At 40.3% G+C, this 72,089-nt stretch overlaps 2 protein-coding genes across 7 annotated transcripts; one reads left to right on the top strand and one right to left on the bottom strand.

Annotated features, from left to right (window-relative positions):
* The first annotated feature begins 6,555 nt into the window (after window positions 1–6,555).
* On the top strand, window positions 6,556–13,742 carry ZDHHC22 (zinc finger DHHC-type palmitoyltransferase 22). Its single transcript, XM_053980420.1, has 2 exons — window positions 6,556–7,450; window positions 11,570–13,742. The coding sequence occupies exons 1-2, from the start codon at window positions 6,892–6,894 to the stop codon at window positions 11,833–11,835; spliced, it is 825 nt and encodes a 274-aa protein (XP_053836395.1). The 5' UTR covers window positions 6,556–6,891; the 3' UTR covers window positions 11,836–13,742.
* A 10,406-nt stretch (window positions 13,743–24,148) lies between these two features.
* CIPC (CLOCK interacting pacemaker) lies at window positions 24,149–33,415 on the bottom strand. Of its 6 annotated transcripts, none has more exons than XM_053981192.1 (5): window positions 33,326–33,415; window positions 31,327–31,501; window positions 30,251–30,420; window positions 27,957–28,022; window positions 24,149–26,675 (listed from the first exon to the last, which is right to left on the bottom strand). In XM_053981192.1, the coding sequence occupies exons 2-5, from the start codon at window positions 31,391–31,393 to the stop codon at window positions 25,797–25,799; spliced, it is 1,182 nt and encodes a 393-aa protein (XP_053837167.1). In that variant the 5' UTR covers window positions 31,394–31,501; window positions 33,326–33,415; the 3' UTR covers window positions 24,149–25,796. The 6 variants fall into 6 exon arrangements, with proteins under 6 accessions (XP_053837167.1, XP_053837166.1, XP_053837169.1 ...); XM_053981191.1 differs by lacking the exon at window positions 33,326–33,415 and adding an exon at window positions 32,959–33,046; XM_053981194.1 differs by lacking the exon at window positions 33,326–33,415 and adding an exon at window positions 32,855–32,887.
* Window positions 33,416–72,089: the final 38,674 nt, after the last annotated feature.

Genomic DNA, 72,089 nt, shown 5'->3' on the forward strand with positions numbered 1-72,089 from the left:
GGAAAGTGAAGTGTCTGGGCTCAAGGTCCTCCTAAATCTGCCACAGTTTGAGCTCAGTGTCTTTCTTACCAAAGGATGGGATGGGATGGGATGGGATGGGATGGGATGGGATGGGATGGGATGGGATGGGACCATCTCCTTCAATGGAGCTGGGCAAGCTTATGTGTTGCACATGGGGACAAAGAAAGGCAAGAAGCAAGATGGTTTGACTTGGCATTGAGTGGCTGAGGGCCTGGTCCTGCTCCCAGTGCTGTTAGTGCATCTTATGTAAAAGATCATAAATGAAAACTACAGCCACTGGGATGGGTGGAAATGAAGCAGGCAGAGTCTGGCCCTCCGTGTAGTAACAGTTAAAATCATTGCCACCTGCAGCGTGGCTGGATGGTGGTCATGTGCAGTACATGTGGTGCACTGGCTGCTAGCTACCATTTCTGAAGAGCAGAAATAATTTAGGAACTGCTTTTACAGACCCAGTGGAGGGACATCTTGATAGCAGAGGCAGCAGCCATGTGACAGTGGGGTGCTTCTCCCAAGAGCACTGCTGCAGCAGGCAGGAGGATTAATCCAAGTCTATTTTCTGGAATTGATTTAACACTGTGTTCATTTATCTGCAGCTTCTGCTGAAACATTTCATATTTCAGATCTGATTTCAATGTTTCCAAGGCTGAAAGGCTTTTTTCTCTAGAGAGTAGCAGTTCTACAAGAGAACAACAAGTAGGAGCCCTAGGGAAGCAGCAGAGGGAAGGAATATTTTATCTTTAGTAACTGGTCATTTCCATTTTGGAGGCAGTGAAAGAAGAACCATCTGGTGTGTGCTGAATATTCACTACTTAAACAATGACTTGGTTATGAATATGCACATGTGTTATTGTTATTTATTATTTATAGGATTCCCTAGGTGTGCTTGACACTTCACAAGCAGAAAGGAAGACCAGGGCTCCTGCATCTTGATGTGCCCAGTATAAATTTGACACAATGCTCAAAGCATCCAACGATGGCAGGCGAGGGTTGGGCGGCCAGCTGGGGATGAGAAGGAAGATGCCAGACCTGTGAAAAAGGGCAGTGCACAATCTCTGGAGCAGTATCTGCTTCTACTGACAGAAGACCATCCTCACATATCCATGCCTGTTAGTTTGGGGTTTAATCCTCCCTTGCAATGAACACCATTTACATTTATTAGTTTAATTTTCTACTCCTTAAGAGCTCTGTTCCTGCAGTGTTCTGCAGGAAATGATGCAGAGTGTCAGGAACCTTGCTCCAATAACTTTCCATGATAGTTACCTGGGAGTGATGAATCTGCTCAGTTGGCTTGAGCATTTTGGCTCAGGAGTTCCAAATCAGTCAACTGAGACAAATGTTTATAGAGATGTTTTATTGTGTACTTTAGCTGATAGTCAAAGCATCTTGAAAGCAAGGAGAAGAGTCTCCTCAAGTGGCAGCATGACACCTTGTTGTCAGGATAGATCATCTGGTACTGAGGCCTGCTGAGGACGATGGGAATTCGAGACCAGCCAGACATTGGCAGAGGATGCTCAGAGCTTTGCAGGAACAAAATGCCTGTAGTACTTCCCTCTCTCTTGTCCTTTTTCTTTCCACTACTGGAGCTTTTCCATAGGGGGTTTTGTCGCAGCATTCAGCCATTCCTCTGGTGCTGAGACAGTATTATGGGCAGGGTTTGATGAAGGGAGCAGCTGTAGGCACTGGAAGGGAAGAATCTTGAGTCTCTTAGGGGAAGAATTCCCACACCATTATGAGGATAGAGCTCAGGGGCATTTGCAAGGGGAATGAAGGAGAGAGTGGACAACAGCCAGGGACAGCAACCCTGGCCTGAGCTTGGGCTCAAGAGTGCCTTCCCTCCCACAACACTCCCTTCCCACCTATCATCAATATTTTCTCTTCCTGCTGTTGTGCTCTGGCATACTGAAATTTACTTGACTGCAAAAATTTGTTTCCTGACACCACCAAAAAGCAGCAAATAAATAAAATATTGATTTTTGCAACAGCTTTCCTGACACAGCAGGGCACACCATAAATTGTGGCCTTTTTTCACACAGGCCTGTTGCTCCTTTGCATGGGCCAGCTAGAATGGACCAGAGCATCATGAACAACGTGATATCCCATCTCCTTGGAAATGTGTTACCATCTCTTCCTTTGTTAATAAATGTCCTCCTCATCAAACTCCTCAGCACAACTGAAGCAGCACAATGGGCAATCTACATAATTTAAAACCCAGCTGCCTAAAACCATACTGTTGGTCTACCTGACCTCAGTGCAGAATCTCCATCACCTGAGATCTTCAGGACTTTATCAGACTTTTGTCTGCAAAGGACAGGTAAACTTGAAGCAAGGGTATGGAAAATTGGGACAGATGGTTGAGTTGGCTTCTGAAGGCCATTCCTTACTATGAGTAGAAGCTTAGCATTAGATTTGTGTTTATGGAAGATCAGATCCTGACCTATGTAGTATAACCCAGAACTGAATGAGGAAAGGGCTGAGCACCCTTTTGCTCTCACTCTCCTCCACCTAGGCAAATTTGAAGCTGGTCAGCATAAAGGCATGCAGCTCAGCCGTACTATATTTATTTTGTTGCTAAACTGAAGACATTAAGCCGCATGTTACTTTTCTTGGCCATTCAGCTTTACCTAATCAAACAAGAGACCTCTCCAAGCATTGTGGGTGTTCAAATTTTGAAGGCTAACTACCCAGAAACAGAAAAATCAAACCAAATCAGAAACCACTTCATAAAACTTGTAGTTAAGTGATAATTTAAATCAAGCAGCACCTGGTTTACCACAGAGAGAATTCATTTCTTTAAAAATGTCACAACAAATAGCAGAGGTTAAATTACTCATTCCAGAGAAAATCACCATCAGACTGTATCTTGAACAATAAACTAATGGTGCAGGCTAAGGCAATGCACAATTTGAGATGGAAGAAATTATAAGTAACTTGGGATGCAATTTAAAGTGAAACCTTCAAAGATTTTGGGCAGGCTGTATCAGAGTATGGCATCAACTGGAACAGTATTTTATTCTGTTTGAAATCTCTGAGCACAAAGAATTAGAAGATCTGGGGACAAAGTTACAAAAATTGTCATCTGCCAGTCATCACCAGATGTAGCCCAGATGATTGAATCAGAGGACAGAATCACCAGCTGGCTGACAACTGGATAGATTATGTCAAGGGTTTCCTACCCTGCTTGCTAAAGGGACATATTGGGAAAGAGTCCATACTAAGGAAAGTCCCTGCACACAATTGGCCAGCAGGGAAGAGTGGAGTGGTGACACTCAGAATCACCAAGGCTGGGGTGAGAGAGGGACTGGCTGTGGTATGCTGTGCTAATTTCTGGAGAACATCTGCACAGTAGCTAATGAGAACAATAAACTGCTCTCACATGTGTTTCTTATGCCCAGCTGCCATGTTCTTCCAGACAAAGGCAGATAGCATAATCCTTGCCATACTCAAAAGACAAGGAAATCCTGACACATGAATGAAGTGATTTTACTTATGGTTGAAAAGCAGAATGGGGAAATATTCCATCTCCTGGGTCACAACCAGACTCAGAGAAGAAAAAGGGAGAAAATATTTCTGAGTATCACACACTCAAGTTGTCTCATGATGTTGATTTTATAGCAGGAGAAAACCCAGTTCATGCAGTACATGTTGTTACTTTTTAATGCTTGCTCCAAATTAGCTACTGTTCCCATTTTTTGCTTACTTCCTGTGCTAATCTCCTTATTTACCTATCTCTCTCTTATATACACATGCATATACATAGGCAAATTCATTCCCAGTCAACTTCTCCCCATCCTGCAAACAGCTCATAATGTCACAACAGCACTGAAAGAGGATATTTTGCTATATTGGTAAATATGAATCCACTATTTTGACAGTGACAAATCATAAGCATCAATGTGCAAGAGCATTTTAATGAGAATGTGGGGAATAATCTGCCTCACCAATCTTCCATTCCAGTGGAAACCAGATTTCACCTTCCTTTCCCTTCCCTTCCCTTCCCTTCCCTTCCCTTCCCTTCCCTTCCCTTCCCTTCCCTTCCCTTCCCTTCCCTTCCCTTCCCTTCCCTTCCCTTCCCTTCCCTTCCCTTCCCTTCCCTTCCCTTCCCTTCCCTTCCCTTCCCTTCCCTTCCCTTCCCTTCCCTTCCCTTCCCTTCCCTTCCCCTTCTTCCCCCCGCTTTGGCTACAGCTTTTGATGTTCCCTATTCAGGCAGGCTTAATGTCTTTCATGAGATGCAGTCCCCTCAGTTGAGAGTCTTTCATGACATGAAAAGATTTCTCTGTAATTTTCTTTTTTTATTATTATTTTGATGTAAGCTGTTAAAATATGGAGAAAACACTGTCTGATTATTTAAAGATAAAACGTAGACTGGGTCATGTATCTCTATTGCAAGGCTCAGTCTACTTTAAATTGATGAGTTGAGGGAATATTGGAGGATTTTTATTCTCAGTAGTCGTGACAGGAGAATGAGGGAGGTGGGAGTGAAAACTAGATCCGCTCTGAGCAGCTTCCCCTTCAGATCTGCCAGAGGTGTCTCTTAGCTGTTCATCACTACAGATCCAGTGCCTACAGGCTTGGTTTGCACTTGCTTGTGTTATTGCCACTGCTTTTCTCAGAAATGTTGAACCATTAAAGTTACCTGGGAGAAGTTATTTCTAATAAAGAACCCTTGAACACTTGGTTGCTGTCAACACCTTCCATGCTAGTGCATGTGCAGGAGACAAGCACAGCCGTTCTCTCCTCCAGTCCTCTCTCCCTAGAAACTGAGACATGAAACACACTTTCATTTTGCTCTGAATCTTCAGGCAAAAGGAGAGTCTCTTGTGGAGTTGCAGAGTCTGTGCTGAGGGGCTGGCCAGTAAACCTAGGACCTAAGATTATGTAAAATGCATTTTTCTTTGACTTTTCACCAGTGCAGAGTTTGACTGTCACCAGGGACACAGCTGCAGCCCAATAGCCCTCTTCTCTCCCCTTCTTCACCCTTCTCCTGTCATGGGTGGCTCATCTGTGGAGGGAGACGGGGATGTTATTCATGAGAGCTGGGAGGGTGCAGCACGTAGGTGTGTAGGAGAAGGAGAGGCCGTGCACAGAGCCTGTGTAGACAGTACAAGAAGAGCGTGGGAGGGCAGAGGGGGGTGAGGGTGTATAGCTGTCAGAGAGCAAAATACGTGTCTGCAAAACTTCTACCAGCACCAGGCTACTGCTTCTGCCCAGGCACCACCTGTCCAGATCAAAGCCTTTCCTGCTTGTGTTAAGGGAGGCTTTGAACCTGCAACAACTCCCTGCAACATTTCCCCTTGCCTCCAATGCTGGTTGAATAGGGGCAGCTTTGGGGAGGCACGGGGACACACAGAAAACTCACCTTGCCTCCCTCACCCACAGTGTGGGAAGGAATGGTGTTCTGCGGGCTGGAGCAGCAGAATGCCTCTTCCCACCCTTCTGCTCTCCCCGTGGGAGCTGGCAGGACCTCAGAGGCCCAACACCTTTCTCTTCTGAGCCGGGTTTTGCTCGGTGGGAGGTGGATGGAGCTGCAGCAGGTGAGGGTGGTGCTGAAGGGACAGCTACGGTGGACACGGGCCGGGACGGGGGAGGGGACACGGAGAGGGTCGGGAAGGGAGACGACCCGACAAGAACAGGAGGCAGGAAGGAGATACGGAGAGGGAGGGAGAAGGAGAAGTCCGGAGTTGAAAAGCACAGGGACAAGGACATGGACAGGGAGAGACAGGAGGCATTGGACGGAGAGAGACAGACACAGGGCAGAGGCAGAGAAAAGAGGGACAGGAAAAGAGCAGGAAGGGAGAGGAAGAACAGGGCAGACTCCGGACTGCACTCCGGCTCGGCTACCGTGGGGATCTCGGCACGGCCGGCTGAAATAGCGGCTCCGCCGGCGCCAGACACGCCGGTACCGGGCGGCACCCGCCGCGCCTGGGGACAAGGGGACTGCAAGGTGGCAGCGTGCAGCCCGCAGCGCCGCGGGGCCGAGGCGCGTCGGGGCCGCCGGGGCTCTGCAGACACCGGCGCTGGGGACTCCTGGAGGCTGCCGGCACGGGTGTGCTCGGGGTGCCGGGGCACCCACACCGCCACCTAGCTCGCTGCCCGCCGCGGGTGGCCCCCCTGGCTATCCTGAGCCCTGACGATGCTGGCTGAGCCCCGGGGCCGGGGGTGACAGCCTGTCCGGCGGGAATGCGTCGTGCCCGGCCACAGCTGCGGCTGCAGCTGCGGGGCTGCCCCGGCTCGGTAGCCGGGCGCCGCAGGTTGCATCCGGACAGCACTTGACCAGCTGTTTTGTGTATTTTCTAATTTCGTGCAGAACAGGGCAGCGGTCGTAGAGATAATCTGTAGATCCGTGGCTTTAAGGGATAAATTAGAGCATTGGATTTGATCCGTATTGCAGTGGATTAGAGCAACCTCTCCCCCCTCCCCTTCTCCTCCTCCCACCCCTCCTTTCCAATTCACTCCCCCCTCCTCCAGCACCACCTTTTTTCCTCTCATGCAATACCAAAACTGACCCTGCCTGGCAGAGAGACTGCTAGGGAACAGAGCAGTGCTCGCATCGCCAGCACACCGCGGGAGACGCCTCTCCCCTTCCAGCCGCTGCAGCCCCTCCGGGGCACCGCTGCTGCAAGTTCCCGGGAGGTTGGAGCCGGGGCTGGGGTGTCTCCTCCGGGAACCGGGGAGAGGTCGCTGCCCACGGGCTGTCCCTTTGCTTCGGCTCGGCAGGGGCCGTGGGGCGGCGGCGAGGGAGAGCGGCCCCCGGAGGGCATTTCCCGAAGGCAGCGGGGCCGGGACCCGGCAGGAAATGGAAGGATGAAGTGTGCAGCCGGAGCGGTGATGTTCCTTCTCTCCTTGCTTTCCCCCGCAGGAACGTAATCCGCAATGCTAGTTCTCAGGTTGCTCAATGTTGTCGCTCCAGCCTACTTCTTGTGCATCTCCCTAGTGACCTTCGTCCTCCAGATCTTTGTCTTCATCCCCAGCATGTTCAGAGACCCTTCCACCACCCCACTTTTCTCGCCTGCTCTGCTGCATGGGGCCCTCTTCCTCTTCCTCTCAGCTAATGCCCTGGGCAACTACGTCCTTGTGATCCAGAACTCCCCCGAGGACTTGGGCAAGGACTTAAACTTGGGCAAAGGAGCCGAAGTGGCAGACTGGCTGGATGGAAGCAGGTCCCCTGGCTCAGCCTTGCCCGGCACTCACTTCTGTAGACTGTGTGCCAGAGTCACCCAGAGGCATGACCACCACTGTTTCTTCACAGGGAACTGCATCGGGAGCAGGAACATGCGAAACTTCATCATGTTCTGCCTCTACACCTCCCTGGCTTGCCTTGACTCCCTGGTGGCAGGCATGGCTTACATTTCTGCTACCCTTTCCATGTCCTTTGCGGACCCACTGGCCTTCCTCACTCTTCTGCCTCACTCCATCAGCCAGTTCTTCTCAGGTAAGGACTCTTTGCTCAGAGGTGAGGAGCATGTTCCTTCTCCAGGGCTCCTGGGATGGGGGGACCTGATCTTCCTTGGATAGCCGTCTCTGTGGAGGTGTGGTATGGAAATGAGCAAGAAGGGCAATTGGCCTTCTTTGGAGGCTACAGCTAGCCCTTCCAAAATACTTTGCTTCACCTGAAATAGAAGCTGGGACCCACTCCAGATTACATCCATAGCTGTTAGGCTCTGGAAAATGCCCCATAACCAACTTGATGATGTTAGAATAGAGCTATCTGTTGTGCAGGACATGTGTTGTAATTAGACAGAGGAGAGGGATTTCACTGCAGGTATGAGGGATCTTTTGCCTGTCCTACAGGTAGAGGTGGGGGGGTCCTGTAGGCTTTTGTACCCTACAAATCTGCAGTTCCCCATATCCCAGCAGGTATATCTTTTCCAGGTCCACTCACTCCCTTCACTGTCACCCACCTCCTGCCTCCTGGCAGTGAAACTTACTGAGATCTTTTCATCCTTCAAGCACAGGAGAATTGGGGTTCAGGCAACAGAAACTGAGAGAGGAGTTCATGTGACATGATTAGCGACCTGTCTTGTGACCCTAGTCTGGGACACAAGTCCACAGAGAACCATGGGAAATTCTCTGTGCTGCTCTTTGCAAAAGGTCCTTCTCCTTGCTTCCATTCCTTACCCTTCTTTCTGCTTCCCCTTTCCCCTCTCTCTGCCTTTCTGCAAATCTGCACAACCCTTCTCCTTCCCTCTCCTGATTTTGCTCCCATAACTCATCCTCTGTTCTTGCAGAGCAAGAAACCTTGCCTCTTCACCTTTCAACAGACCCTCAAACTCTCCAACCGGAACCCTTTCCTCTGTCCAAACCCAAGAGTTAGATGGAACCTGACCTCAAAGAAGGGATTATGCAGACAGCCTAGACTGCTACTCTGCCCTGAGAGCGACTGCAGAGAATTGCCATCTCCCCCCTATGCAGCTCCTGCCTCATACACTTACATCAGCTTTTACTAGACTAAAATAGGTATCCCATATATTTTAGCTTTGCAGGTTCAGCTGAGCTCAGTAAGAAGGGAGTCTGTTTTGGCTTGTGCACTGTCACCAGAAGTGTTGATTAAGATCTGAGTGTGGAGACTCCACTGCTGGGAAAACAGGAGCCAGAGAGGCCCTAGCTTGCTTTTCAGATTCCAGGCTGGGTTGCCATCTGAAAACAAACAAATATCTCTCTACTTGGCAAATTTTCAGATTTGTCATGGTAATCACTGAAAGACAATAAACATGAAATCCTGCCATGACATTTTTATGGAATCATTTTTCCAACTAGAAGAATTTTTGTAAATAATATTGCGTGAGCTTTACTAGCATTAAAAACACTGGGAATGATTTTCCCCTGTGCCTAAGTTCTGTTTAGCACAGCAGGGATATGGGAGGAGATTATCAAGGAATTAGTTCTCTCTGACTCTGAGGGCTCATCTGCACAGAGGTGGATCCTGACATATATTTGCGGAGCCACTGAAGTGCCCCAGCTCTGGTGGCAGCAACTGTGGTGCCAATACAGCATGTGGACAGTGTTTGAGTGGGACACAGTGGGGCTGGGTGCAGAACTAAGAGCCAGAACACCCTTGAGGGGCAGCAGCTTCCAGCAGCTCCCACCAAACCTCTAGTTCTGCTGAGAACTGCTGCCTCACACAGCAAGATACAGGCATGTGGTATCTTGATTGCTTGGGAGGAAGGGCCTACTGGGTTTGTACCAGGACATTTAACCTCCATTTCAGGAAAGAAAACCACAGTCTTGAACGGTTACCTGGAAGGGTTGCTCACACAGTATTTTTCAGCTAATGTAACTATTACCTAAGGGTTGTTGTATCATCCAAACAGAGGACTGCGATAGCAGGGAAAAAACTTTATCTATCTTCTTCTCCATCGTGCCCACTGTACTGCAGAAGTAGTAATGGAGGATGAAGGGTTAATCTGCTGGTCTTCTATCAACTAAGTGTTCCCTGCTTTCATGCTGGGAAAGTTTTCAGCTGGCTCATTCTGCCCAGACTGTACTCAAGCATGGATTTCAGAACTGGACCCAAAGTCAATAACTACAGCCTACAACACAGCTTTTCTGGCATGGATAATATATGGCAATATAACCTTGAGATCACACTGGGTCACTTAGAGAAAAAAAGAATCCAAGACTAAAAGAGGTCATGGGGATGAGGGGCAAATGGAGAGCACTATTGTAAACACATCATATTGGACCATACAGAATAAATTATAGAAAATGCTTTATGTAGGTAGCTTGAAGAAAAGGTTAAAAAAATAATATGTCTGGAAAGGATGGCTCAGAGATGCTTAATATTTTCAAGGGGAAACAAGGGTTATTACTTCCTGAATGTTGAATTTCAGCAAGTCAGATAAATAAGGCCTAGAGGTGCTTTGCAAAGGGTCTAAAGAAAAAGTGTCTCCCCATATCCCATCTCAGTATCAGCTGTAGGGAAAAACAAATGTCTGTCACACTCTAGTCCAGTAAAAGACCAACAGAGAATCCAGTATTTGGCTCTGGGCTTCTTACCTGCTAGATTAAGTTATTCTGTCAGAATTGGTATGAAGATTTGTCATTTTCCTAAGGGTCTTGTTCTCTTGCTGTGTTGCATACGGAGCCCACTGAGCTGAATGGGATCTAATAAGAAGGGAAAGATGACATTGCATTTAGGAAGAAAACGGAATGATTCCTGCACCTTTTTTGAGTGAAGACAGTCTCTGAAAGCTTGAGGCTGTAGTCAGTGTCCTTACAAATTATCCTCAGAGGAGCCTGCCCCAATCTCTCACTTACAGCACTGCCAGGTGGAAAAGATGGGATTCATAGATTGCAAAACCAGGTGATACCACCTAATCCAGCCTTCTGCATAAGGGAAGCAAAAGATGCATATCCAGTGACCCTTCTGTTGAACTTAAAACCTGAAGCACCCATGTACCTCTTTTAGGCAGCACACCTCTATCATGCATGCAATCCCTGCTCTGTCACAGCTGTTCTTGTAGGGCCCATGGTCTTCCAGAGGAACAGAACCATGTGAGAGCTTTATTTCTAAACCTTATAGGAACCAGTGAAAAGATATCAGCTATTTATACCAGTATTGACACACATTTCATTTCCTTTGTGTAAATATGCCTGTGTGTAAATATGGGTGTTTAATAATATACCAATATGCACAAAATACATGCATAAACATCATATGGGCACACAGAGAATGTTATATTAATGGGTTTAGCTCTGCTTACACACTGAAAGGTCACTCAGTGACACCTGCTGTTATACTAATATTTTCCAGAAGGAGTTCTAAAATCATTGTAGAGGAAAGGGCCTACAGAATATTTTTATTCAAATATATTCATCATCAATATATACTAAAAACCCCCCAGTTGAATTAGGAGCTTCAGATATTCAAAGTATTTTGAGTATTCTAGCAGCAGCTAATGAAAGGAATTTGGATTGTGTTTTAGAAAGGTTTCTGTTTCTTTCTTGCATTTACATGAAAACTGCCTTGCTCCAAAGTTAGAAAAGTCATTATTGATTTCTTTTTCTTTTTTAAAATTTATATAGATGTATATATATATACACACGTACTCATATAGTAGAGATGGAGAAAAAGAGAAATCTGAAATATTTCTGCCTTGTGTTAATACAAACAGTAAGGCTTCTTAGAAGGATCTACACACTGTAGGGTCCACTTGTCTTTTCAAAATCCTAGAAATCTTAGATTGCCTCTGATGAGCAGGTAAATCCTTAAATAAATTAATTATTACTCAGAATAATGCTGAAGTCTTACAGACATGCTTTACTTCTACTTGAATTTGTCCCTGTAATCTAGATCCTCACATAAACAGCAGAAGGAGAAGTGTACAAGAGACCATGATCATTTTAATATTTCTACAGCAGGTCCATTGCATCAGACACTTTGAAGGAAATAATTTAATATAGTTAGAGCAACCAGCCTGTCTTGTTCCTACCTTCCCACTTGTGGCCAGAGAAAACAGTTGGTTTGTTGGTTCCTGGGGCTGTGTTACACTGCATGTGTGGTGTGTCTAAGCTCTTTCTTTTATTGTCCTCCCTCCCTCCTGGTTTTTAGGAGCTCTCCTTAGCTCTGAGATGTTTGTCATCCTCATGCTCTACCTCTGGCTTGGGATTGGACTGGCCTGCGCCGGCTTCTGCTGCCACCAGATGCTGCTGGTCCTGCGAGGGCAGACACGGTACCAGGTGCGGAAAGGAACGGTGGTCAGAGCCCGGCCCTGGAGGGAGAACCTGCAAGAAGTCTTTGGCAAGAAGTGGCTGCTTGGACTTCTCATCCCTGTGCAGAATGTGGAGAGTAGCTATCGTAGGCAGAAAGAGAAATAAAATCCCTGTGTGTGTGTGTGCATCCCACGCACACAACACCTTCCCTGGTCTCTCCCACTGTCTCCTGGATCACTACAGAGCTGGGCTACTCCATCTCTTGGGATTGTGGCTGCTGTGGGACAAAAGGATGGGCTATCAAACAGAAAAAATTGAGCATATTTACATGGAAATCTCGAACCATGTAGATGAGATACTGCAGCTTAGTAGTCACATCACTGCACCTGCATAGGTGGCAACAGTCTTTGAACTAGCAGAAAACTTAGTTAGACCCTCCTGTGGCTTCCTGTCTGAATCCCTCAATCCCCAGCCCCATTAGTCACCCTGTATAGTCTGCATCAGGAGCCTCAGCTGTTGTGGAAGACTGTAAAAATGGTGTCTTGTCTTTGGGAGGGTTTTGTGGAGTGGCTCTTTGGCACTTATATACATGAGGTAACTTTACATGAGAGCATATTTCCAGAGTTGTTTGGACAATGATCTCAGGTACATAGTGTCATTCTTGGGATTGTCCTATTCAGGGCAAAGAGTTGGATTTCAATGATCCTTGTGGGTCCCTTCCATTTCAAGATATGATTCTTGACTCACAATGCTGACAAGCCCTTAATGACAGAACTACAATGCAATCAAGCTGTCCTAGGAACAGGCTATGAACATGGTTAATGCATCAGATAAACCTTCTCTCCACAGGCTAGAAAATCAGGAGGAAAACAAAAAGAAATTGAGAATTTCTCATTTCTGTTCTTGATCTGTTCTCTATACAATTATAGGTCAAGACTGTAGCTCTGCTACTTATTTTTAGCAATCCTCTGTCCAATGACAGAGTCCAGGCAAAGCTGCCCTTCTGATAGGAAGCAGCAGGCAGATATATCATGGTCAGATGGAGGGACAAGGAGAGGAAACCACAAAGGTGAATGAAAATGCTGTGTTTGAGAAGCTGTGTGATGAGACAGGCTATGCATACCTGTGAGAGATACAGAAGGAAGTGTGGCCACACAGCAAGCAGTTGGGAGAGTGCCAAAAACGTTGCTGCTGTGTCAGAGCCCTGATGCATTACCCTCTCACAGGGAACACCTGCACCATTAGGGCTGTGAATTGTTCAAAATTCCAGAAGACAGGGAGGTTTTCCAGCCCATCAGGGCACTTCGTTTTGCACTAAAACAAACAGAAAGATGCTTTTCTCAGACATCCCTGCCACACTTTAGTTACAGGCTCTCCAGGGCAATTCCCTCTCACATTGCTGCAGAAGGGTAAAATCATCCATGTTATAACTCCATTAAGGATGTTAATAGAATTACTACAGGGATTAATCAACTTCATGTATTTGTTGTTTTTTAGCTGCAGCAACAGCCCATTAGATCAGTGCTGAGATCCTGTTCTTATACACTTCTTAACAAAGGATACCATAACATCTCTACCAGGATCATAGCACTGGATTGCCCAGCAGCTGCAATGAGAAGCCTTTGTTTTGGCAAACTTCATCAGCTTATGTGGGCTGGGTAGGAATCCATTGCTTCTCTTTAATAGGCTGGGGAGTATGCTGACAAGCCATGAAAAATGTTATTTCTTCCTCAGAAAGGCTCTTGGTGCATTCCTGATAGTGGAATGACTGTTGCTGTTGTCCTTGAGTTTCTCACAAACCAGAATGGAGTCACTCATTCCTACAGGCTTTGTAACCATCTTTGACCACTTTACACTTGAATACACGTTTGAATCAATAACAAACAAAGTCTATTGTGATGAGCAGAGTAACCTTGAAAATATTCTGGAAAAACCCTTAGCTGGATAACTAAAACATGGAGGATCTACATCCTTCCATACTATGTGTGTTCGCATGAACACACGATCGTTTCCATGAGTAATATGATGTATTTTCTCTAAAAGTGAACAATAAAATGTATTCTGATTTTTTACATGAGCTGTATTGTGCTTTTTGACAGTTAGCTGTCATCAGCTGTCTCTATACATTTGTTACAGCATACACGTGGATGTGTCAAAGGAAGAAATTAGGATTTGTTTATTGGCTTTGCCAGTAATTCATCATGTGATTTTTGACAAGTCCTTTCATCCTCCCTACTTTAATGTAATGACCAATCTAAAAATGCATCTAATAACCAATTTGCAGACCCATTTTAATTTCTATTTATAAATTACACTACCAAACTCATACCTTGTCAACTCAAAGCTATGGGAAAATGATGCTATTATCATCACCCACAAACAGCATCTCGACATAAATTGTTCCTTCCTGGCAAATGGTGTCAAGGTGAGCAGACAGTCACCTAGACACTGGAACCAGAGCCAGAGTCTCATGCCATACACTTTGTCTTGGAAGGATTATTCTTGTTCCACAGACTTGCTGATCCAACTTCTCCACTTTTGTAGACTTAAAGACAATAGGCTTTCAACATTTCAGCTAGAAGCCACCTCCCACCAGCAGAAATTATGGTTTGACATCTTTGCCCTCTGCTTTTGGCTTTTGAGGGACACTGCAGTCTTGGACAGCTTATGGCACTTGGCACCTACTGCCACAGTGCCTTGGGCTGTAGAACTCCTTAGGGCTGCACGCTGAGAAGGGCAAAACAACTCAGAGTTTCAGTGGGCCACCCTGCAAGGTCAGAATCCATCCAGTACAACATTAGTTGCCCATGAATCCTGCTGCCTCTTCACATCAGGGCTGGATCATACCCAGCCCATGTCAGGGTTACAGCTGTGTGTTCTGATCACAAAATTTCAGTCTTTGCAGAAGTACAGATAGATCCCAGTTTGAGTCACTGCAGCACAGTCACGCACAGCTATTCTTCCTGTCAGACACCTGTGTTACTGGCTGGAAATTGCTGCATCACCATTTTATGCAGCTAAATGGTTCATTTGCAGCAAACTACTGGATTTCAGCAGTCGTGGTGGGACTTCCAGATGGACACAGCCTTTACAGTTAAGATCCTCTGGGATGGAAAGAGCTATAAAAATGAGAGCTATAAAATAACATTAGACTGACCCTGCATATTGGCTTATTTCTCTGCTCATTCCGAAGTGTGCAAACAGCCCTGTTTGGGGTAGTGGTTCTGCAGGAGCAGTTAACAGTATTTTTTTTAATTAGTCAGCTGCCCTGACATCCCTTCCTTTCTATACCTACCTACCTTTCTATACCTACAGAAATCCTTGGCAAGAAGATGTAACAGGGCTCAACATATGTGAATAGAACCTTTGCTCTTAGCTATGATTTTGTAAGTGAAGGCTGAGCTCAATGGCAATGTTGCAAATTCTAAATCTGTTCTATGGCTCTAAAGTTTTCTAAGGATAAATAATAAAAGCTTCTCATCTTCTGTACTTAAAGAGTCATTACTTACTATTTGCATTTCATTACATAGCAGCTGCAATAGCAAATATATTTTGGAACATGATTTCTTGTGACAATGTCTAAATACTTGCAAAGGTTTTAAAAATAAAGCACTTAGGCTTCTCTGGCTTTGGAAAATCAGATGACCACCAGATTTCTTCTCTGATAATGCTAGGGGCTGAAATAAAAGCTCCCTGATGCTAAAGACCTTTCACAGAAACTACAGATGTTTGCTTAGCGGCTTGTCTATTTTAAGTGTGACTATCTGAAAAAAATGGTGTCACCTCTAAGGTCTCAGAAGTCTTTGCAATGGCAGTATAGAGGAAATGAGGGGATGCAACTCTGAAGTAAAGCAGAAATCTGTTCTTATGTACAGTAAGAATCTCATAAAAAGTAAGTAGTGGATGGTGTTCCTCCCCATACTGCACTACCGGGCGGCCCTGAAGGCCTGCATGCCAAAAGGTCTTCATTAGATATCCTCAGAGGACATGGAGTTAAAAGGTAAAAGTAATAAGGCACAGGGAACATAGGAGAAAAGATGACGTGAAATAGCATTTATCTTAAGAAATAGCCAGCTCAAGGGAGATGATCACAGTCTAAAAATACTTTCAAGGAGACAGACTGAATGAATGAGAAGACTCATTAACTGTAAGGATATAGCTGGAGGAGGACAAGCAGTCCTGGACTGAAAGAAAAGCTGAGGTCGAAAGCAATCAGAGAAAGTGGCCCCAGTGAGAGCAGAAGTGATTTGATGTGTGTAGAGATGATGAGAGCCATCAGGCAGTATGAGGTATGACAACAATTTCAAGTTAACTTCATTGATTGTTGGCTGAACGGACACAAAGAAAGTTAAGAAAACTCATTGCTAATCACTTTCTGCTCAAAAAACCTCAAAGCCCCAGCAAAGCCAAAAGGGTTTTTCTTTCTTGAACAGCCAATTATGTTACAAGGAGGAGATGCATGGATAGAAACCATAAGCAGCAACAGCAGAGTCCATATAGTTCTCTTTGAGTTATTTAAAGACTAGACAGAGCTATCATAGTTGGAGAAAAGCAATGACCTATTTGTGCAATACAAATGAAGGGAGAAGAAAATTTAAACCTATGTGGAGTCTCTGTGTCCTGCTTGACACTTAAACCTATGGAAACATGTCAGAGAACAAACAGCAAGGTGGTTTTTAATAATAACATGTCCAGATGTGGGGTTTTTTATTTTCTCGCTCTTTTCTGGAAAGCCAGGGGAATAAAGAATCCTTGGAGATTACACCAAAAGTCAGCAAACATGGACCAAAAAGTGCTTCAGTCCTCTTACAGAGCTGTCCTGGCAGCAGCCTTGTCTTCATTACACCAAAGAGCTTTTAGCATTGGTCGTCCTACTGAATCTAACTGGCAAGTGATATCAGAGCTCCAGCACGCCAGTCCCATGTCTCTTGAGGTTCTTGGAACCAGATTTTTCTAGTCTCCCCAGATGTTTACAAATAAAAATTATAAATTTTCAAGTGTGTAGTGGGTTGATCCTGGCTGGACACCAGGCCACTCTATTACTTCCCTCTGCATCTGGACAGGGGGGAGAAAATATAACTAAGGAAGGGTTCATGGGTTGAGATAAGGACCGTGAGAGATCACTCACCAAATATCTTCTTGGGTAAAAGAGATTCTAACTGGGGATATTAATTGAATTTATTACTAACAAAATCAGAGCAGGATGATAAGAAGTAAAATAAATCTTAAAAACACCTTCTCCCCACCCCTCTTTCCCTTCCTTCCTGAGGTCTACCTCCTCTCCCCCAGAGCAGTGCAGGGAGATGGGGAGTGGGGATTATGGTCAGTTCATCACTCGTTATTTCTGCTGCCAGCCAGGGAGAGGAGTCCCTCCCCTACTGCAATGTGGGGTCCCTCTCATGGGAGACAATCCCCCACAAACTTCTTCAACTTAAGTCCAACCCATAGGCAACAGTTCTCCATGAACTGCTGCAACATGGGTCACTCTTCTACGGGATGTAGTCCTTTAGGCACAGCCTGCTACAGTGTGGGTCCCCACAGGGTCTCAAGTCCTACCAGGAAACCTGCTCCAGCGTGGGCTCCTCTCTTCATGTGTCTGCAGGTCCCTGCCAGGAGCCTGTCCCAGAACAGACTTCCCACAGGTTCACAGCCTCCTCTCAGGCATCCACCTGCTCTGGTGTGGGTCTCTGCCACAGGCTGCAGGTGGATCCCTATAGCCCTGTGGTCCTTTGGGGGCTGCAGGGTGACAGCTGCCTCACCATGGTCTTCACCATGGGCTGCAGGGCAATCTTGGCTCTGGCACCTGGAACACTTTCTCCCTCTGCTCCACTTGGTGTCCTGCAGAGTCGTTTCTGTCATGTATTTTCACCCCACACTTCTCTGGCTGCAATTACATCTGCTCAACAACTTTTTTTTCCTTCTCAAATACATTATCACAGAGATGTTATTATAATTCTTGATTGGCTCAGCCTTAGTCAGGAGCACCTTCATCTTGGAGCCACCTGGCATTGACTCCTCTGGACGTAGAGGAAGCTTCTGGCAGTGTCTCACAGAAGCCACCCTGTAGCCTCTCCACTACCAAAACCTGACCATGCAGACTCAATATACAGGGTCATACACAGCACCTCATTTAACATGTTGCCAGTCATCTTAATAGTTGTTCCAGAGCTGCTATGAATTAAAAATAAATGGAGCATGTTGATCAGTTTACTTCACAAGAGGCAAGGCGGGGCCAATAGAGGCAAGATTGTGCCCCTAAAGATTCTTCAAGGCATGCAAAAATTCCACTCATTAATGAACTAGTATAGATTAGAAGACATCTGAGATTATTTTAAAAATTTACACTGTCTCAAAAATCAGTACTTAGAAGTCCTGAACTTTTTTACCTTAGGCTCTGACAAATCCCAGCATCTCTCCAATAAAATTGTGCAAACTATGTAAACACATGAAAGCAAGCAGGACAGAAGCTTCATAGATGAAGACAATAATGAAAACACTCAGTCCTACAGGTAGCACAGAACTGTATCTCAGCCCAGGAGAAAAGATTTGAGCATATTCTTGGCTTCTAGCATAGACATAATCCCATAATTGCAGCTGCACTACTCACACCATTTTACTCATATGTTTTCCAGGTATGCTTGTTAGACTGCAGTAATCAATGACTTCCAGGACTGCATTGAGGGCATTTTTCTGATTTCAAATATTGTATCTTTTTAGATAGAATAATGTGATATCTGATAAGTCTCCAGGCTTTTGACTGCAGTTTCATATGCCGCATTATTACAGTTACATGAAGATGTTTACATGCTGGAAAGAAAAATCACATGCATGGGCATAAATTAATACATGATGGAGGGGCACAAGAGATGTCTTTACACCACAAAAGGTTTTTTTAGAGTCCCAACACAGCCAGCTATCACTCTATTAATTTCTCTAGTCTTATCAGCCTTGAGATATTTATAAAAGTTTCCCTGCATAGGCATAGAAGTAGAGATTTTAGTCAGCTATGTTTTTTCCTTTCAGTTTTCCAAACCATAAGAAAGCAGTCTCTATACTCACTTGTGGAATTACATTAGGGAAATTAACCCAGTGAGTACGTAGTTTAATCTATTAACATGAAACAAAATGTAGGTTAGTATAACCACACGAATGCTCAGCCTTTAGAAAATCTAGCACCAGAACCATGATAGCCCACAGCCATGACTTGTTGTTCCAATTCATATACAAGAAGCTTGAAGCACTTTCTAATAGGTAAGTTTTGCTTTTCTCATTTTACAGCTGAGAAGATAAAAGTGCCTTCTACAAGGGGAAACAAGAAACTGAGCCTGGGGCCATCTCAGTTCCAGCCATATGTTATTGTTTGAATTATTTCATGCAGCAGTACCAATGCCAGTGCCAAGTGCTTTTGAGGTGGGTGTGATTTGTGGGATTAAAGTGACAAATTTAAGACTACAGCATATTTTTTGGCTGGAAGAGAGGAAGGAGCACTCAATGAAAGCAGCAAGTTGGTTCCTCTTCACCACCAAGATACATTTCAGCTTATATATCTAAATCAAATGGGGAAAAATTCTTTGTGCTTAAAATACATTTTTAAAAAGAAACCTGGAAAACTGGTCTACTGTGTGGACAGTTACATTGAAATCTATTTTCACGTATCTGTGAGAAAAATCTTTGGTAACATTGGTGTTCATTATTCTTTTTCTTTCCTTTGTCTTTGTTCTTTCTCCTTTACTAACAGCTGCCACCTACTTATGGCATTAATTTTGTGGAATTTACTTAATCTTTCTCCACTTTCTTCTTGCCAAATTGCCGAGATTTTAGGTGTCAGCCATATGGCAATCGGTCCCTCACTCAAAGACCTCTTATTTTATATTCTACCTGATGTGACAATTTAGACTGTAGAAGAGCAATGGAAAATTACAGTGCTTTGACAACAGTGTCTGATTTAAAACAAATACTTTCTCATGCCAAGGAAATATTGAACATTAATAGTAATCTCTAAAGCAAGAATGAGAGGTGATGCTACACATTGTAAATATTGCATTTTCATCAAGATCTTTTTTGAGTTAATAAGAAAGAGACCAGGGCAAATCTCAAAATAAGGAAGAAGTTCAAAAGCATATGTTAGACAGTCAGTGCTCATGGCACTTGTAGGACATTAAGTGTGAGCACAATTGCCAGTATCAATTTCATGCTGTTATGTGTGCTTAAGTTACAGAAGTTCTCACCTGGAGCTTGGGTACCATGGAAATGTTTGAAGATCCAAGAAGAACTGAGTGCTGCTATACTTGTTGTCATCCCAAACAGAAAACAATCTCAGGCAAATTGAGGCTTATTTTTAATCATATGTATATTTTGATGGGGCCTAAGATGGACACAATAGCCCATTTACTGAAAAAATGATGTGTTAAGGACAGATCTTACATCAGAACAGGGTGTGATAAAGAAATTACAAAAGTACGCCCAAAGATAATCTAAGCTGTGGAGGACAATGGAGTGTTTTCCTCCCTTCCCCATACTAGTATGAGAGGTAGGCAGTGACTTGTTATTGTTATTGTCATTATATTTTTTGAAATAGTGAATGTCTGTGTGGCTACTGAGCACTTGGTTGTTACTGAGCTGACTGCCAGAGCAGTGAGATGAAGCAAGAATGTGGCACTCCTCTAAGGCATTCATCTGCAGATGAACAGATGTTATAATGTGGGAACAGGAAAAGTGGTATCAAGGCATCCCTGGCCCCCTGGAATGGAAGGCATCCATCTTCTTCCACTCACCCAGCAAAGCTCACTGATACACATTGCACATCAGATGGCTGTAATATCTCAGGCTGGTAGGTGTTTAGATGCTGAAGAAGCAGTGGAATTTGAAAAACAACAAGACTTAGAAACTGCAATTATCCTTCCCATAACTTCTCTGGCCTCAGGATCAGGCAGAAGCATCTGCTTCTCCTACCACCACTGCTTTACGTTTGGCTGCAGAAAAAATTGAATGGGGTAACAATTTTAACATGCAGGCAAGTTTGACCTTTGCATCCCAGTCTTTCAAAGAAATAGAGGCTTTGGCCATGAGGTGCGTGTTCAGACTGCCCAGCTTGTTTCTGAACTGCTAGAAGGTAGTCAGGGCTATTGGTTTATCTGTGCACCAACATCCAACTCTCAATGACAACATCTGTGTTTAACTACAGTCTCTCAACATTCTCTACCCAAATGCTGCTACTGCACAGGACCAGGAGCACTACAGCAATAGACCTCAGAGCAGTTACTTGCTCTGCTCTGTCCTAGTTTGGGTTGGCTGCAGCTCCCATTATACATCTGGAGGCATTTCACTATTTAGATGATTACCATCAAGCTCAGACTTTCATCATTGCACAATAAGGATCAGTTTGCAATCAAATGTTTTGGAATGCTTTCTGGCCATTTATCACACAGCTAATCTCAGCAACCCCCTTTCAGAATGTTCTAAAAAAGCATTAATGTGTAAGCGTTCTGCAAGCATGGTTAGTGATAGGATGTTGAACAGTGAAAACTATTTTCACTTTGATACAGACCATCCTATTCTGACTTCCGAGCATGTTTGGATAGGTACAACATTATCACTTGCATAGGAGACAATATTTAGCAAGAACACAAAACAACAGGCATTGCTAACATTCACCCCATTCACCCTGGCTAAAAGAGCTTTCCCACAATTTCCAGTTGTATTTCACACTTTGCAAACTAAACACTGCTCATTTCACAAAACAGTCACTGCACTGAACTCTGGCAAATGTAGAACAAGACCTATCCAGAACCACGATGTCTTATGCCAAACAAAACCACTGATTTTTTTTAGCTAGAATTTTTAGGGTGAAAAAATGGTATCTGTACTCACTAAGCCAGCAATTTTCTCAGGAGATGCTGTTTCATCCTCACTTACTTGGGATCTATTAGCCTCCTCTGCCACTGCAAACAACTGAGCAGTTTTGACTGGCTACACGGGCTCCTGCATCATCAGTGTGAGGTGGTGGAACCACTCATCAAAGTTGGGGTCCTGTTTCTTGTACAGGCAACCCAAAACAACCCAGGTGAAGGAGATGAAGGTTTACCTCATTTCTTTAGAGAGATAACATCTTCCTCCTTTCCCACAGTCCAGACTATTTCCATAGTGCTTGAGATTCACTGAAAAATGAATGCTATGACTAACACTGAAAAACACTTAAGCTTTCAGCCAAAAGACCTTTTCATTTTCAAAAAACAAACAAACAAACAAAAAAACAAAAAAACAAAAAAAAAAAACCTGAGTTTTTCAGTGAAAACATACAGATTTTTCAAGCAGTCCTATTTGTTAAGAACCACTAAGGATTGGTAGACTGATTTAAATTGACATAGCAGGAAACAGAAAGAAAATAATGGAATAACCCATAATTTTTGATCATTCCAAGACACAGAAAGCAAAACTAATTGAAATTAATAAAGCTTACAAGAAATAGAGCTGGTCAAATAAAACTGACTCCTTATATTGATCAGCTAAAATTTAACATTGGTTGAAGACAAAGCCAACACCCATGTAGTATTTCTATTACTCATGGGCATTTAAGTGTGCCACACAACAGACTGAAGCCAGAAAATTAACTGGCTGGTATGAAATACGTTGCAACTACGGTTTCTGAATTGTATACAGGCATCCATTAAGCACAATCTTCTATTCTTATTTTAAAAATTGGTTCTTTGCTATAACATTATTTAATATTATTTTCAATAAAATACTCCAATTAAAAATGCATTCAAATTATCATAAAGGATCCAAAGAAGAGTGCCACAAACAGAGGATCCAGAAGATTTGAGTCTATTTACTTATTTTAAAAAAGAAAGCTGAAGAGTGACTTGTTCAGTTTGAAAATGCCTAGAGTGAAAAGAACAATGTCACACTATGAACTTCAGTTTAGGAAATAGACAAAAGATCTGACAGCTGGGTATGGAAAGATGACAAATTCAGGCTCAGTGTAAGAGGCATGTGTTTAATAGTAAGCAATTATACTTTAAACAATTAGGGTGGACTCAATTCTAGGAGCTTTCAAATCAATGCAGGATGCTTCTAAGAACAGCTTTAGTTCAAACAAGAATTTGAGGAAGTCTTGGAAACTGTGCTCAGCAAGAGAGCAGACTGAACACATGGTGTTTCCTTCCATCTTCTGAGTCAGATTACACTGGAACTGTTAATTTTTTCTCATGAAAATACCTCAAAGGAGGTGGATTTTAAAAAGGGAAGAGAAGTGGGCATGAGCATTTTGGACACAAAAGACCATGCAATAGAGTTGGGACTATATGGCTGCATTACACTGCAACCTGTAAGAAGCATCACCTAGGTACAGCAAGTGTGTAAAGTTGTGTAGGCAGGGAGGGACCCTACATTTTTGTACTAGAAATTATGAAAATGAAAGCAGTAACAGCATGCTATGTTCAATCTAGCAGATGCCAGAAATTTTGCATGCCAGGAGATTGCTCAGCCCAAGCCTGCAGGGGTACTGCTCCTTTCAGACTGCTTTTATCATGAGAAAGAAAAACAAGACAGATGCAATGCACCTGAAAGAAAAAAATTACCTTTTTGGCCTCAGTGAAATAAAGGTGAAGAGGCCTGACATGCTGCAGATAAACTTAACCATGTAAAGGAAAAGGTAGTCAGAAGAGACAGAAACCTGAGAATTTCCTGCTTGAATTGTATCCATATGTTTGTGAACATAAAATTTGCAAACACTGAATTTCTAGTCTCAGGAAATAAAATTATTCCAGTTGATGGCACTCCCTTTTGGATATAAGGCAATGAGATTCAGGTTGTCTTGTCTGGTGCCATGTAAGAGCTTTGTATTTCTTGTACCTTAGGATAAAATCTCATGCCACGAGGCTGCTGGATGTTTTGGGCATGACTGCCTAGTTCTCCCTGCAAGTCATGTTTGAACAAAAGAAAGACCACACAGACAGCCACATTTGGAAGAAATGTGTTTTGGTGAAAAGCTGGTATACAGATTTAGTTGGAGAATTTTCTTCAAGAGTGGAACATTTTTTACTCCAGTGATTCTTTCAGTAGCCAAGATTCTTACTTCACAATTTCAAACTTCTGCATACCCAGCTGACAGGATGAAGACACAGCGTAGGCGTTCACCCTGCACAGACGGTGAGCATAATGTACAGTCATCACGGAGACAACAGCTCAGAGATGGAAAAATCCTTCCAGGTTGTTCATGACAGATCTATGGCAGTGGTCACCTACGACAATATATTTTTAGAGTTCTGTACAGCCCACTTCTATGCATACTCCTCCCAGAGACCCTATAATTCATAGATACTGTTAAAGCTCACATGACTCTCTTCAGAGAGATACATCATAGTATCACTTTTGTATCTGCACTTTCCCACATGGGCAACATGCTGCTGTGGAGCTGTATTTAAAGGATGCTTTGGAACCAGGGACTTTGCAGTTCAACAGCACTAAATAATCCACAAACTTTTCAAGTACATACTTTATTTCATTCATATTTCACAGTCAATTTCTGTAAAGTTTTAGCAAAAAAGTCATGTTCTTTAACAGAGGTGTTAGGCTACTGTATTCAGAGCTAGCAACGGGCTTTGAAAGTACAGAAAATACCTACATTCCAACTAGAACAGTAGAATTTCAAAAAGACATAGTAAAAATAATCAAAAATACCAACATTTATTAAAACTTAATACAAAAAAATCAGCCTGTCTGACCCATCAAGCTACCCCACTTGTAAAGTTGTCAGCAACAGCTGAAGCTGTAGCAGGCCATCGGACTGATTAGACCAAGACAGCTGTCTCTAGCTAACTTCTTAATACCAAATCTTGCTGCTTTGAGGATCAAAAGAAGCTGTGAGTTCATTGCTTACAGCTTCCATTCAGAGGCTAACATTTCTGTTCAAATCTACTGGACCACTTTCAGATCCTGCCCAGAATCTGGACTTATCCTGGTCCTGATGCAGTCAACTAGTTTTCCAAATGCATTTCCAAGCTAACCTATTTTATACCATTGCAGCCAAGAAAGGAAAGCCCTTATCGTTTTAAAGCTTTATCAGGGCTCCCAGGAATAAAGGCAGCTAAGAAAACTGAACAGAATGGTACCTGATGACATATTTATCACCAGAGACCTTCAACATCCTCATTCTTTATAGATGTTAAGGTTTCCCATTATCCAGGGATATGCTTCCTAAGGAGCCCCAGATTTAAATATGAGTTCCAGAGTGGATTTTTCTAGTTCAGTAAATACTATTTAAGTCTGGACTGATGCCCAGTAGGAGATTTCTAACCAGCTGCTGAACTTTATTCACAGATTTATTGAACATATAAAAATTACACCAGCAGAAAGGCCCATTAGCTGTAAGCACACCCACTTCAGCCCACCCTCCATACTGTCAGGGAAAAAGTCCATGTGGTACTCTAGGGACTACGAGAGATTTCCACCAGCTAAGTCTCCCTAAGTCAGAGGGTACTGCCCTGCAAAGCAAGTTTTTCATTCCTTTATACTCTACTTGAGCAGTGAAAATAGAATGGAGAAGGTCACTGGTAGACTAATTTTTCCTTGTCTCAAACAGCTATGACTGGACTTCATTTTTTCTGCCTCCCTTTCATCTCTAGGTACCCTGAGCCCATCATCTTGTTTTCTAGGGCAATCGCTTCCTAAAATACCTATTCTGAACTTCAATTTCTCCACTCTATTCCATTTCTCTAAATAAAAAAATTAAGGAAGGGGATGGGAGGAGGACTTATTTCACCTCACACCAACTCCCTTCATCTACTTGGAACTGATGATGGTCGAACAGTGGGCCTGTTCTGCTGCTGCACTCTCAGAAACAACTATCTGAAGATGGGAATAAAAAGATGCTTGTAGAATACTGCAGATGACTGTCTTCACTTCAAGAATGGGAACATGCCAGCAGAGCACATACAAACTTCTTCATTACCCATTCTGTCTTGAACCCACCATGCTATTCCAGTCCCACAGCTGGCTCTGAAGACAAATTGTTAATGGCAATGCAACTTTGCAAATCTTCGACTCAAAAAATGCTCAAGTAGAAGTTTGAGACAGGAAAAAAGGAGGCACAGAAATAACTTGACCAACAGCTATGCACATTTTTACTACATGTTGGGATAAGTGGGGTCTTCGAGGTTGCTATCAGCTTTATCAGATCCTGTTAGAGATGCTTCTAGCTCTGCCCATGACTGTGGTGCATTGTTCTTTATTGCCTCTATGAAAAGCTGTGTTTGGTGCTTCAGCTGGTCCAGCTCAGCCTGCGTCACTTGGTTCTGATGAATGAGCTCCTTTGTTTTTAAAGTGATCTCCAGCAATCCCGACCTACGTAGCACAACAAGCGTATTCTGAAAGCGTCTGCACTTGCTTTGCTGCTGCAAGAGCAGCTCGGGGGTAGTGCAAACCTCTTCTGGTATCAATGGAGGGCTCCACGCTGCAGAAGGCATTGTAGTCTGTGACGCACTCTCGCTCTCATGAAGCGTGCGCTTTGTTGCCTGCAGAGTTCCAAAAGGCAAAAGGGGAGTCAGACCTGGCACTTTCTGAGCATCACTGGAAACATGATGAAAACCAGGAAGAGTTGACAGTTTTCCACTTGTCACCAGAGCTGAAGAACTTTGCTGGCTAGAATCCTGAGGTGTCTTAAAGCTAACTGGTTGGTGGGAAAAAGAACTAGTAGGCAAGCCTGTGCTCATCAGTCCGGGAGAAGTCTCCACCTTGGGTGCTTCTGTGCAGAGTCGTTTATGGCAAGTGGTTTCCTGACATTCTTCTAGATCAAAGGAGTGATCTCTTTTGCATGGCTGTGGTGCTATTTTGGGATAAGAATTCAGGATCGGCAGGTAATTAGTGGAGTCATTTCTCTTTTTCCCAACAGGGTGAGGATTAATGGGAGGTGGGATTGATGGACGAAGAAACACTAGCTGTGGCTGAGCTGGAATCACTTCAAAAGATGGCTGCACGGTCCAAGACTGGAGCTGTGATGAACTCCCCTGAGAAGCACAAACAGGGAAAAAACACAAGTCTTACAAAAGTATTGTAGAAGATGATAAAAACAAATTTAAACAAAACAGGTGGACTGTGCCATTTTTCTACATTTGATATATACTGTCCAATGATATATACTGTGTTATGAAGAGTTTGCTATTAAATTCATCCTTCTCCTTCTCTGACAATGGAGTGTAATGCTGGAAATAAAGCTGTAATCCATAAGCCTTTTACTATGCAACAGCAGATATATTTAAAAACAATTCAATCTGAATTTATATATGCTTTCCTAAGTGAGGATTACAGTGAAAGCTTATATTGTAAAATGTTCATTAAAAAGTTCGACCCAGACTTGGAATCAAACTACAAGTGCACAGGAAAGCTGAAAAATAATTAAGCTTTCTGTTATGAAAAATCTTAAGAGTCAAGGAAAGATTGCACACACATTTTAGGAACAATTCAGGCTCCCTCTTTGTTGAAGGGTATCAACTCAAATCTTCTCAAATCTATCCTTATAGCAAGATTTTGAAATGGTTATTTAAGATACACAACAGCTGTTCAGGAAGTCTTGTAATTTGAAGTACAACACACAGTTTCATTGAATTTAAAACTAGGAAACAGAAAACAAAAAAAAAGGCTGAATATCAAACAATGCAAAAAGAAAAGTCTGTGGTAAGCCCAGAGTAGTTTAACTTCATACCTCTGGGAAAACAGTGTGCATTGATAAACCTTAAAAGCATTTTATTTCAAGAACAATGCCCAAGGCTTTATTCCCTCCCACGAGCCATACTCTGGAATATAGGGGAAAACATCCATTTTTACAAGACATTACCTCTTTTTCCTCCAACACCTTACTACAGATCTTCATGAGATTTTCTGGCCAAAAACATGATTGCTTTTCTCCAAAGACATCAAATGGTCTAGTAAGAGACACTATTTATTTCTAAAGCAAAATCTCACTTCTTAATATATTTAAGCCATCACCACTACAATTATACTAATATATCGTCAGCTGCTTTTTCAATTCCTTATGACTTGGAACACAACTGGCAGACCTGCTGAAGGCACAGTTTTTAGCTACCACAAATATATATAATTATTTTTAGTCTATATTAAGTAATCTGAAATCCATATCCTTTCCACCAGTCTCATAAGTTTTAAACTGGCAAACGTTAACATGCTTTGTTAAAGTCCATTCCCCCAGTAAAGGACTTGGAACTTACCAAAAGCAGGTATTACCCACTGATTAGGACACTGAGACTTGGAGATAACATTCAATTACCTACTCTGACACAATGTTTCTTTGGTTCAGTGGGCAAGATGCTTATGGAATAGGGGTACAGAACAGCTACCTGTAAAAATAAATATTACTACCTTAACACAGAAGAAAGAACATTCAAAAGAAAAGTATCTGGAGATGTAAGAAGTGAGGAAGCATATAAATACTGTAGCTATACATACACAGGACAGAACATGTAGCCTTAAGGAGCAGGGGTTTGGAGCCAGAAGTTGCCATTTACTGCACTGCTGAACAGCACCTAGCATGGCAGAGCCCCATAATCATTGAGGCCAAAAGAGCAGTGGTAACTGTTGGTTATCACTGTTGGTAACTGTTTATCTTGCTCTTGGGGTTCTTTCCTATCTCGGTTCTTTCTTCTTTTCCTTCTCACATAGCACTCTGGTCTAGTTCTCCTACTCAAAATCTTATTTTCAGTGGAGAAGGCCACTTTTATTTTACTAACTCTGCAAATTGTGTGTTTTGTTGCATTTTTTAATGAAAGCTAACTTCTTGATGTATCAGTGTCACTTGCCTAAAAAGCCTTCCCACTTATTAATGACTTCTACAAGACTTACAGAAACCTTACTACAATCAGCACTGGCATTAATCACCACCTGATTTTTTTTTTTTAGCAGCATTACTGTTAGCTGTTTACATTCTGAAATTGGGCCAGCAGGTAACCACCACTGTAGAGCATCACAGTGATTCCAGGACAGAAGGATGATGCTGATGGAAACTGAAACTGGAAGAAATAAACAGCAGTAACTGAATGCTGCTTTTTTTGCTTTGGTCCAGCAAGCCCAACTCAGCATGGTGTTGAAAAGACCATTTTAAAAAGATGACCTAAAAGATGAGCTAACTAGGCATAATGAAAAAAGGCAGAAAGACATTTCATTATTATTCTGACCTAGACTTGTTGCTTTCCTTTATTGTAGTAAACATTTTTCAATTTGACATTATTGTCTTTAATCATACATAGTTAGGTATTATGATGCACTGCTCAAGAGAACCACGTGTGGACATTTTAGCCATCTCCAACTCTTCCTTGCCAAATTTCCTTTTTCCTATATTACCAGGGTTTATATATATATATATATATATATATATATATATATATATATATATATATATATATATGTGGTTGGATTTTTTAAATATCTCTCTATATATAAGCTACTTATTAGCTGCTGCTTCTTCTTATTAGCAATACAACTTGGAGTTTAACACTGGAATCAGTGCAGGTAATGTCTTAATTTCTGTGCTCTGGGCCGAAGGCTGTCAGACTTTGGTGAAGCTTGGCTATTCCTGACTTTACATATAAAAACTTCAGCATTTGTTTACACAGTATTTTGTCCACACACCTAGGAATGTGACTATAAAATGAAATTGTTTCTTGCCAAGATAAAGCACGATGCTCAGAGAGCAGAATCACCTCCCCTATAACTGCATAATCTGCTAAATACTAACAGTGAATATTAGGCCTTGCTTGTTGTCCTAACAGGTTCAGTAGAAAAAGAATCAGGATTTATATTCTTTATTCCCCTTCCCACTGTATTCTCAGAAGTATTCTAGCAAAAATCACTGAAGAACTTGTGCTCTGCTCCAAAAATGAGTGAGTACAGAGCAGGAGGTCTAATAATATGACCGTACTTTGGACTTCTTATACCTTCTGTTAAAATGTTAAAGTTACACAGGAGGTCTCACAGATGTGCTGGAGGAACTATATATCACAAAAATACTGGAGAACATAAATAGGAACTGTACTTGTTGCAATGTGAGCCATCACATGCAATTAAGTGAAACAACTATTAAAGTACAACAGTAACTTCAAGTACCACAGCTAACTTCAGATAAGGATTTAACTTTTTAATTTATAACATTCTGGATTAGTGCTTCCCATTGAAGCACTTCTAGAACCTAAGAATAAGGAAACAAACCTATCATGCTACTTCACCATCTTTTTTGCATAAAAAGACAACAGCAGCTTTAAAAGCAAATCACCTTTTTCTGTTTAATCTTTGGTGCTATTCACATAACATTATTGAAGATGTATTTTGGGGGGATCCCTTTGAGACAAAGAGGTTTAGTAGATAGAGATGGAGCAGAGTATCTCTATTTCACATTCCATCTTAGTGATTCCAGCTGCCTCTCAAAAGAACAGAGAATCATACTAGAACTTCTTAAATTACCAGGTTTTTTTCTGGACTGCAATAACATTGCAAAATCTTTTTTGAAAGGAAAAATGTGTTTTAAAAAAATTAAGAACGTGCAATATTTTTCAAGATGTGATTTCTTCCCTACCTGCTTAACCAACACATTTTTCATAACAACCATAGGAGACAGTGCAGGAAAGGAGCTGCTTGTGGTCCTCGGACATTGCCAAGATCCATCCTCTGCATTCCAACACAGCGCGTTCAGCACATCCTCGGAGTCCGTTTGCTCCATAGCACTTGGGCATTCTGAACTTCCATCTGCCAGATGCAGAATTCAGTTGTTAGTTGTTCCACATGCAACATGCTTACTACTGTCTTTCAGTTCTAATATTCTGCCTCCTTCAACCAAGTCACAAAAAACAATAAAGTTTAGTTCTGTAATATCAACAAAATTAAAGCTGCTATGACAGCTGTCAGACGGCCTCTAATAAAAGGCTTTGTATCTCAGGTCAGTTCTTATACAGAAATTTTCTCCCACAAAAATCTATTACTTTCTGTTCTTTTGTACTTGGTCTCCAAGGGACTGCGTAGTATCATCAAGGTTGCATTAGTCCAAAAACTGATACAGGAAAGCACTACAGGCTCCAGCATTGCCACATCCATAGTTTGTGATGCAGGCATTTTGTGTCTTGAAATTTTCTATCTAAAACCCAGTGAAGCAGGTATCTTTCATAGAAGTACTCTTTTTTTTCTTGTTTAAAGGTAATTTTTGCAAAGTTTTGTTGACTACTAAAATGGCACACCATGGCTATTATCTTACTGATGCTATAACAATTACCCTCTGGTTTATCAGGCTCTACTGGCAATATGGTCAGATCGTAAGAGACACGGGGCAACTTAATCCAACAATTCATTCATCACTGCAAAGAAAAAGTAATTTTGACATCTCCACTTCTAGACTCTAAAGTCTAAGATTATTCCATTAATTCTAAATTCCCATGCCATTCAAATTCACAGGATGAACTTTGTAATTTGGTAATGTTCCATTTCAAAAAACTTTGGTGGTAGGATGATTGCAGGTGAAACCTATCTTGCACAGAAAGGCCTTCCAAGGTAATCATACACAAACTGGAAGGGGTTACTCAGATTTGTTAAATGTCACCAATTAAAGCACAGTCTCAGCACAGTAACACACAAAAAAGGTAACACAGTGTTTTTCTAAACCTGAATATCCGGAGTCTTTGTCAGATTCAGCTGCCGCCATACTGAAGCGATGGTTGAAGCTCTTCATTTCTGTCACTCTGCCCAACAACTCCTCTCAAGTGTCAGTAGATGACTATTTTCTCCGAGTGTTTCCATAGTGCCATGGGCAGTTTTTAACACCTTTTCCATTGAGGAACTACAAAAACAGTTAAGAACAAAAGAAGGTCTTTATCTGAATCTAAACAAAGTTCCATCAGTATAAGACAACAGTGGAGTGATCTAACTGCAGACTTCAAGAAATATCTCAAAATCCTGAAAGAATGAAATTCACATCAAAAGCTAATGTATTGGGCATGTCTTTCCACCCCAAAAAGGTAAAACAAACTAAAAATTAAAGGCTATAAACAGCATTTATTTCAAGAATTGGAATTACTCAGGGCATTATTTATCTTACGAAAGCTTTGTTGTCAAGAGCTGAATTGCAAAACAAGACAGTTGTGCTGGGTGAAGCTCTTACGACAAATACAGCTGAACCTGCAAAACTGTGGTTTTGCTAACAGTTTGTTTCATTCTCAAGAGTAGTGTAAGTCATCAGAGGAGAGAATGAGTGGTCAGTGAACACACTGGGGGCTAAAGAAATCTATGCTGTTGAAAGAGCAACACACTGCTAGGGGAGACAGAGCCTTAGAAATGCCCACACCCAGAATGAAAACACTGAAAGGCTGAAACTAAAAGCTATGAAAAACAGTAAAATGTAGTAACATTATGGCCTCCTACACTACATACTTCTCACAACCTTCAGTTGCTTTCTGAGGGTAGGCAGCATCCAGTAAGACTAAGTTTCTGCTTCTCTTAAAGAAGGTAATTGTGAAATTTGCTATCAGAAAACTGACAGAATTAAGTGCAGAAATTTTTCTACTATTATTTGTAGAAATTATTTTCCTAAAAAGTAACCCACTGAAGTTATGTCTCAATGTTAAGTTTTATATTTAAATTACAAAACCAGGAACTCAGGAGTCTGCAACATGGTCAGGCCAGCAGTCCATCAGCAGCAATATGCAGTACAAGCTGCTTCAAATGGCACTGCAACAGACATTCTGGAATGATCTACACCAAAATGCAAGTTTCTTCTTCAGGTCCTGCCAACTTTGCTATAAATGTGCTCCAAAATACTGAGACTTAGCACCAGTATTGAATTCTGAAATGGGAATATGACTGTCTATTTCAAGAATAATGGAATTATGGTCAGCAGAAGAAAATTTCCTCCAGTAGCTACTTGCATCACTTTCTTTCCATCTTCAGTCACACCTGCCTGCCTGCTAACAGGTATGGAACAAACATGGTTACATGAGTGCAACCCAGATGCTATCCTTGCCACGGAAGAAGTGGTTTAAGTCCTGATCCACGCTTTCATCACTTAACCCTTTCTGAAACAAATGTATTTTTTAAAGAAAGTGATAAGCAGAAATGCTGATCTAAAATAGAACACCAAAACCCTCTCAAACCAAGACAATCAACAGAAAGAGGGCTAGAAATAAAGTAAGAACACCTCATCTGCCAGCTTTGCATCAAGTGAAGCTTTGGGAAGAGCTGACAGCATCTTCTCTCACAGCAAAAGCAAAACATCACAACCACAACCGAAAATAAACAAACCAGAAGTGCCACTCCCCCGAGGCACGGGCGTGAGAAACCTCTCGCTCATCCCCGGGCCAGAGCCGCCCCCCCGGGCCCGGCGGGCAGCACCGCCTTTACAAGCGGGCGCTCACACCGCGGTCCAGGGCGTCCCTCCCCCTGGTCCCACCCAACCGCCTCCCGGGCCCACACGCCAGACTGCTGCGGCACGAGGAGAGCCCGCTCAGGCGGGCCGAGCCACTCGGTTGCCGGTCCCGAGCCACCGCCCCGCCACACGGCGAGGCGCAGCAGGCACAGCACAGTCCCGGGGCCCGAGGGCCGCCACCGCTCGCTCGCGGCCGCGGCCGCCGCCTCCCGCCGGGCCGGGCCGGGCCGGGCCGCCCCTCACCTGGGCGCGGGGCCGCCACAGCTCAGCCGCGCCGCGCATGCGCCACACCCGCCCCGGGCACGCCCCGCCCTCACGGCCGCCGAGGGCGAGCGCGGCCGCCGCGCCCCGAGCGCGCATGCGCAGAGCCGGCTGGCGGGAGCGCGCGCCGTGCGGCGGGCGGGCGCATGAGGGAGCCGGGAGTTTGGGATGCTGCTGGGCCTCCCGAATGCTGTACAAAAAACCCACAGTTCTTCCCCACACAGAAGGTCAGACATTTGTGCAGCCTCTCTCAGTCCATGAATGAGGAAATATGAGGAATGCAGCATCAAAGAGGTCTCAAACTCGTCTCAAAGAGGGAAAACACGGCAAAAAAAGGAATCACAGAATCAATTAGGTTGGAAAAGACCTCGGGTCATCGAGTTCAACCTATGACCTAACACCACCATGTCCACTAGACCACAGCACTAAGTGCTACATCCAGTCTTTTCTTAAGACACTTTCAGGTATGGTGACTCCATCATCTCCTCGAGCATCCTGTTCAATGTCTAATAATCCTTTCTGTGAAGAAATTCCTTCTCATCTCTAACCTGAACCTCCTCGGGCACAGCTTGAGACTGTCCTCTTGTCCTGTCTCTGGTTGCTGGGAGAGCAGGCGAAACCCCACGTGGCTACAGCCTCCTTTCAGCCTCCTTGTGAGAGTGATAAGGTCACCCCTGAGTCTCCTTTCTTTCTGGGCTGAACACCCCTTTCTGCTTCTCACAGAACTTGTGCTCTAGGTCCTTCACCACCTTCATCACCCTTCTCCTGACTCACTCCAGCACCTCTATGTCCTTTCCTGAAGGGAGAGACCCAGAACTGAACACAGAACTCAAGGTCTGGTTTCACCAGTGCCATGTACAGGGGAAGAATCACTTTTTCCTGTCATGAGTGAAAACAAAAAAAATCAACCAACTTTTGCATGGTTGGGAAGTGTACAATACATGAATTTGGTTTACATGAACTGCATATAAACCAAGGGCAAATAAATAGGAGGAAGTGAATCCCTGGTTCAATGAAAAAACTAGAGTAGCTATTCTTGTTCTGAGAACTGCATAAATGCTACCAGCACCCAGAAATCTGTCAGAATATTTTGCATTTGGGCATGAAAGCCATTCCATTAGAGAAAACTGAATAGGCTGTGTGGAAGACCTGAGCAAATACAAAATTAATTCCTTAAATAGAAATCAAAAGAAACACCTCCATTGTTATGATGGTCTTGTTAAAGAACCTGAAATATGCTGATTAAAGAGGTCAACAAGATCTAAGAAATTCCTGAGTGAAAAAGAGAAGGATCTTTAATCTCAGCATAGTCTCATAAACAACATGCCAAATGCAACACAAAAATGTCTGAGGTTACGTGAAATGACACCATCATTAAAAAAAATATGGCACAGTTGGGTTCTAGTCCTACCAATCTGAAATGCTGTGAGAGAACTCTAGTGACTCTTATTCTTAGGGTGTAGTTTTGAGCACATAAATGCCAGAGTTGGCTCTGATTACATCTAAGCTGTAGTGTGAGATGTGTGATCTCTAGACTCTGGATTTGGATCCCTTACTGTTCAGGAGTTTTGAGTTCTGAGGAAAAGCATATTAAGAATGCTGTTGTATCATCTTATTTGAACAGGCATGGTCCTGGGTTGCCTTGTACCCAGAAACAACCCTTACTGTCCTCCACAGAGGCCAGATTTCTCAGGGTATGGAGTATGTGTGGCTGCTCAGTGAAAACAGCTCACCAGAGAGCAAGTAGCCTGTGTTTGGGACAGACAACCTGCTGTTCAGTTTAGGTGATTCAGAACAGATTTGGAATATGTGATACCAGGCCTTCATCCAAGGGGCAGCAGGTAGGATAACTGAAATACTACACTGTTTAATAGAGAAGTTTTCCTGGATAGTCAAGGTAAACCTTTTTCTAAATAAATGAAATCTTATCACCCAAATTGTCCCTGAATTAAGTTGATTTAAATCTTAGGTTTATATTGAACATCATCTAAATTCTTCCTCCTCCAGATATGCTGTTTTTGTAGTTTTATTAATATTTCTGTCATTGCCCCTTCTCTCCCTTTTCATTTAATTTGATTCTTCATTGATCCGAGGTCACATTTACTGTGTGAGTTCAGTGATTACAGTCAGTGGCAACAGGATGTTTTCCTTTTTCCTTATGTTATACAGTGGTTGATTTGTTTATCCTAAAGGTGAGTGTTTTGACAAATAAGAATTAAGTTTTTGTTCACTTCCCTGTTTATTCTGGTCATACAACAGGAAATGAGTGAAAAGAATGTCAGTGAAGTATGACTGCATGTTTATTCAGTGTAGGTGTTTCAACACTTATTAAAAAAAGGTGTTGAATATTTTCTTTCAGGAGAAGATGCAGAAATCATCTTTCATGGCTTAAGAGTGACAAAGGCAAGTTTTTATCTAATTAGGTGGTTAAATAATATGTGCTTACTGAACAGTTAATAAAGGTGTTGATACATTGACTTCATAAATGCTTGTGGGACAAAGAATCTTTTGTCCTAACACGGCAGTAGAAAGAAATGTTTGGCAAACTTTGGAAGTAAAGCATAGCCAGGTCAGAAGAATGTAGTTTCATATTACAGTGTCTGAACTGGAAAGGTTAGGTCTGAAAACACCATGTACTCAATCTTTTTTCTTCATATACTCACTGCTTTGTTTTGCTATCACAGACAAAATCCAATTTAGTAAGTACTATATTAACTTAGTTTGCAGATAAATAGCTTTATTCATCTCACTTCATTGAACCAGTCTAATTTTTATGATATTTTAATACAGGTATTTTTGTTCCTTCTGTTATTCACTTCTGTAATTTTGATACATAAATAGAAGAATATTGTTTAAATGATGCCTCATAAGTTTTCATTGGTCTCAACAAAAGAATTAATTCATGCAGATAAAGTGTGTTGTTGGACATTAAAACAATATTAAAGCTCAAAATCTCTTTGAAAAGACATTCCACGTATATATTTTGTTAATAATTAATATCTTATTTAATACATATCAAAGCAGGAAACATTGTGTGATCATGTGCTCTGACCTGCAGTGTATCACAGATCGTAGAATTTCACCCAGAAGTTGACTTAGCAAGATTTTTCTCTAATGAAAGTACTTTAGTAATGGCTCCTTGTCTTCTAAATTTCAACTTTAGGTATGTATTCTTTTCAAAGTACACATCTTTCATATTGTTATATCCATCAGCGACTTCATCTTTACCTTAAATGTGTCCAATTTAAGGCAAGGCAGAATGAAGGTAATTTAAAAATGACAAATGATTAACATGGATGGCATATAAAGAATAAAGCACTTTTGATGCTCTTACACTCTTCTGTACTGTTTTATGTTGGATGAGAACAAAGGTGGATTTAATATTCCCTTTACAGCTTCTAGGCTTTTGGGCCAACTGAGGATTTGGGGAAGCGGTGCAAAAAAGCAGCCCCAGTGACTGCTTTTAACCCTTGCAGCATCAGAGCACTGCAGCAGTCCAGAGTGCTCTGGAGAGCAGCAAGCCCTTCTGTGTTCCCTCACCTCCCCAGCACCGTCATCCCCTCTGTCTACTCTTCAATATAGTGTGTAGAAAGATACAGGGTGTATAAAGATACCTTTACTTAATCAGTGCAATGCTGTCAGGGAGATCTCCTCATTATAGTATTTTTTTTTCTGGTGGAAGAATCTACAGGATTTAAACTGCTATGGAAGAGCTACTATTTGCTCCAAAGCAGGCTAGATGTTTTGTTTTCCTGGAGTTCAAAAATTATTTAGGTTTTTAGGTTTGTATTTCAGATGTTGATGGTGGCTTTGGGAGGTTGTTTGTTTTTTTTTTTTTTTGGTAAGTGTTGAGTTTGCTAAGAGCATCTCTACAGACTCTTTAATATGGATTGCAACTTGTCCAGTGTCTTCATTTTTCTAGTTGCATCTTAATTTTGTGAACCTGAGAACAGAGAGAAGCGTCTTCACATTCTACATGGCTTCTGTATGCCTGCGTTACTTGTAATAACCACCGGGTGTCGTGAGTCTCTTTGGATTACAGGACATCGAGAAGGACAAATTTAGTCCCATCAAGGACTGCCTATGGACTTTTTTTTTTCCGGGTGAAAAGGCCTTTGTCTAATTTACATAGGATTACAATAAGGAGTCCCAAATCTTACTTTAAAATAATGTTATTTGTTTAGGTAAATGTGTGATTTTTGGGGCTGTCCTGTGCAGCGACTGTAGTTGGACTGATGATCCTTGTGGTCTCCTTCCAACTCAGAATATTCTGTGAGTCTGTGATTCTTTATTTATGTACCAAGGGCAACTAATACGAGATAGGAATACTACAAACAACAGCCTAATTGTCTACATGTTTTATTCCCATTACCATTTAGTCATTCAACTGAATGACACCTTGTTTGGCAGGAAAACACTAAGATGTCAGTAGGTAATTAAAGAAATCCTGATATCATAAATGTATAACATAGCAGAACTAAGGATGAATTGGGGATCTCAAATTGGTATTTTCCTAATTTTTGGGAACTATTTTTCATGGCTGTGTTTGAGATTATGATTTTGGTAAATATTTTGGCCTATTATTTTCATCTTTTTTTTTGCAAGCAAATGAAAAGGCACAAATTTGTAACATATGTAAGGATAAAAAATGGACTTCATGCAGAAGAGAACTTGAATGTTGAACCTTCGGTACAGACCTGTGCTGCAGGGGATTAAAGACCAACCATATTAGTTGCACACAGAAGGATTACATTTCCCACAGACTAGTCAGTAGGAGATCATATGATGTGGTAACAGTGATACAGCCGTGTGCTGTGCCTCACAGTATGGATAGATGAGCCAGGCACATAGGCTGCACAGAGGCTTTCCGAGAAGCTCAGATGCCACTGTGACTCAGTTGCTTTCCCTGTGGGCTTGTTATGTTAGGTGCCTGAGCTAATCTGGTGTGTGGGGGTTCTCTTAGTAGTGGTTGAAGCTTTGCCTAACAGTATGATTGTGAAACGTTCAGAATTACTAGAATCATCTGAAAGACAAATATAGAACTGTCTCTTGCTTTGCAGGGCAAAGTATGTTACCCTATTACAGGGAACAGTAGCGGGATATATTTTACCTTTGACTTAGAAACCTGCACTGCACTGACTAGCACAGCAAAACTCTGAACAGTTTGTGTCCAGTGCCAGAGGAATTGTGAGGGCTTATAGGAGCAGATCACAAAAAATCTGCTAAGTGCTGATTTTTACAGTGGCCTGTGTATAATGTAGCCAAATCTAAACACATTTTTATGACACTAGAAAAAGGTGGTGCCTTGGTGGTAGTACTTCACAGATCTTCAGACCAACTTTTTAAACTTGGTGGGTTTAGTAGATCTTCTGAAGAACTTTTGTTAGGAGGATGTCAGTATCAATTAAAATGTGCTTTTGTTCTGGAGTCATTTATGGACCCTGCTGAGGTCCCTAATTACTGTTTGCAAGCTATGGTTAGGGAGAAATTAAAAACCAGTTTTTATTTGAAGTGATATAGCAGAATGGACAGAAATAGATATTGGATTTCTAATCTACATGTAAGGCTGATTTCTGTTGTGCTGAATTCATGAGGAGCTACTGAGGGCACATCGGTCTTGAAAATGGGACCTCTTGTTTGTATGTCTTTAGGAAAATAACAGAGTTTCTATGAAATGTTCTGACAGTAATTGTCTTTAAGATTGTATTGACTTAATACAAGGGAAACCTTTAAGGAATGTCTGTCAATATCTCCAGAAAGCTCACTGAAAAATTACGTCATTTACTTGTGAATACAGTGTTAATCAGTACAGTACAGAATTAAAAAGTAATAAAATATGTATAAATTGTGGTGACATTTCTAATTGAAATACAGTCATTGGCTTTATTGAAAACTTTTGAAATCTTGGACTTTCCTGGAATGTAGGAATACTCTTCTTCTTTTATTAAAATTAATATAGCCCTCTAAATTTCCAACCTTCCAGAACAATTTTATGTTTATCAGATTTCTCAAATGTGATTGTTATAGTGGTCAGATAAAATGGAGGATTGCATAGTGGGAATAGGAATGCCTGAAAAATGTGTTTTTCTGATCCCAAGATAATTTATGTAATTGGATTTGTGATACCCTCCTGTAATATTGTTTTTCTTTGTAGCACTGCTGTATAGAGAGAAATAGCATTGATATTGAGTGCTTGTATGTTCCTGCAGACCAGAGAAAGAAACCTGTAGTGGAATATCAGAAATGACAGGCATACCCAGGCTGTCACGATCTTGTCCAGCTCTGCTATGCCAACAAACAAACAGTTTCAATAGGGCAAACGCAAAATGTACTAAGGACAGTTGAATATTTACCAGATGCTATGGCATTTAAGGCTCCAAGACTAGCTCTGTGTAGATGTAAGACTGAATTAGATTCCTTCCGTTTTGCCAAGGGCAGGAAAAATCATATCTCGTCAGGGAAGGCAGTTTTTCTCTTTTTTAAGGAAATTCTCCACATGATGGCAGTAAAAAACCTCTGGAATTCAGAGGTGGTTTGTTTCACCTTCAAAAGCCATAGGGAAAAAAACAACCCAAGATGAAGAACTGAGTATGTGACTGAGCTTTTAGATTTGCCATTTTTCTCTTGGTAGGCCTTAAATTCCCCAGATAGTTTTCCAGACAGCAAGGCTACATGCAGCCTGGAACAAGGAGAATAGGTCACCTGTCACATAATACTAGGGCACAGTGTCACTCACAGGCATTCCTTCAAAAGATATTTTTGGTTTCTTATGCTGTGTATAAATGTGCAGAGGGAGAGGATAAGGAAAAAAAGAGGTTGTGTTTAATTCCTGTCCACAAACTTGTCTCTGCCCAAAGAACTTGGAGACTGTAGCTCATCATTTCAAGTCACATAGCAGAGAGCCCTTGGATAAGCACCCAGTTTACCCCAACTAGGCATTTGACCAACTTGGTTTAATTGCTGTAACAATGCCAGACAGAGATTAGTTGTGGAATGAGTTTGCAGTTAAGACTCGGCCTGTCTAGAGCACTTGGATATCTTGGTGTATGGAAGCACTTAGAGAGGAGTGTATTTAAAGAACCCAGAAGCAGCTGTGTGGCTAAAATTAAAACGCGCTTTTCTTGTATTGTTTTTGCTTGGTTTCCTGTTGCACACTCTGGACCTGTCTTACGAGAGCAAATGGCAAAGGAAAGAGATGAGTCAAAGGGATGAAAATCAATCCTAGAAATTCCTGCTTTGCTTTTACAACCTGGATACACCAGATATTTGACATGAAAAGGCCTGTGGCTAAAACAGTCTTTGAAAGTCTGCTCATTATATTCATATGCCTTTCATTCCATGCTTCAGTCATTTAGCCCATAGATTTCCTTTTTGTGTGTGTACAAGGATTGCTGCTCCATTCCTTTCTCCCCATCTTTCCTTCCCAGAACACAGAAGGTCTAATTCTACAGTAGCTAGCGCCAAACGTGCTATAGCTGATCAAAATGTTTGTAAAAATATCTAATATAAGGGGCAGAAAAGTACTGATGTGTAAGTGAAAGCATAAGGTACAAAATACAGATATATCAGAGCAAGATCTCTGATAAAGCAAGGTTAAAAATATAAACAATGTTTATAATCAGTAGAGCAACTGCTCCTTTAGCAGAAAGGTAATGTTCTTTGAAAGAGTGTATTATTTAGAAGTCTTAGCATGGAAGACATTTAGCAATAAGTTTATATTCAGATACTTCTGACATGGAGAATTATTACCCCAGAATACTGTACAGGGAATTAGGAAAGTTTTAAAATCTTGGTCAAGGTCATATAGGAAATCTGTGGCAGAGTCAACAAAACATGAGAATAGTAAGGGCTGTTCCTGTTCACCACTTCCCTCTCTGATCATGTGCCTTACAGAGATTGTAGAGCCTTGCTGTCAGACCAAAAACTTGCTTAGTCTGATGCCCTAAAAGCTGCTTTGAAGGTAAATACAAAACTCTTAAGTTATGGGCAGCTTGGGATATGATTCCATATGATCTTTTAGCAAAGCAAAAGGACACGTTTATATGTCATAGTGAATGTAAAGGAGCTATTTAGAGAAGCCCAACTGTACTCCACACCAATAAATCTACTTATTCCATCTGCTTGAAATGCCCTGAAAATATTTTTTAATAGATTAAAAAAAATACAAATATATATAATATTTCTACTAAAGAGTAGAAATACTATTAAGGAGTGAGATAAAATGACCATTCTATTAAGGAATGAGAAATACTATTAAGGAGTGAGATAAAATGACCAGCCCACCTTGCCACTGATAAATGGGAAAGTAGAAGTCAGGGGTGTTAACTCCCCAGTTTTTTCAACCACAGGCTGGTCAGAAGTAAGAAACAGAATTTCATGTGGCTCACCTATATTTTTAAGGGGTTTACATTCTTTGTGTATGTGCAGCTTTTCTGTTCATGAGAAGGAGAGTTGAATACTGTAGCCTGACTCCCAGGTCAGCAGCACTGAGAGGGTCGCATTTGCAGTTTGAATGGTCGAGGTTAAAAGTTTGAATAAAACAACAAAACTGAAACTGTTACTCATCTAAATCAACCTTCTGCAATCAGCAATCATTTTGGCCAATATTTTGTGTATTCTGCCGAAATCTCTCAGGAGTGAAAGATTCAGGAACAGTAGTCCCATTAAATACTACTAAAGACTGTGTCTTTCACAAGTACCAACTTTTTTTTCTTTTTGTGGTTATACAGGTAATGTATCTCTGGTAACCTTGTACATTTTCTGAAAGAAGAAAAGATGGTGATTACATTTTCTGTTTGTTCTGTTTTGCATTTGTTTTTCCTCTTCAGAAACAGCTCAGTTGTGAATGTCCCTGTGTGATAAGTAAGAGAAATTCAGTATGCAGTTTTGGTGCTACTAAAGGGCCCACTGGCAATTTCAATGCATATTTCCCAAGTCCTCGGAAAGGTCATTGAGGGTCTCCATTACATGCAGTCTAGAGCCTGCTACAATTTTCTCATACAATTTAATCTGCTGCCTGGATGGCCTCCAGTGTACAAGCAACTGACAATCTACAGTCTTTGGAATTGATTTCCTGGAATTGTGGAATGCCTACTTGGCCTCCAGATGACAGATGTGTGCTAGAGCTCTCAATGCTGCTGCTCTACAGAGATGAGAGAAAATATGCCTCATTTCAACATTTTCTGTAAGCTTTTAAATCTTCTTTTAGTGATTTTAGGGATGAAGTTATCACTAAGATACAAGCATCATCCTGAGTGGGACTCATTAATAAAAATCCTTTGCTTTCTGTAGCCTTTATCATGTAAGGACCTTTTTGGGCTTATAAATATACTCTAAGACAAACACTGTATGAATTTGTTAATTCTTGTCATAGTCATTTTGCCCTTGGGGAACCAAAAATTAAAGGGCAGATAAATGAGTTGCCAAAGTCCACACACAAGGGCACTGTCACCATCAGAAAAAGTTTTTAATTTTAGAGTTTACTTCAAGCAACTAATGTGGATTCATGCTATAGGTCTCTTGTCTTTACTATGATTGTACCTGTACTTTATTTAAAGCACATGAAAAATGCACGTTCTTGTTAATAAACACAATATCTGCATAAGTAGGAGACTGAGAAAGTAACTTGAGATTTCTAATTTATGTTCCAGTTTTAAGACCAAGTATTCCTCCTATTTTTCTTCTGTATGTAGCAAGTGCTCCTAAATCTGGAATATAGGTGCCATTCTCTTTCTTTTATAGTGTATAGAAGCAAACTCCAAATGTCAGACTGACAGTCAACAGAAAAAAAACCCAAATAATGAATGAACATTGGGAAAAGTTCGGGGTTTTCATTGAAAAAAACTAATATAAACAATTCCATGAGAATGGGTGTTTTTCCTTTGATGACAAGCTACGCAGTCAATCTGAAACCTGAGTGACCTGCTCTCCTTTCAAATCTAGAAATGTTTCTGCACACATAGAAATCGGGAACAGAAAATAGTAAAATAGAAGAGCTGGGATTCTTAATATAAACTCCAGCTCAACTAACATAGTAATGGATTGTTAAAATGGCTCATTTGACGGAAATACAAGGCACAAATGGTGGCTTGTCCAGAAAGAGGAAACATACATCTGATGACAAAACAGGGAGTTTTCCATTGCCATCCCAAGACAGAAATACCTGTTGTATAGGGCTTGAATTAACTTTTGGATTTTGTAGCACTTTTTTTGGGGTGTTTTTTGCTTTCTTTGAGAAACTAGCCAAATACTGTAGGGCGTGAAACTTCATAAAAACAGGGGAGAAAAGTTTATGTAGACTTCAGCTAGAAAGGAATATAACAGCTTACAGTGAGAGAATAAGTAAATAAATAAATAAATGCATACATATTTATATATAGTGTCAGCCTTGATACAGACAGCAGAGAAGTAGAGGAAGCAACTAGAGAGGTTAGAATAGCAGCTTTGTGCTAAATAGGATGTGGATGAGAACATGAGAGTGAAATAGAACTTGTGTGAACATGAAATGAAAGTATCCATGATCCTTTTGAAGGAAAGGAAGGAGAACAGCAAAGTAGAAGAAAAAGGATTTCAAGAAAGCAGACTTCAGCAAACTCAGGATCCTGGGAGATCACATGTCATGGAAGAGAAATTTAAAGGAATAAAGGAATTAAGCACTTCCTGATGGAAAACATACTCTTTGGAATTTAATGATCCCAATGCAAGGAAAGAATAGCAAGTATATAACAAGAAGTCATCTGGTTAAATCATATACATTGACCTCAAACATGTGAGTCATACAGGAAATGAAAATTATGTGAGATAACTAGGATTAGTATAAAGGAATGCATAAGTATGTAGGGACATAAATCAAAAAGCAAAAGGCACAGAAGAAGTTATAATTAGGGGGAACATTAAACCTTTTATAGGTGACCAACTGAAAAAAATCTGGTTTTATAAAGGACATCACAGTTTATGACTATGGAGTTTCTACTTGAATTCTGTAAGGAATAAGAGAAAGACTGAGAAACTATTCCATACTAAACTGAGAGACAAAACTAGTAATATCTCATATCAATTTAATGCCTTTTTTGTTTCAGTATTCACTACAGAAGTCTGCTGTAATCATGTGGCTAATATAATTATTATGAAAAACTAAGGACCATGATCTTACAGACTCATAAAATTGACCATAGCTTGTTTAGAGCACGGGCCAGAACTATTTAAAGCTGTCAGCAGGCACCTCTGATAACACAGGAGATGCTCTCTAAGGCTCTAAGAGATTGAAAAAGGAAACATGTAGTGCTTAAAGGATAAAAAAGAAGACAGGGAATTTTTCATCAGCCACTTTGACTGCAATTCCTAAAAAAATGCTAGAACAAATAAAATGAACAAATAATAAAATTAATTATATATAAACATCTGGAAGATAGCAAATAAATGGCTGACATATAGAATGGATCTGTTGAGAGCAGCCCACATGAAACCAATCTGTTTTCCTTGTGCTTTGGGCCAATAGATCTGTGAACAGAAGAGCAATAATATATGTTTTGTATCTTGACCCCAGCATATTTTCTGAGCATCTTTACATATCATATATATGCCACATTTTCCTGAGCAAAGCAGGCAAACTTGATTTATGAAGAAGTTTGAAGAACTGATGGTGTTTAGTCTATGAGAAAAGTCTGAGGTGAAACGTGTCTTTAGATAAGGCTTCTAAGCTACCCCAGAAAGAAGGAGAATAATTTTTCTCCATGTTCAGCATAGACAGGACAAGAAATAAGAGTTTTAAAATGCAGCCAGAGAAATCCAGGTTAGATATTGGAAGGAATAAGTAGAAATAATGAAACACAGATGTATCTTGTAAAGAGATTATGTCAAATTTCTGTTACTGGAGTTTGTTATGTTCACATTTCCCGTGCTCAGAAATGTTACTGATACTTTTGCCCTGCATCAGGACAGTAGATAGATGAGATGAGCTTTCAAGGTACTTTCCAGTAGCATCTTATGTCAAAACGTTGCTGTTCTCCAACCTTGGTTGTCTCAATCTTGTGTCTATGTCACACTCTTTTTAGACAACTATGATAGCAACCAAGCACTTTTCAGCATTCACTTTCAATGTTCACTTCAATAACATTTTGTGAAAAGGAAAGAGGTATTCTGATTTGTGTAATACAACCGTCAGAAAGAGCTTCTCTGTATCCATGTAAAGTTGGGGGCAGAAACTATTAGTCTTATATGCAGTTGATATCTAAACTAAAAATAGCTTTCATGTTTTCAGTGAAAAGTCACCCACCAACTGTCAGCTATCTTCGTTTTCCCTTTTCCAATGTTTTTCCTCCACAAGCTTTTTAAAATATCGTATTGGGAGCTTCAAACTTATTTCTAATTTAATTAGAAATTTTTGGCTTCACCTAACAAAATTCTGAAAGTCGTATCTGTAGTTCAGGTAAAAATTGTGATGTCTGTGCAAAGTATCATCTCCCCAAAGGACATGACAAGGCCTTAGCACTGCCCTACTTACAAAAGAAGAACTTACAGCATTATTGTCATTGCCCAGTAACATGGTAAGTCATAGAACAGTGTGTGAACTGTTTAATAAAAAACAAGTTTCAGATCTACAGTGACTTGAAAAAAAACCATCATTCTTAAGAAAAGAACCAAATAATATACTTTTTCAGAAGTTAGGCCTTGTTTTGCTTTTATTCTTGTCTCCATTCTTGTCTTCATGTGCACATTAAATCGTTGTGAAATAAATATTATAAAAGAAAAAAAAAATCCTTGTACTAAACATAGTTACAGAACTGGAAGCCTTATGGGTGGAACTTATCATATTCCTAGCCACAGGAGAACAGAGATGGAGCTAAATGTTAGATATAGTGAAGGAGAAAATTGGCAAGAGTATCATGTAATCAAGGATGGATTTGATCTGCTAGAAATTAATGGAAGATAAATCATTGAAGATCATGATTAGCAAATCTTTTTTCCATTCTTTAGAGTGTTAACTTCAAGAGGTGGTTATTTTTATTTTCTTTTTAGTAAACATGATAGTTTTTTATTAATAGAACAAATAGATAACTTAGAAGTAGTCATAACTAAAATTCCATTTATTTTAACCTGGGTTGAGAAAGGGAATATTAAAAGACTTGGTGGGAAAAAGTGATTGGAAAGACTGAAGTTATGAAAACAGCTCATTTTTCTGAAGTAAAATGTAAGCATTGTCAAGAGTTGTTAAATCTCAAGATAAAAAGAATTCACACTTATTTCAAAATGAAAATTAGTTTCTTCAGAGTTTCTACATCAAATGAATGAAGCGTTGTCTGTTGAAGTAGAAGAGAAGACATGGGTCTGATGATCTTCCAAGTGAGACATCTTCAGTGTCATTGAAAGTTAGCCACAATGAAAATGTAATTCCCTACCCTAGGTCTTCCTGCAGCTCTTCAACTGCAAATTCCTTTCGGAGCATTCTCAGTTCATCTTTGAAAACCACAATATGACATATCAATTGGTGACTACACCTTAAAAAAAAAAAGAAAGAAAATAAAGAAATGAAGCCAAAGTCTTGAACTTGTTCGAAAGTTGCAATCTTCTTTTCTTCTAAAAACATCATCTTCAGTGTAGCACAAAATGAGCAATTTGAAAGTGATTGAAGCACTTTGCCCTGAATACTCTCATTCAGGCAGATTTAAATTTGTGGTTTCATATTAGATACTACAAGCAAAGAGACAGAGGAAAAAAATTAAAGGAACAACTAAAAGAATCAACTTTGACATTAAGGCAGATGGTTCATTGCACATGAGAAATGATCCAATAATGGATACAAGTATCCATAGAGAAAAATAGGTTCCTATTTAATGCTATCGATTTTGTGTCTGAAAAGAAAAGCAAAGAATATTGTGTCCAGGCTGGTATAGATGTTGCTGACTAGTTCAAAAGAAAAGCAGAGGAGGGATCTTTTTTAATTTGTTCTAATAGTGGAAATAAAGAGAATAAAGCTATGTACATTAAAAATCACTTTAACCATTTCTATGGTAGATGTTCAGTATACATTGATAGTACAGTTGTGAAATAATGGAGCATTTCACACCATCATATGGCATATTTTGGGAGTTCAAAGATTTTCCTGCAACCATCAACCTCATACTTGTTTGATTAAAAAAAGAGGATTGATGCAGCACCTTCTCAACAACATTCAGAGGAGCTCTGGGCAAAATTTTGGACCTGATTTTAATCTACAGAAAGATGACTTGCATAGCACAGAGTGACCTACAAACTTTTCATTTTGCAGCAAGTCCATTTTGCAGCATCCAAGCAGTACTATGCCATGTTTTTGGTCAAAGGAGAACAGATCTAAAAACTCTCTATACTTTGATAAGAAATAACACAGGCTTTCAGATTTGTGTTGAGCCCAAAGTGTGGTAAAACACAACAGACTTTACTGTTGTTTTTTTTTTTTTTTTTTTACAGACATGTTACATTTACAAAAGCTATTACAATGTGGGTTTGGCAGATAGAAATTCTATGGACATGCAAGTCTACAACCATAGTCACAGGGTAAACAAAGGCATATCTAATTAACATGTAGAACCACAAATGGAGAAAAAATATTCTTTGATTATTTCTAGATTTTTTATTATTAGAAATGTTATTTAGCCAGCATCATTGATTATTCATACTGTTGCCTGGTTTTGTCTAAATTAGGGAAAAAGTAGCAGAAATGTGGAATGTAGACTCTAAGCCTACTTTTCTTCCTTCTTTTAAGACTAACAAGCTTTGTACATGACATGTATGGGAAGAAGTGATGCCACAATTTATGTCAAAAGACTGAAATTTGGGAGATGAATCACAGTGAATAGATACTCATAATCTGAAAGATGTCAGTTTTGCAAAATATATACAGTTCTGTTCAGCAAGCTCAGTATGTGTCTGGTGATTCAGATTTATTTGGTTGAACAGTTACTCTCTGAAAAACAGTTTTTCAATATTCTGGAATGGCTTGTCAGAATACAGCTGCCAAATACCCTGAGCATTCTCTGTCTCTACTCATCTTCCTTCCTCCTGCTGGATCTCCTTTGTAAAGGGAGAACAAATGGTCCATTTTCAAAAACTCTCTGAACAGATTAACATGGACCATGACTTTTCCAGATACTGTTGTTCTGGAGTGCCGTGGATGCCAGAGGGAAAACTGGTAAAACCTTTTTGCTTGCATCTTAAAGCTGCTTCCTCCTGCTAAGAGTGGGAGTAGATTAGATAAGACAAGCTGCCTGACTTAAAACAGAATGAGGTAGAAAAGATAGTCATGGGTCAGGTAGTGGTACAGTATTTGTCAGGACATAAGAAGCACAGCAGCAGCTAGGCTCAGTAAACAGAAAAGGAGGGAAGTTCTTTAATTAGCAAAACGTGTAATTAAACCTGAGTCCTGGTGTTCTTTTGCTATCACAAAATATATGAGATATCTACTAGCAAAGTGCGTCTTACTCACTTCTAAGCTCTGACCTATATTGCATTTATACTGGGGATTTTATTAGTGCAGTCTGACTCTGATAGCAGCATGTACTAAGAATTTAAAGATTAGAAACCTATTATTACAGATATCAACAAAGGTCCATATGATGGAATTTGCATTCACCCCTAATTAATTATTTATTCCATGACACTGGGAGAGCAATAAGGTTATGCTTGCATTCTAGAAGGTAAGCAGACTGTCCCAAGTAATTATAGATCTGTTACCCTGGCATCAATCAATGCCAATACAATCGAAAGTTATTAAGAATTTGGTTTTTTAAAAAAGAATTAAATAATGGAAATATAATGAATGCCAGTCAAAGTTGATGTACAGAAAATCAGTCTAGTCAGTCTGTTTGACATTTATATGTTTACTAATTTATCGAGAAAATATATTCAGATTCTTATAAGGCAGCTGAACTGTGACTAACAAAAAACAACCTAATTCAAGAATGAACCTTATACAATATTAACAAAGCACATGCTGCTCTGGCTGAATGACTTGAAAGACAAAAAAGTAGTTGTTAATTGGGAGTCATCATGAATGGAGTTTACCTTGCACAAGGATTGACACATGTTATTAGTAGCCTGGTGGACGGCTAATGATAATTCCTATTTTCCGCATTATTTTAACAAATAAATGGTACTAAGGGCATTTGGTAACATTTGCAGATAATATAAAAATAGGAGAAATAGTGAATAGTGAATGAAGTTAGGGAAGTCTTATGGGACTACTTGGACTGGTTGAATAAGTTTGACCATTCAAAGGAAGTTATATTGTAACACTGACAAAAACAAGATGATATCTTTATGAGCAGAAAACATGCTGTCTGTTTGTCTATAGGAAGAGTAGGAAGAGGAGCTGTTTCCTAGAAAAGAGATTCTGAAAAAGATTTCAAGGTCACAGTGGACAAATGAGTCAACATGGTTCCTGCTGTAATGATTTGGCAAAAATAGGTAAATTGAATTGGAAATGAACCACTTGAGAAGTCATTTAAATTTTGCATATGGAATTGGTGATGGAATCCTGACTAACTATGAGACTTGCATTTTAAAGAGAATGGTGAGCACTTTGAGTGGATAGACAGCCACAGAAATAATTGTGGAGAATTACTTTGTAGTTTGAAAACTGAAGAGCCCAGTCTTCAGTTCCTTCTCCTAAGAGAAGGGAGAGAGAAATTGTTCAGAAGTGATTTGATTACAATGTTTAAATACTTTCGTATAGAGGAAATCTGACATTCTAAAGAGCTATTCATTTTAGGGAAGAAAGGCATAGTACAGTAGCATCCTTTTGTTCTGGAACCTGGATCCGAATCAATCCACATTAGGAACAAAACTCAAAAAAATTTTCAGTCCAGAGATGGACTGAACTACAGAGGAAGATGGAGATTCTTCAACCCATAAGATGAAGATTTGAAAGTTTCTCTAAAAAAATATGAATAACCTTCAGATCAAAACAGGACTGGGGGTAATTTTCTTGCATTTGTGAAAAATAAGTAAGTAGCTTTAGTATGAGATAAAATTTAAGAGACTGTGATATGCTAAAGATCTCACTAAAGGATTTTTAAAGTCTTTTCTGACCTATGAATTTAGAGGGAAAAAAAAAGCATTTTACTAACAAAAATACCTCAAAAGAATGCTAAAGTTCAAAGTCATGCATACAGAAGGTGCAAAACGGAATGTAGGCTTCCTGAACAAATTTTCTCCAAACTGCTATGAAATAGTCCAATTACATGTTCTTAGATGTTCAAAATCATGTGGAAAACGGATAATGCGTAAAAAGGCACTGCCTGGATAGAGCAGTGGAATAGTACCATGGAAATACTATGTGGTCATGCAATTATAAACTTATTCTAATGAATGTACATGAACAAAACTACTGCTGTCATTTACAAGCTTGTATCTGTAACATCTATGACCCTTTAATGGGAACAGTGAGATTGAAAAGAATGAGAAAGAGGCCAAGGTAGTTAAATAGGGAGTATCTTGAAGGCAGATTTCTCTGAGATGGATATAGAGTGCTTTAAAAATATTGTGGAAGAAAAATACCTCTTTTAGGGTCTATTTCTGCATTCAAAAGAATTATTTAGACCCAGTTCCTATTTTCCTTTGTTCTGTTTTAGGTTAACTTGGAAGAAATCTTAAAGGATATTATGTTTAACTGTCAGATTGATCGGTTACCTTGTTTGTCTGAGCATACTAAGTTGGCTGAGCAGAGCTTCATGGGAGTCTGGAGATGCTGGAATGAAAGAAAAGAGATGCCATTTCTCTGAATTTTGTACATGGTTCTCCAGTCTCAAGGAAGATGGAAAACTATGACGGAAGAGCTGTGAGAACTCTACATTTTATTTCACATTTTTGTAGGCTGAAAATGCAGATAGAAGAAATGTCATAACTCTCTGAATAAAAAGAGAATAAGGACTTAATTTTAGTGATTTTCCCCTGTTCTTAGATGCATATAATGGCATAGGGATGGCTTTTTTCTGACATATGCTGCCTCAGGAAGAACTTAAATGGGCTTTTCTCATGGAATAGTAATAGTAAAAAGAAAGCAATACAAAATAAGAAGCAAATATAACAAACCAGTGAATCCATGTGACCTTCTGTTTACAGTCTATAAGGTTGCATTTTACATGGTATACACTTTTTTGTTTGATAAAATTTCATGGCATAAAACTTAGATGTTCATTTCCCTTTGCAACATTTTTCTCCTCATCCTCCTTTCATGAAATAAGAAATGAAACCAATGTAATAACTTTTTCTTCACACTACATGAAAAAAATTGCAACAATCTTGGTGCATGTAGTAGGAAGAAGTGGTGGGAATTGTATCTTCTTGTGAATATTTTCCTGATTTCAGTGATACTCTTCTAATATCACTGAGCCAAATTGTGTTCATGGAGTTTCCTTTATACTCTTTTATACTATGTTGACCATTTCTTATATCACATTGACCATAGTGCTAATATAAGACATGTTGTTTTGGTGACCTACTGTATTTAAATATGAAAAGAGGTTTTATAAGGTGCAATTGTGGTCTTCATGATTTGACAATTAAATGGAGAATAAAGGTAATTACATTCAGAGGACAAAGATAGGATATTCAATAGGAAAAATTATAGGGTAATAGAAATTACTATTGCCAGTGTGTAAGAATATAGAAAATTAAGAGTTCTTACCTGAGAAAACAGGAAACCTGTATTATGTGCCAGAAAGAACTGGCACTTGAAATTGCAACTCCACTAGCAAGGCTTTTTAATTAATCTTTCAATTCTGGGGTGGTACAATGGGATTGGCATGTATCAAAATTTGTTTGTTTTTAAAAAGAGAGGGAAAGCTACAGGATTGTTGTTTTGACCTTGATGTTGTGCAAGGTCTTAGAAAACGTTTGAAAGGAAGGAGCAATCCAGATCATGGAAGTAGAGGTAAATAGAGAATGGGATAAAATATAAGGTGGTTTTAGCAAAAGTAGATAATGTCAGACAAACCTCATCTTTCTCTGATAAGGGTTTTCTTCAAAAACTGCAGTGTGGTGGACCCAATAAATCTGGGTTTAAGCAAAACATTTGAAACTCTGTTCATGGAAATCTTTATTTAAGCAGAAGAGGACACGATTTGGAATAAAAAACTATCTGAAGACTTACAGTGAGGTTTTTTTGAAAGGGCGTAAAAACATAGAGGATTGATTTATGGTATTTTTCAAAATTCATATTGTGGCTGATTCTCTTTACTCATTTCACATTAATGACCCTAATTCAAAACTCTGTTTGTGTTCATGAAATTTGCAGATAATGGAAAGTTAGGAGGTATTAGTAATATTGAGGAGAATCTGCTTATGAGATAGGAAGAGTGACATGACAGTCAGCAGGAATCATCACAACGAGAAAAAAATTTAATACTGCAAAGTCATGCATTTTGGACCTTCTGCTGTGAGCTGGAGGCTCATTGGTCAGCAGGGATGCAAGACGTTAAACTTCTGTGTTTAATAAGATAAATGCTGGTAGCATTTTAAAGCCATGAGGAAGACCTTGTAAATGTCAAGCCTAGATTTCTCATTGGATATTGGAAAATATTGATACACTTAAGACAAAATGCTGTTACATCTCATCTGAATTACTGGTATCAGACTGATTTTCTGTACTTGAAAAAAAAAAAGTCAATTTTAACTGGAACAAATCCAGGAAAGGTCTTCAAGGACCTTTAATGGAATGGTTAAAAAGTCTGTTGAGAGAAGATTATAAGAACATGGCTTGGTTTGGCTGACCAAGAGGAAGATTCAAAGAGGATATGATTATTTTCTAGAAATACATTTGGGGGTAAACAGCAAGTAGGGAGAAGAATAATTAAAGTTAAAATATAAGATCAGATGGATATGAATTAATCAATAATGCATTTAGACAGGAAGTTGAAAGAAGTTCTCAAGCCATCAGAAAAAGAACTTCTGGAACTGTCTCCCAGATATAGTAATGGGTGCAAGGAGTCTTAATGGCTTGCAAGGTGAAGCTTTGTAAATTTAGAGCAGGCTAAAGATGGTCATGAAATTCAAAAGCAAAGCTTGTGAAATGCGGCTTTGTGCATTTGGTTTTCTGTCATTCTTGTGAGAGCACTAAAGGAAGGTTTGCTCTCCATGTACAGCTGTGTCAGGAAGTGTTTGGTGCCACAAGCTTTGCTGTAAAATTATTAAGTAAAAGAGAATAAAGCCAGAAAAGCTGGTAATGAGATACAATGGTACAGGCAAAAGGAAAAGCTAAGGACTGGTGTGATTTCTATCCTGTGGATATCAGGCATGTCCAGGAAAGCAAAGTGACTGTCTGTTCAAGCCCAGGCTTCAGTATGGGCTCCAAGGGTTTCTGTGGCTGATATGTGCAAGGACAGAGGATTGAGCCCACCCAAACCCACTTATTAGATAAGGTTCTTTATCTTTTGCTGGATCATGAGCTTTCAGTAGTAATTGTATTTAATTGTTGTATTTAATTAATGTATCACATAATTCTGAGTTTCCATTCATTGCCTGAGGAAGAGGAGAAAAATTTATTGTTTTCTTCACTCCTTTCTGGTAGTGTGATTTCATTTTTGAAATATTTTTCACTCTCCCAATTTTCTCTGATGAGATTGGTCATGAGATGAGCTTTGATGGGATTTTAGTTTTACTGCGCTGATTTCAAGTCAGAATGAAAATTGTTTTACTGGTCAAGCTGGCAAGGATCTTCTTGAGGGAGCAGAATGGGGTGAAGGGTGCCTTTCCTTTTATGAAGAATGTTTCACTTTAGTGTCATTTAAGTTCAACCTAACAGAACCCCTATCATTATAGGGGTGTCAGAAGTGACTTCTGGAAGATGGAAACTGTGTGTGTTCTTGTGCCTGTAGTGTACTTCTCCATTCGGTGATCCAGGATTGAACTGACACATGATATTGATATGATTCAGAAACTACTGTTTTATTGATGAAGTATAAACCCAAATTCTTATTTGATTTTATTACAGTTTGGTAGCATCTTTCTCAAGAATTTAATTTCTAGCTACAGCTTTGTGATGAGTTGCCAGCTGACTGACTGCATTCCCTCTAAAGTTTGAATTAGGCATAATATACTTCATCACTCCCTGAACTGCTGTTTAGTACTGCTGTATGCTTTTCTGCATTTGAGAGTTTGGATGCATTTAAATTATGGGACAGATAAATTTATAATCCTTATCATGCTGTCTTGCAGAGAGCAGTTTCTAAGACACATTTTGCAGAGACATTAACATATATCATCTTAGATTTTTATTAAATTATTATGACTTTACTATTAAATATGATATCAAGTATAGAAACATATCTTGCCTTAGAAGGGGTTGTAATGATTAAACTCCAAACCAGACAAATAGTCAAGGAAAACATTAAGTGAAGTAGTTCACATTGTAATTTAAGACAGATCAGTATTTTTATCTCCAGAAAAGAAAAATGCAGCCCAAATACCAAGTGTAAGGAAGAATTTAAAGGATAGATGAGCAATTCTAATGGGACTAAAATATTACCTTGTACCACTTTCTAGCTTTTACAGAGTTCTTGAAGTAACTGAGCTACTAATAAAATATTCAGTCTATTTTTAAAAATCTGAAATAAGTTACCACAATATTCCAAACATTTGCATAGAGGTAAATATTGTACCTATTTATAAATGCTGCTGTGAAAGATACAGAATTTGCAATCTAAATGCAGTGAAACCAATTTATTTATCAGAGACTTTATTTTCAGATAGCCATACTAGACACTGGTATTCAGAAGAAACCTTTCTTATGGAAGAAAGAAATTTGTGAAATTATAAGTTATTTGAAAAAAAATCTTGAGGGTAGGTTCTTGACATTTTGACCTTTCTCAATGTGGCAGATGCATTCCTGGTGTTTGTTGTTCCAGGACACAGATATTGCCTTTATGCCATTAAAAACTGTTAATGGGATATGGTGTTGAAAACCTTTCCTTAAGGGATCCAGAATACATTGTATTCAGGGATACAGTTCCTAGCTTAGGAACTTTGTCTTTCAAGCCTCTCCACTTAAACCTAAAAAAATAGGATTCTAAAAAAGATAGGATGTAGATGTGGCCAATGCAGTGTTTTTCATGGAATCTTTCAAAGGAGGAATTCTCTTATAAAGTAAGACTAGAAGAAGCCATAGGGAGGTCATGGCCACCTCCTTGGCTTATAGGTTTCATTTTTAGTTTCTTGCTCCCTTCCCTGGGAGGAATGTACTCCTTCTGCCCTCTACTCCTGATTTACTATTTTATAGCCTCCCCTACTAAGAAGAGAAAGAGCTCTTCTTTCTAGTAGCCTAACAAGTCACAGCTGTTAGTTCAAGCGGCATTAAGGAGTTACTTGTGGCAGAATTTAAATGCAAAGTGAACCAGGAAGGGGCTTATGTGTGTTATCCCTGACACCGAACTGTTAAGGGGTCTCCAGTGGCAGAAGTTTTGATTTTGTCAGAAGAAATGAAGGAAAGTAACTCCTATAAATATGAGCAAAGAAAGGAAGAGAAGGTGCTTCAATGGTCTATTGGATCTGTTGATCTGTTTAGTCAACAACCTTGGATCCTATCTCAGGGACAAAAGCTTCTTGCATCTAGACTGACTGGATCATTCATCTACAGCAATGTGCCACTTATCCTGGCCTGGCCAAGATACCATCAGCTGATGTCTTTGGAGGTATTTATGAAGGAAATGTCAAATAATCGGTTACTGCTGCCTTATCATCTCTAGGAAGCATTTTCTGTGGACTAAATGAGAGTCCAGGAAAATTACTGTTTTGTGTAAGGGAAGTCAAAGTTCAAAAACAACTTTAGATCACCAAATTTCTGAAACAGATAGATCCCATATTGCTGTCATAAACCCTTCAGAGTTGAGGGCCTAGCTTTTAAAACTCCACTTAATAAAAAAAATCATGTTTAAGCAAGAGAACGCCTTTGAAGCCATTGCAGATTGTTCAGGTAGCTCTGGAGTTTACCTTCTGACTTCAGTTTTCTTCCAGGCGTTCTGCAGCATAGGCTCTTGGTGCTAGGATTCAACTCATCTATCACCCATTCCTCTGGCAGGAAACCTCGTTTCTATACCTGTCAGTGCATAGAAATTCAGGCATTATCCTCTTTCAGGGGAATACTTCTGCAGATGATTTTCAGACTGGCTTGTGACATGCCTTGCAAGTGTATTTATAGTCAGGTATACTTCACAGCAAGTGATCACTTAAAACTTTTTCATTTTTCCTTATATACAGAAAATGGAGGGAAGAGTTTTGATATGGGGAAAAATGGACAAAAGCAAGGTCTTTATTTTGTCCACCAGGTGTGTACAGTTAAGTTTAATCATTCTGTTTAAAGCTTTAAAACATAGTATTAAGTGTTCCTTCTGGAAAACAAAAAAGTAGACAAGTAGAAAGAATTAGATAGGTGGAATTGATGTGCTGGCACCAGGTGCTTTGTGTTGGTTTGTTCACTGGTTTACTTTATCAATTAAAAAAATGAGGATCCGTGGGGAAAAAAATAGCATAGAGGGTGAGTGTGACTTTCATTTGTGTCACAGCACACAGAGTAATTTTTGGAAAATGTCAGGTTCAGTATTCTTCTTAGACAGACTTTTCCTAGTTTTGATTTGTTTAAGGCACTGGTTCATGGAGCATTGTGCAAATTGAGGGTTTTTGTGGCTGCCTGCATCAAACCTTCTTTAGACAGAAAGCAAACAAAAGGAAGATAGGAAAGACTAGAAGAGAATTTGTGAGAGAACAAAGCACACCACTACTTTGGAGAAGAAAATGTTAATAGGAATCTTAGTCATATTCTAAACATTAAAGAATCATTAAAGATTTCATTCATTAAAGAATCTTCTAAATGTGGTGGCACAGATATCCAGTACTGTCTCCTCACTCAACCATTTGTGTAGCTTTTTCAAAGATAATTTTTAAAAAGCCCTGAAGGAGAGATGATAGATATTAAACTGGATGGGAGAAGATGGGCAGGAATGCATAGCAATTCCAGTGATGAAATTTGTTCCTTTCCCTGTCTCCTGAGTTGTTCAGTCTAACAACCTTCCGGTCCACAAACCTAAAAATGTTGCCAAATAGCTGCAGAAAAATAATTTCCAGAAAAGGGTGGCATCTGATTTATTTCCTGCATCCTATCCTGTCTTGTTGTGGTTTTGGCTGCAAGATTGCAAGTCTAAAACTGAGAGAAGTGTCATCAGCCCCTAGAGACAGTGTCCAAACAATTGAACATGTTTGGAGAAAAGGTTTATTCTTTGGCTCTCTCAATACTTGTAGCTGCCAATTATTGAGTAGTTGTGGCCAGTAGTTATGGCCAGACTCACTGTGGTTCATGGCTGGTTCTCGGGTACAGAAGTATCTGGAATTTTTCAAGGAAATCTAGGGAAGCGTTCAAACATTTTCTCAATGTTCCTTTGATATTTTGTGCTGCTGATGGCCTTTAGACATGATGGTTTCTCTCAGAAGACATTTCTGACTCATATCTCAGAGACTGGGCTAGTATTAGAACTTAAATAGAGAAGTGAGAATTCCTTTTCTGTTCATGTGGGAAACTGGATTCACTGAGATCTCTTCAGCCCAAGGTGGGCAACATTTAGGAAGAGCTAAAAGCCACTGAGTTCACAGCCTGTTTTCAGGGCCTGAATGAAACTTGGCTGTTGCAGGAAATCTTTCCAGTTCTGGGATTAACAGCAGCTAGCAGTCCTCTTTTAGAAACTGGCTACTCTCAAAGACAACAAGAATCTGTCAGACCAAATCAAGAGAGAATGCAAAAAACAAATCCCTCTTGCCATTGTCTCTTTTTGCCCCCTTCTAAAATAAATCAAAATTGTTCCTGATATCCAAAGTTAAAGACAAAGTTGAATATAGATGTATTTGTATTTATGATTATGAGTGAGAGGAGATGATTTTATTTCTCTCCTGATGATCCTTTTTCTTGCCTTATCTTCAAGTCATTTGTTTTGAAAGCTTCAAAAGAGTAAGGATTCTGACAGATTCACACAGAAGGCTTCCCAGCCCTTTTATCATCTTTGTGGCCCTTCTCTGGACCCTCTCCAGCCTGTCCATATCTTTATTTTGTATAGCAGGGACCAAAACTAAACACAGCATTCCAGGTGTGTCCTGACAAACACTGAGTGGAGTGGGATAATGAATGACTTCTTTATCTCTGCTGCTGATGCCCTTTTTGATGCAACCCAGCATCCTGTTGGCTTTCTTTGCTGTAGCAGCCCACTGTTCTTTCAGACTGAGCTGCTTGTCCACCAAGACTCCCAGACCCCTTTGACAGAGCTGCTCCCCAGCCCAGTAGATACCGGCCTGTGCTGCACTCCTGGATTACGTTTTCCAAGTGCAAGACCTTACACTTGTCCTTGTTGAACTTTCTAAGGTTCTTGTAAATCCACTTTTCCAGCTCATCCAGATCTTCCGGCAGGGTTGGCTCTCCCTTCTGAAGAGTCCAATTCCCCGATCAGTTTGGTATCATTGGCAAACTTTGGCAGAGTACGCTTGATCCCATCTTTCAGATGCCTTATGGAGGTATTAAACAGTGTTTGGCCTAATATCAATCTCAGGGCAACCCCACTTGTGACAGGTTGCTGGTTTGAAAGGGAGCTAATCACCACCAGCCTCTGTGAGTTGCCTGTTGGCCAGTTCCCCACCCACCACAGAGATCACATCAGTTTCTCTAGGGGGCTGTGGGAAACCATTTCAAAAGCCTTGGAAAAATCCAGGTAGACAGTGTCCACTGCTCACCCCACAACAGCCAAACAGGTTACTTTGTCATTGAAGGTGATCAGGGTTGTCAAGTATGACTTGCCCTTGGTGAATCCATGCTGGTTTTTCCCAATCACATGTTTCATCTGACTTGTGATAGCCCCCATGATAATTTCTTTCATAACTTTCCCAGGGATTGAAGTAAGACTGATGGGCATATAACTTCTTCCTTTAAGCCCTTCTTGTAGATGAGGGTTGATTTCTTCCAGTCTTCTGGGATGCCTCTTGGTCTCCATGACTTCTCAAAGATTTGGAGAACAGCCTTGCTCTCTTACCTTGGGGTGATTATTGGCAGGGTTCTTCAATTTGTAGGGATCAAGCTCCTCTAATAGTTGACATACCAACTCTTTCTCTACTGATGGTTAGTTTGTGTTTGCATCAGCCTGGATTTTTGTTCCCAAGGCATGCACCCCAACAGTGCTGGTAAAGACCGATGTAAATAAAGCATTGAGAACCTCTTCCTTTCAATGCTGTTGGTGACGGATTCACCTCTCCTGTTTAACAGTGGGCCAATATCTTCCTTCTGTTTCTGTTTGTTGTTTACATACCTGAAGAACACTTTCTTGTGTTTTTTGATATTTCTGGGCAATTTCAATTTGAGCTAAGATTTTGCTTTTCCAACAGCCCCTCTGCACACCCTGGAAATGCTTTTGTGGTGGGTGTTTTCTCAATGGATGTTTCCTCAATGGGTATTTTCCATCTCTTGATATGCTTCTCTTTTGGCTTTGAGCAGACTGAGAAGCTCTCAGATAAGCCAAGGGGGGTATTGCTCTGCCTACTTCCCCTACTTTAAAGGATAATGAACTGTTTTTGAACTTCCATGTTTCTCAGGAGAAAAATGCCAACATAGAGAAAACTTGGCAATCAGTATGCTATGGCCTACCATTTACATTAAGCAGCTCCCTTTTCTGTCAGCCAGGCTGCAATACTCCATTGTGCCCCAGGAAGATCTTATAGCATCAGTTTCATGCTAAAATGTGTTCATTCTCACAGAGTTTTTCCCTTTAAAGAAAAAAAAAATATTGAGGACATCCAATCATGGGCTTTAGGAATCAAACATCATCAGAATATGCTTATCTAGATGCTATCTCTCATTCCAGGGCAGTTCACTTGCCAGATTTGTGCCCAGAAGAGTCCCTAGAAATTGTGACATCCACAGCATCTTTCAACCACAAAGGTGGGAGGACATTTCTACCATAGCCCTCGTTTGCCAACAGCTCATCAAAAGATATTTATGTCTTCTGGATGTGTGGTAAACATGCACATTATCAGAGCTCTTCCACATTCATTGCTGGAAGGAAAAAATGTCATCTCCTTCAAGAGAATACTTGAATCCCAAGCTGTTTCTGCTTGCAACATAGAGAAGCTAGAGCTTATTTTCCAGATGCAAGAGACAGACACAACTGAAACAGAATGTAAATAACCAAAATCTCTCACTCCTAAGATTGTGAACAAGGAAGCAAACTCAGTCTTCTATAACCAAGTTATACAGTATTTGAGAACAGTGCCTTACCTCTCCCTGGTTGCATTCTCCAATCAGCTTTAACTTTGCCTAGTCCAAGTTTCTTTGCACAGAAATTGCACAGGAAACTCCTGGCTGCCTGATGTTTTCAGTCTTCCCATTGGATGTCTGCTGGTTCAGAAAGGGATACTATAGAGCAAAGGAGTTATACCTTCACTAATCATGAATCTCACAGGCAAAGCTTCAGACTAAGTTATTAAGGCTATTAAAATCACAGATATGAGGTAATACTTTTATGAATTAGATGCAAATTAAAATGCAGAACTGTTAGGTTTTCCACATGACAAAAGGTTAATAGTGGGGAGCCACAAGGTACAATACTAACTACTCCTATTGCATGTAATATATTAAGCAGTTACTTATAAAAGGAAGAGTGAACAATGAGATGGCAGACATTGTAGATTAAATGAAAGCATATCAGTAGCTGGAATTCATACCCAGCTCTCCTAAGTAATCTCCCTGATACATTGCATTTTTTATCACAGCAGATTCGTTTAGTCCTTTTCACTGTATTCATGAATGTAACTTGCACAATACAACATCCCAGCAACCTTATGCTTCCCATTCTGCTGAGTGAGGTTTATAGCTTTTCATTTTCATTTTCAGCCTTGGGCTGACTTGTAAGACTGAATCCATGTCCCAGCCTGCAGACTGGAAGCACTTCATTAGTATGCAGGGCAGGTACTGAGGGAAGCTGTCTCTATGCGACAGCTCTCAATCCACTCCTCTGATTATTATGGCTCATAGAAAAGAGAATGCAAGTGAAATGGAAAAAAAAAAGTGAAATAAAAAAATCACTGCATTTTTAAATATAAAAAAAATTTGTATAAAGTGTCTGGTAATATCAAGTAAGAAAATGTATCTGGTTCTGTATTAGCTGCCAGTCATTCCTCTGGTTAATTTAAAAGCAAGTTAAAGATGGTCACAAGGGAAGAAGCCAAACCTCAAATACAAATTACCTGTTGAATTTATTATGGACCCTTTTAAGGGAAAGCTTATGACTTTAATATGAAAAGTCATAAGAACCAAGTAGAACCAAGAACTTGTAGAAGCAAGTAAAAATCCAAGTAAAAATGGATCATTTTCTTGTTTTCTTGTTGGGCAGATGGTTTCCTATCAAGATAGCAAAGCTAAGCCCATTGTAAATGTCTGCATTTGCTCATAGGGGAAAGAACAAGGAAGTTATAGAAAGGTATTATTATGATTTACCTGGGTTTTTTTAGGCAGCATAGGAAACTATGGGAAAAAAATACTACCTTAGGCTGTTGTCATTCATCCTGGTGATGGAAAAATATTTCATAAATAATCAGATCCTCTCCCCTTTTTCCAGTTACATGTATCCCAGGTGGCTGCTTATTCATGGCTAAAATGCTGCCACTTCTGGGTAGGAATATTGCAGCTGTTTAACAATGGATTTTTATACTATACAATAGTTTCAGGACTGAAAACTACAAAAGGCATCATAACTAATTTCTTCTTCAAATGAGATTGTAGGGTGTTACCACCTTTTATATGGTAGTTACCTTACCTTGTGCTAGAGCTCTTGTCTTACCCTCTAAGCCAGTGGTTTGCTTAAGAAAGTTCAATTGTGCCATCTTCTTCCTCCCTGGGAACCTACCCTAACAATTAACTAACTGGTTGAGGTAGGGACAGCACTTTTCTTCCTGTTGGCTTGATGCCTTTGTGCTGAAAGGAACACAAGATTTATGGTTCCAGGAAATTGGCAGACAAGAAGGGGCAAGACTCACTAACCTGGTACTCTGAGTTCTCACCTTTAAGATGCAAGCCCTGGGTTCAAGAGCATTTCATTCCCATTATGCATCTTTATGCAGCTCACCACTAATCCTTTCTGAGATTCTGATTGGGGCATTTAATTTTCTGCTAGCACAGTACAGAAAGCTAAGGTTCCTAATCTTTGAGGGTCAGGCAAATAAAATGAGTTGTTTCAATATGTACTTTTTTTTTTTTTATTGGAAGACAGTGGGTTATTTCAAAGAGTGCCTATTTTATCGGAAGAAGAACCCAGGATTTTGATTTTGGAAAATTTACTGTGATAATCTGAACAGCTAGTCTGTTAAATACTAAGATGAAAACAACATTAAAGAAATTATGGAGTCAAACTTGAGATGACCAATTCAATATCAATTGTAGCGTCACAAGGAGAGAAATATTTCCAAGCTTCAGGGTGTACTGGATTTTAATGTTCATTAATCATGTAAAGGCCAGAATTATCAGTTTAATTATTTGCATGCAGACTTATGGAAAATCAATAATCATCACTGTAAGTGAAAGCGATAATTCCATCAAGGACAAGTGACACCAAGAATGGTGGAAATGAAGCCCAAGTCACTACATGTTAGAGCTGAAATTTTCAGGGTTTAAGCTGCTGTGTAGGCACTGTATAGATAACCTAGCATCTACACTTTTTTCTACTGTGAATTAACAGTTTATTTCACAGTCCAGTTTGGGGATGAAGTGGATTGTTTACATAGCATAATAATTATAATTAATTAATTTTGATGGGACTAAAACACTGTCACACACTAAAGGGACAGACAGATTCTTTTAGGGACCCTTGGCACAGTGATGACGGCACTAAACTGTATTTACAATTAAAACTTTTCTCAGTATTCTTTTCTCAGAAATTGTTATTAGGAATTGCACAGGATTTCTACAAGCAGAATCTATGTAGTACAATTTACAAATAGCTTAACACAGAATTTATAATAAAATTTATGATTCCAGATCACCTAGACCCTAGCTTAACTTATGGTTTCTAGTCACCAAGACCTCTGCAGATCAGACTAGGTCTCAATACACATTTTCCAGTGTCAATATAACCAGTATAACCTAGACTCAAAAATCATATAAAGAATCCATGTAATTTAATCCTTGGAGGCAACAAATGACTGTGGAGACATCCTTGGCCATAGGAGGGTCACGGGTCTCACTGTTTATCAGCATTTCTTGTCCAAGTTCCCCACTTAGGACCTGCAGCTGGTTGATTTTGTAGACAGTGCTCTGTGTGCTGTTAGGCTTCCCTGTCCTGTGACAATGTCTGGGACCTGGCACCTTCCAGGCCAGTAAGGAGGGAAGTAATCAGCCTGGTGCCCAAGAATCTTGATGCTGGCCAGGAGAGGAAGAAGAAATGTTTGCTTTGTGTCCTTGATTCACAGGAACTACAGAGCTTGATAGTGAGGGGAAAGGGACCTCATACACAGCTCACTCTGTCACAGAGAACGACTTTGCCTCATAAAATGGTGCTAGGTATGCTAACCATATTATCAGGAGTCTTGAGCAGGGTGTACACTCTTAGAAACATGAAGTAATTTTCTATCTCTTTGAGATAAACACAGGCAAAGAAAAGCCCTAAATTCCTGCACCATTAAGCACTTTTGATGATGATTAGATTTGCATCACTCCTGAAACTAGGTTTTATTTTTCAAAGTATTTGCATGGTACATGAATGGCTGATAAAAAATTGATATAATTGTCCTTATTTTTAGGCTGCATAGTCCTCTTCAGTGCAACAATTAAGTAAGCATCCTCTGCCAAGTACAAGATAAACAATGCAGCTGATTTCCTGGGACCTGATTGCACCCACAATTTTGTTGTGGGTTGTTGTTCTGTTGCTCATCTTCTGCTCTATGTGAACAACAGGAAAAGAATGAATTAAGATTTCATGGCAATGTGAATTTTAGTATTTTAAATTTTTAAGTGTTTGACTTTGTAGCCATAATAGTCTTTTAATAAAATCTCTTTATGTGTAATCTCCTATGTTAATTCCATCATGTGGAACCACATGATGGAATAAGTTTTCATATGGATCATTAGTAGATTTCATGACTATTTGCTGACACCTGAGGAATGATGGAACTTGGGAAGCCGTGCCTTGGTACTGTTAAGTGCCTAATGGCCACAGACCTTCTGCTCTAACTCTCTAAAGTCTGTCTCCTGTATTTGGAAAGGAATTTGTCATCAGCCCAGTTCAGCCTTTAGTAGGATGTGCTCAGTATGAATGAAATGATCAACAAATTTATGTACTAATCTCTAATATGTCCTGGCTATACACATTAAAAAGCCATTGTACACAATAAAGCCATTGTAGGCTTTATTATATTAGGTTATTTTCCACCTTACCAGCACAAATTACGTAGGAAACATAAAAAAATTTCTCTGAACCAGGCTACTCTAGCATTCAGTGTGCAGTTCTGAAGTGTCAGGGTACTGAACCGTCTGCAAACAAGTGTAAGATTCTTTTAGCATTGACAAAAAATATCATTGTCTGTAAGTTATTAATCAGAAAAGATAGAGATATCTATGCTGCCATTGTAAAATGTATCAGCCTGAGGTGCAACGGCACAGAAAATTTAAATTCAAATTACTAGTTTGGCAGTTACAAGCAACTAAACCAAGGCTTCATAACATCAAGTGTTAGGTAACTAACACTTTGTTTAACCAGATCTTGACAAATGCAAAACTTTCCCAGTAAGATCTGAGACTGTAATAGGGAGGATGCATATACATAGATACTTGGGACTCAGAAAGCACAACTGATTAAAAACAATCCTGACAGAGATCAGCTTTGTTTCACTGTCAGTATTTAGGGAAATCAATAAACAAACTAAGCAGACTAATTGTTGCAAAATAATATTTTAAAGGGGTTTTGGATTCAATATAATAGATTTTGTAAGCAAGGGAGTTCAAAATAGAAAAATTTATCTTGATCATCTCGTTTCAGTGTTTTTAGTCACTGTAAACTGTGACATTTCTGAAGACCTTTGTATAAAGCAGAGTCTCATAACAAAACAATTTACTTATTTTGGTAGTTGGCTGGAAACAAACCCACATATGGCATGTGTAAAATGGAATCATTTTATCTTGCTATTTCTATCAGTTTCTGTCTTCTGTAGTTCACTAGCATTTATGTAGTGCTGTTGATCATTAAGTATTTTATTGTCAATTTATTCAAAGACATTAAAATAACTGAATTTTAAAAATAGATTAAGTGGCAGCTCCTTTTTTATATAAAAAGATATTTGGAATCTCTGTTGCAGTACATGGTATTATTACCCATATTAGATGAGATTTTCAGAAGTTCTAAATTTTGAACAAAATGCTAACTTGTGTTCTGTCTTAGATCAGAACTTCTAATTTAATATAGTTACCATATATCCCCACTAATTAGAAGTATAATTAATTTTCTAACTGTATCAACACTGCACTACTATATCAGAAATGGATGATCTGCCAGTTAATGTGATAGTTGTTTGAAAAGGAAGATCTGGACATTTAATGGTATTTTTGATAAGTACTAGGCTTAACCTGGGACATTATAGCTTACCTGACCCAGGCAAGAGCACAGTTTACAAGACTGTGCTAAAATTAGAGATCCCCTATTCTATTTTGTGTGTATCTGTATACCATGAACCCCTGGTTCATGCTGATCTCCTCCTCCCTCACCCATCTTTACAAAATACAAGCTTAATTTATGCCAAGGTTTTCTGCTAAAGGGGAGGCTAATAGGTCTTGGGGCAGGAAAAACTTGCTTTGATTTATAGGCAAACAGTAAAGTTTCAGCCTGTGCTAGACATTATCAAGTTTCACGTCTCCAGAGATATCCTGACAAGCATCCTGGCCTTGCAAGTGCAGATGCTTCCTTGCAAAACTTGGTGTCTTGCTGGTGGGCAGTGAGAAGCAGGAATTGATGGGAGGAGAGACAGCAAAATGTAAAGGTATTTCTGTCCCTTTTTGTCATGTTAATAAGTCTCTACATGACTGCCTCCCAAACCTTCTGCTATATTCTTATTAGTGACCAAATCTTCAATTATTTGTTTTCTGAGGATAAATAGTTTATTGCTCTCTTTGGACTTTTTTGCAGAGTAATGAGGTAATTGTAAAAGGAATACTGCCCTACAATAATGTGGCTTCTTGTGTTTTTCAGAATTTTTAGGTGCTGGCACTTTCTTTATGTTATGTTCCCCTCACCTTCCTGGGCTTTGTGTTTGTGCCAAAATAGGCATCTTGTGTAGAGGGAGAAAGTCCCTAGAGTGCCTAGAGGGACACTGCATTGACAGGAGAAAAGATGTTCTAATATAGTAGGAGGGAGCTCCCACCAAATGGCCATAAACACGGTGACTGGAAAATCACACTAATTTGCTTTTGGCTTCCTTTTAGGGGCTGGAGCCCATGGATGTTCCTGGGGAATAAGACATCACTCATGAGAGGCTGAAGGGCTGGGTCGTGAGAGAAATCAAGGAGTGAAAATAGTGGCTACAAGAAATGGGGAAGAGAAATGACCACTGATAGTGGCCATTTACTCACATATTTGCACTTTCTGAGCATGCTATGAGTTCTGTTGCAAAATTTACTCTGACTTGTCTCCCCATTAAGAAGCTAGCCTTACTGCCTGCCCTGGTGCTTTTAAGATGTTGCTAAGTAGGACTCTATTTGCAGCATCCAAAGGCTCTCATGGGCCCCAGTGTAGAAGTTTTGGAGGACACGGTAACCTTGATGAGTTGATCGAAAGCTCATTTATTCTCTACCCATCAGGAGTTTAGTGCTTGATGAAATACTCATGTTTGCCTCCCTGTCTGGTAGGACAGCATGACTAGGAGAGCACAAGATAGATAGCACTGATCAAACTGTAATCAATATCCTAATGCAGAAAATACAGGAATTTCATGTTCAGTGCTTACATTGTGTCATGATGTCCTTGTGTTTTTCCTTGTACTCAGCAAGGTTCTATAGGTCAGGAAGTGAAATCTCTTCTGAATAGCTTTGTTGAAGGTCCTCTGCACCATGTACAATTAGCTAATCCCTTGGCCCCTTTCCCTCTGAGAATACTTTCTTGGTAACTGTCTTATGGTCTTGTGTTGGTTTTACATGGCCTGGTTTTTGGTAGCGGAGGTGGGCCACAGAGGTGGCTTCTGTAAGAAGCTCCTAGAAGCTTCCATCATGTCTGGTAAAGCCAATCCCTGATGGCTCTGAAAATGGCCATACTGCTGGCCAAAGCTGGGTCACTTAGAGATGATGGTAATGCTCTGTGATTATATATTTAAGAAGAAATCAAAACAAAAGTAGTGGCACAGTTTTAATTCCATCCAGACAAGAGGGGGAGGTGAGAATATGTGAGGGAAACAACATGGAGACACCAAGGTCAGTAAAGGAGGGGGAGGAGGTGCTCCAGGCTCAGGAGCCAAGATTCCCCTGCAGACCACGGTGAAGACCATGGTGAAGCAGCTGTCCCTCTGCAGCCCATGGATCCACAGGGGATGCAGAGATCCACCTGCAGCCCGTGGGGGAGGTGCCCATGCCGGAGTGGGTGGATGCCTGGAGGAGGCTGTGATCCAGTTGGAGACCCTGTGGAGAGAGAGGGCCTTTGCTTCCAGGCTGTTGCACCCTGTACTTGGAAATCTGCACCCCATGGAAGAGTGACCCACACCACAGCAATTTTGGGAGGACTGTCTACCCATGGGAGGGACTCATGTTGCAGCAGTTTTGGGAGAACTGCTGCGCATGAGACTGGGGCCATGTTGGAAAAGTTCACAGAGAACTGTTTCCTGTGGGAGGGATCCCATAGCCTCACAGGATGACTTCTCTCCTTAGCGGTGGAAGCAAACTTTGGGTGACAAAGTGACCAAGAACCCCACCTCCTGTCTCCCTACACTGTCAGTGGGAAGCAGGGTGGAGTTGCAGGAAAAAAAGGTATTTTTAAGGGCTTGTTTTACTTCTCATTATCCTCCTCTGGTTTTGTTAGTAATAAACTCACTTTGTAATTCTAAGTTGAGCCTGTTTTGCCCTTGGAGTGTTTTGTCCTGGTCATTATCTCCACTTATGAACCCTTTGTTAAATTTTTCTCTCCTCTGTCCAGCTGTAACAGGGGAGGGTGAGTGAGCAACTTTCATGGGTGCCTGGCATTTGGCAGTGTCAAACCATGACAGATCTTCGGGCAACATATTTTGGATGTGGTGGACCTGAGCACATTTGAGCTGACCAGCTGACAATTAATTTTTGTGCCACTGCAAAGCTGGTTGCAGGAGTCAGGAATGTCCAGCTTTGTGAACAGATCTCTGTGCTTATGGAGATGAGGATAAAGCCCATCATCGTGCTGGGCAGGCTCCAATTGTTTGCAGAGTGACTCCTTATCTAAAGTGGTAGAGTCACTGTCCATCCTCTCTCTGTAGAATGTGAAGCAGTCCTCCACTTCATGCTTATCTTCTCCCATACTCCATTTGCTGGAGAGATGTGTATTTGATATGCTCTGCTATAGAAGCCAGATGGTAAGTAGCAGAGGTGTTCTGTTCTGAACAAAACAGTTTCCCTTTGTCTAGGCTGAGGGAGAGTCCTGTAGCCCCAAACTCCAGTCTTTGAGAACCCTTGTGTCCCATCCTACTGTGTCCAAGTTAGTTCCTCTAAGTCTGATCCCATCCAAACTGATAGCAGCAGAAGCAGAGGTTGCAGCAAGAGGCACCACGTGTACGTATCAAAGTTGCAAAGCAGAAGATGATGGACAGTGCTGGCTGAAGTCCTGTTTGCATACACACAGGCTGTGTGACACAAATGAGTGAGAGTGGAACATGTGCTGCAGGGACTGGTGCTACTGAGAGGCAGAGCCAGAGCATGGCTTTTGTGCTGTTCTTCTAATCTGCTTATTCAGTGTATGCTCAGAAAGTGTGGGCACGTCCTGCCTTCTCAAGAGGTCCTCAGATTGAAATAGTGTGTGCAGCCCATGCCACATGCCCAGCTATATAAAATGATATGTCTTACAAAGATGCAATGAGAATATGTGTTTTCCCAGTGTAGCCATTGTTATGATAAAGGCTCATAATTACAAGTGGTGAGAATGTATTACTGCATATATGTGTGTCTGTGTGTTTGCTTGTGAGAGACAAACTGAGTGGTATTCAACATCTACATTATTCAAAATATTTAAAGCCATAATAAAATATAGCAGTAGGAATTGGTGTGAATTGGGAAAAAAAGAATACATGCTAAGGTTTTAGGATGTAATCTTGGCTGATACAGAATAGATGACATTCATTTTTCTCCCCTGTCATGTGCTAGAGATTTTCTGTCTGGAAAGAGAGGTCTTTTAAAGGTAGTCCTCCTTCATCATAGCCGAAACTGATCATCCTGAATGCCTAACATTGAAAACTACATATGTTTGTATGGCAAAAAAATACAAAAGCAAAAATTACAGCAAACTGTAAAGTAAAAGCACATATTTCACAAATCTTTACATTTAAATAGGAAGAAGAAGGAATTGGTGTAGAATGTTGTTGAAGCTATTAGAAAAATATCACTAGTTCTTATTTTAAGATATGCACAAAGTTTCCCAACCCATAATTTTAGGAATCTTTTTATCTTTGAATACATCTTACTTAGGCCCATATTCAGCAAAACATTTAAGTACAGACATGAAGTTATTTACGGACAGTCTAACTGCCCGTGATTCGATTGAGTCATAGAGGAGCAAAATGATCACCAAAGACTCTATTTATGGAAAGGACTTGGGAAACCATAACTTCCTGCATTACATAAACTTCCTGAGTCAAAAAACTAGAAACTGAGATAGGTTTGGCTCATGTTCCTTCAGTATACAAGGTCTGCTAATGCACAGCAATTGGCACAGAAAGGCTGACTCAAATGAGGGCGTTGCAAGGGGCCATCATAGCTGCATCTCATGTAAGTGCAGGAGCTGGAGGGATGATGGAGTAGCCCTGGAAACAGGACCTGCACTGCTAAGACTCCTGGCTGGTTGCAGCACAGAGGCAGCCTGGGACTGACTGGCTGTCATTATCTGAACAGCAAATGTTGCTTTGGCTGGAAAAAGAGCTATCCATTTTCTGGAAAGTTCCCTTCCTACTGCTCTGTGAGCTCTGTGGAGTTTTGCCAGCAGAAGCTGTGCTGTGCAGACTGAGAAATTCTTCCTCTTTTTCTTTTGTTTAAATAGAGTAGGAATTAAAGTAGATTCAAAGTGGATGAACCTGCAAAACTGTCAAATCCATGTGAAACCGACAACCTGGCAGTCAACTGTCCATAGCTTTAGCTACAGTAGATCCTATGGTATGCTGATGGAAGTCAGGTTATGAATTCTTACTGTCTGGAACAAACTCCAACATGCTTTATTTTCTTCTTCCTTCAAGCTCTTTCCTGAACTTTCAGTAACAAGCTGGAGTAGCTTTCTTCATGTCTTGAGTACTGTTGATTGGATGATGCCCCAGGAGATGACAGACTCAGAGGAAGCATGTGAATCAAATGTACATACCTGTGGGTAAGACCCCTCTGAGATCCTGCACAGTGCTTAAATACAACTGCTGTAGTTTTGCTCAAGAAGAGCAGAAGGAGCTGAAGAAGGTAAAAGCTGAAATGGTATTAGCAAGTCTTCACAGAGCGGACAGAAAAGGATACTGTGCAAGCAGAATTTCCTTCTGACTCAGCCTACAGAGTTGATCTAGCTCACAAAAAAAAAAAAGCATTACAACATTTTAAGAAGTACAGCAAAGCCTGTTTCTGCATTCTTGGGTGCTTCTGCTAAGTCCAAAGGGCAAAGTTGCTTCAGCATAGTCCATTGTTTGTTTTGGAATCTCAAAGATTAAAGATGTCTATAAGTGTTGTTAATTCTCATGGTTATTGTTAAATGTTTCCTTTTATTATCTGTATCATAGCAGCTACAGCTTACCAAAAAAAAAAAAAAAAAAAAAAAAAAAAAAAAAGAAAAAAAAAGAAAAAAAAAAAAAAAAAAGGTGAGTTCTCAAGTGCACCCTCACTGTTTCCTGTCTCTGAGCAGAGGAATGTTCTGTGCGTGAGGAGACTCCAACTCACATGTCCCAGGAGAGCAGCCTGACCACCAGATTGCAGGCTGTTTTGGAGGCAGGCAGTCTCCACCCTTCCTATTGAAACTGTGCCATGCTGCAGAAAATAATTTAAGTTCATTGGTTCAGAGAAAGAGAAGGGGGGGTCACAGGGAGTAGAGAAAGTGTAAGAGAAAGCATGACTGTTCTGGTTAAGGCACCCATCTGACAAATAAAGCCTTACATTCTCCTCCCGGCCTGCTTCTTAAATATTTCATATAAATAGTCACTGGATAAAATGCAGAAACAGATGTTTTGAATACTGTCCTCAGAGGTGCCTAATTTTTCCCATGCTCTATACAGGAAATCTAGACACAGAACAAGAGGTTCTAAACTCCCCTCTAGAAACCCAGTTCCTTTCACTTTGGCACTGTGGGGTTGAAGTTCAGTGTAACTAATTCCCATATTGGACCTGATGCTCAGGCTATCACCTCAGAAGTCTGTTTCAGAGATTCACAGTCTCCATGATATTTCCCTTCCCAGTGTATTTGGCACTGATGGTTCTTTTGTATTCCTTCTTACAAGTGCTCCATTATTCCTTTGGCTCTTCTGGATAACTTTAAAATGAAAAGCTTCAAAAATCAGGTCAGACTTTATCTTTGACTAGGGT

Source organism: Vidua macroura, chromosome 6 (genome assembly GCF_024509145.1).
Source record: "Vidua macroura isolate BioBank_ID:100142 chromosome 6, ASM2450914v1, whole genome shotgun sequence".
Taxonomy (NCBI): domain Eukaryota; kingdom Metazoa; phylum Chordata; class Aves; order Passeriformes; family Viduidae; genus Vidua; species Vidua macroura.

Bases quoted from the DNA above. Each gene is read 5' to 3' on its own strand.
- CIPC (XM_053981192.1), bottom strand. From the start codon at position 31,393: ATGAAGAGCTTCAACCATCGCTTCAGTATGGCGGCAGCTGAATCTGAC. The intron at 28,023-30,250 runs GTAGGGAAGAAA...TTATTTTTACAG, and splicing joins AAAATGTGTTGGTTAAGCAG to GTAGCTGTTCTGTACCCCTA. The intron at 26,676-27,956 runs GTAGGTAATTGA...TGTGCTTCTCAG, and splicing joins CAAAGAAACATTGTGTCAGA to GGGAGTTCATCACAGCTCCA.
- ZDHHC22 (XM_053980420.1), top strand. From the start codon at position 6,892: ATGCTAGTTCTCAGGTTGCTCAATGTTGTCGCTCCAGCCTACTTCTTG. The intron at 7,451-11,569 runs GTAAGGACTCTT...CCTGGTTTTTAG, and splicing joins CATCAGCCAGTTCTTCTCAG to GAGCTCTCCTTAGCTCTGAG.